At 46.4% G+C, this 60948-nt stretch overlaps 1 protein-coding gene across 1 annotated transcript; it reads right to left on the bottom strand.

Annotated features, from left to right (window-relative positions):
• Positions 1-50215: 50215 nt before the first annotated feature.
• CLK4 (CDC like kinase 4) lies at positions 50216-60743 on the bottom strand. Its single transcript, XM_054389438.1, has 13 exons — positions 60661-60743; positions 58094-58251; positions 56828-57053; positions 55528-55618; positions 55066-55132; positions 53361-53477; positions 53104-53270; positions 52907-53001; positions 52143-52272; positions 51748-51830; positions 51168-51247; positions 50620-50707; positions 50216-50543 (listed from the first exon to the last, which is right to left on the bottom strand). The coding sequence occupies exons 2-13, from the start codon at positions 58243-58245 to the stop codon at positions 50406-50408; spliced, it is 1434 nt and encodes a 477-aa protein (XP_054245413.1). The 5' UTR covers positions 58246-58251; positions 60661-60743; the 3' UTR covers positions 50216-50405.
• Between the last annotated feature and the right edge of the window lie 205 nt (positions 60744-60948).

The following is a 60948-nucleotide window of genomic DNA, read 5'->3' on the forward strand; positions in this document are numbered from 1 at the left end:
ACAATGTAATTTCCTCTCCAAGGTATTCTTTATCACTGGAGATTAAAGGCACATTCTGTGGCTGTTTGATTTGGGCTGTGCTCAGATAAACAAGAAAATGGCAGGAACGCAGCAGTCGACAATCGAGATCAGTTCGGTTGACAGCAACCAGATAAAAAAGCAGCAGGTCAGGGTCTGGTTTACTTCATTTTCTTACACATCCTCTTACCCTGCTACAGACAGGGTTCCATTGCTCACAGACACAAAATTACTTTCTTACTGTAAAGAAAAATATTAATTTTTGGAATAAAAAGAAAAAAAATCACAGGTGAAATCAACATTCAGCAGCACCACCTTTTATAGCTTCACTTTCCCTGGAAATAATGAAAAAGAAGGAAAGGGGCAGAAGGGAAAAGGAAAAGAGAAAGAAGGGAGAAGGGAAGAGAAAGAAGGGAGAAGGGAAGAGAAAGAAGGGAGAAGGGAAGAGAAAGAAGGGAGAAGGGAAGAGAAAGAAGGGAGAAGGGAAGAGAAAGAAGGGAGAAGGGAAGAGAAAGAAGGGAGAAGGGAAGAGAAAAGAAGGGAGAAGGGAAGAGAAAGAAGGGAGAAGGGAAGAGAAAGAAGGGAGAAGGGAAGAGAAAGAAGGGAGAAGGGAAGAGAAAGAAGGGAGAAGGGAAGAGAAAGAAGGGAGAAGGGAAGAGAAAGAAGGGAGAAGGGAAGAGAAAGAAGGGAGAAGGGAAGAGAAAGAAGGGAGAAGGGAAGAGAAAGAAGGGAGAAGGGAAGAGAAAGAAGGGAGAAGGGAAGAGAAAGAAGGGAGAAGGGAAGAGAAAGAAGGGAGAAGGGAAGAGAAAGAAGGGAGAAGGGAAGAGAAAGAAGGGAGAAGGGAAGAGAAAGAAGGGAGAAGGGAAGAGAAAGAAGGGAGAAGGGAAGAGAAAGAAGGGAGAAGGGAAGAGAAAGAAGGGAGAAGGGAAGAGAAAGAAGGGAGAAGGGAAGAGAAAGAAGGGAGAAGGGAAGAGAAAGAAGGGAGAAGGGAAGAGAAAGAAGGGAGAAGGGAAGAGAAAGAAGGGAGAAGGGAAGAGAAAGAAGGGAGAAGGGAAGAGAAAGAAGGGAGAAGGGAAGAGAAAGAAGGGAGAAGGGAAGAGAAAGAAGGGAGAAGGGAAGAGAAAGAAGGGAGAAGGGAAGAGAAAGAAGGGAGAAGGGAAGAGAAAGAAGGGAGAAGGGAAGAGAAAGAAGGGAGAAGGGAAGAGAAAGAAGGGAGAAGGGAAGAGAAAGAAGGGAGAAGGGAAGAGAAAGAAGGGAGAAGGGAAGAGAAAGAAGGGAGAAGGGAAGAGAAAGAAGGGAGAAGGGAAGAGAAAGAAGGGAGAAGGGAAGAGAAAGAAGGGAGAAGGGAAGAGAAAGGCTTTTCCATCAAGCACTTCACATCACAAGTGAGGATTTTTCTACTACCTTCTGCCTTCCTCAGTTGCTCTAAATCACAGAATTGCCTAGACTGAAAAACACCATTAAGATCATTGAGTCCAATTATTAGCCTAACACTGACCAGTCCTAGACTAAACCATATCCCTCAGCAGTGTATTTGCTGTCAGAAGATGCAGCAGAACAGATTTTGGAGAGCCAGTACTGGGAATATCTGATTTCCTATCTTTCTATGGATATACACAGACAAACACATCCATATAAAGCTCCCACTGTAAATATTTTCATGACTTAAATGAAAGCTACTGCTCTTGTATGCAGAAACAAATCTGGAGCAAGCCCCACCATGGTTGACTGGATTCAGCCTTGACTCACCTTACCTGAGCCCTTGCCTCCCCAAAACACACCCGGATCTGTATGAGCTCAGCCTGCACAGTGCAGGGTTTAGGGAAAAAAATAACCAAGCCCACCCACCCCCACCCCCACCACTCCTCCCAGGCACAAGAGCCTGCCCCAGTGTCAGCCATGCCTTGTGCCTCCACCTCTCTATCACACCGTCACCTGGCTTAACCTCCACTATCTACTATGCTATACCAAATCAGACATCTTGACACTCCAGGAGTTAAATTTCACTAAATAGGTGTAAAAAAAGCCCTCACCCAACCAATCCTAAAAGCCAGAGCTGGGACAGCCAAGATCAGAACACTTCTTCTGCATTGGGTAAGTGTGTTGCTCCCTTTTACCCCAAAAAGGGCCAAGGTGACACACAAGTTGTTTAAACCCAGTTATTTACCCAAGCAAAACCAAGCCACTAAAAGCTCAAATCTTTGCAGGATTTTGCAGCTCTGGAGGATTAAACTTCCTGCATCTCCAAAGACAAGCATGGCAGGCTGCCCATTCCTGGGAAGAGTTTGCCAAAAGGTATTTTAGGGCCATTTCCTAAATGAATTAATTCATAGTTTCAATATTTCTTTTGGGTTTGGAGTTCTTGGTCTGGTTGGTTGGGATTTTGTTGTTTTGGTTTGGTTTTCTGGTTGTTTTGTTGTTTTGGTTTTTTTGTTTATCTGTTTGTTGCTTTTTTGTTTTGTTTTGGGGCTTTGGTTCTTGTTGTTTTTAATTAACCACTCAGGAAAAAGAGCTAGCAAACCCCCCTCATTTAGGCTAAGAAAGGTCAGCAGTAAATGAAGCTCCTATGGCAAGAAGTTAAAAAGAGGCATTCATGGCTTTCCTGGTGGTTAAAGATGATGTTCAGCTCAGCTGAGCTGAGGAAACATAACATTGTTCATAAAACAGATTCAAGCTGAGCAGACAAAGCCTACACATTTGCACTTCTGCTCATAAATAGTTTAACTGAAGTAGGAATAAGCCCAGAAAGGGGGAAATTTTAAAAGGATAAGGCACAAGAAAACTTCTTGATTCCTAGAGGATTTATTCTGAGTCTATTGTCTGGGTGGAGCGTATCACAAGGAGAAGATGAGGACTTCAGGGAAAGCAGAAAGAAACTGAGCTTGAAGAATCATAGAATTGTTTCAGTTGGGAAAGACCTTTAAGGCCATGGATTGCAACCAAGAAATAAAGATCTTGGTGTCATTGTGGTATTTGTGTGGAACACTGGGCCAAGGGCAGTGGAAGTATGGAAAGGAGACCTCTTGAGACCAGAAGGAGCTTGTAGTTTTCCCCTGCTGTGCCATGAAACGTTTGTGGAGCACAGAGTTGAGCTCTCAGCTCCTTGCCAATCTTAACACACTCCAAAAGGGAAGTTCTGCAGCAAACGGCCTGCTGGTGCTTTAGAGACCCCATCCCACAGAGCACCTCCTCTGCTCTGCAGGTGTGCTGCTGGTAGAGACACCAAACTAGAACAATTTGGTGTTAAAACACATTCAAGAACAACAAAGTAGCTCCCTCAGTATGACCACAAAAATTAACACGTCTAGGCAATGTATCCTTAGGCTCCCAGACCAAGTCAGTCTCCTAAAATTTCTCCTTTCTCTCCTTCCTTCTCAGCCATGCCGTCTCACGTGCTGGCTGGCACACAAGGGAAGAGGCTGAGCTCTGCACTCTTTGGGGGCCCAGCTGAGAGCCTCATGCCCAAAAAAGCTCTGCTAGATGGCAAAGTGCCCAGCTGCAACCTGTCAACGTGGTTGGGATTAAGAGGACACCTGCAGAGTGCAGCAGCATAGCCAGAGGCACTCAGGGCAGGAAGCAGAGCCCCATGGGGATGTCATGGCCACCAAGACAAAGGTCTGCTTCCCACTGGCTTGATGCAAAGCAAAGGGACAAAGGAAAGCAAATCCCCATAGTCACAGACCTGGGGGCATCTGCCCTCCTGCATTTCACCTTGGAGAGCAAGGGAAAGGTGCATGAGGAGCATGAGCCATGGCAAGTCAGAGCAGAGCCAAAAAGCTTCACAAAAAGCACTGCAATCCATGCAGTTGTTCCCCAGAGGAAGGGGAGCATGGAGGGGCAGGTACAGGCTGAAGGAGAAACTGCTTATGCAGAAGGAATAAAATCAAGCCAGAAAGAATTTAAGGGGGAAGATAATTACAGGAGCATATGGGTGGGTCTTAATCACTCTTTAAAATAGCTTCCATGGATAATATCTGGAGCTCAAGTTGAGGAATGATGAGTCACTGAGTTGTAACACCTCCATGAGCCTGCTCAAATGGAAACCCAGAACTGCACACTATCCAAAGCCTCATCCATGAGTATTTGCTCTCCACTAGATCTGAACATGCATTATTTTGGCCAAAAAGCATAATTCATTTCATAAGCTTAAAACAAACAAACAAACCCCAAAAAATTATTAAAAAAAAAAATCATTTCTTTTGAAGGTAGAACATAATGAAGTGAACAAGAAATACACGAGCAGCATGATGCTCATTTCTTTCTTATATAGCCCAGAAGGAATGCAATTTAAAATGTGCACTTTGGCAATCCATCACACAAGCTTTCAGACTTCAGGATTTTCAAAGCAGAAACTAAAATGAGCAAGATGCTTAACGTCAAGAAATGCCTACCACAGACACCAGAGCCATCAGACATAAGGATAGCTGCACCAAGTTCAGCTCCTCTCTGCTGCAGCCCTCCTGACTTTGAGAGCAGCAAGTCTGGCATGCTGTTCTGAACACATCCCTGCAGCACTGTTTATAGCACCACAGCTGAAAAATCCATCACCATGATACAGAGGAGGTTTTTCTTAATTAAAATATTTATAGACTGCAGGTGACAGCCATTGAAACTCCTTGGGTAGGGCATAGCTATGCAAGACTTGTACAAGAGTTCATGGGAATGCTTGTGTTCCTCACTGCTCCCTTGGACAGCACTGAAGATTGGTGTTAAAGGTCTGATTGCTTGATTTGTTTACACAGGAATCTGATGTACAGAAATTGAGCTTCTCCTATCAGTGTTCTTCAGCTAGGACAATCGTGGTCATGCTGGACAAGGAGGGCATCAGGAGCATCCCAGACCAAAGCTCCTCTGGGCATGAGGAGATGAGACATGACAAACCATTGTCCTCATGGAGAGGGGAATTAGACACTAGGATGGACTGCCCAGGGAGGTGGTGGAGTCACCATCCCTGGAGGTGTTGAAGGAAAGATTGGATGTGGTACTCAGTGACATGGTCTGGTCAATGTTAGGTCATAGGCTGGACTTGGAGAATACTCAGAGGTCTATTCCAGCCTCAATAATTCTGTGACTGCATAAATTCATTTTCACATTGCCTCTGGTGGAGGCAGAGTGTCTTTGCCATAGGATAGGCTGAAGTAACCAGGAAGCCTGTTCACCTCTTGCAGTTAAAATTAATGGGCAGCCTTGCCCTTCCTTATCTAGGAAGCAATTATTTCCTAACACAGGCAGTGAAGTCATGCCAATTTTGCCCTCTGGGCCTCCCAAAACACACAGCCTAATTCACATTATCCAGGAGCAGCCAAGCCAAAAAGTTTTGAGAGGCAGAGATATTCTTATATCTGCTCTCATTAAACAATTTCCTGTGGTATTTACTGAGTGGCTGGAGCCTGCCAGCATGCCCCAGAGCCAGCTCCCTACCACTGCCCACGGTTTTCAAGGTGTCTTTTATGATTATTTCATTGTTAATGTTGGGTTTGTTTAGGGACTAACAGTGATGGCCTAAACAGCTAAATTCTGGCCAAGAAAGCACAACCCAACTCTGTCACCAGACTGATTCCTGCTGCTGGCTCAGCAGGACTCCTATGCCCCAAGCAGGAAAAAAACATCCAGGGTTTAGGGGATTTTTGAATCTGAAAAGTAACCTGCTAGAAAACAGTAAGAATTTGTGTCAGACACAGCAAGCAACCAACCAAACTCTTATTTTGCCAGTGATTTGCCAAGCATCCCAGTCCCAACCAAGCCTTCAGGACTCCTGCAAGTCACCAGCCTCATTTATTTCACACCTTGCCCATGGCTCTGGGGCAGCTCTTTGAATACAGCTATACCCTTGCTAGTTTGCTGGGGTGGATGATTTGGCCTTCTGGGCAGGAGGGGAAAAAAAAAACAACTGACTTGAAAGCTTCATTTCACCAATTTTCTGACAATTTTAGTTCTTGTTTACATTTTAAATCAGCAATTTTCTTTGCTGCTGGGAGCTGTAGATGTGAAGCCCTAGTGAGGACTAAATTTCTCATGCAACTAAACAAACCAGCTGAGAGGGTTAATTGAATGTTACAACACTTGTCAAATTCAAGCATGCTCTGATTTTGTTTTTATTTCACAAGTTGAAAAGAAAAAAAAAAAAAGAAAGATTATAAGGGAGGAAAACCAAATAGAAATCCCAAGATAAGCACGAGTTTGGATTGAATTAAATTGAAGTCAGCCTGGACTCAAGTTGGTGACAACCTCTACAAGGGGACTGAACTCATAAATGCCTCCTGATAATGGGAACATTTGAGCCTAGCTTGCAAGATAGCCTCTGAAAGCTTGCAGAGAGAATGATGATTATTTGTAGTGGTGAAAAGCAGTCCACTGTGGAGCTAAGAACATGACTGAGTGTATGCTGGTGAGCATAGCCTGGTGTGGTGCTATGCTCAACATCATTTTCCTTCCAGAAGTGCTACAGAAGGCACCCTTCAGAGAAGGGCTTCTTTTGATGTCTTAAAAACCAAAAAGCAAAAGCATTTTCTCCACATTCAACCAGCTTCAAGATGGGATTTGAAGCGCTCTGGAAGCATTTATCTAATTGAATTATAATTTGCTTCATTTAGGCTTGTGGTCTCCTGTGCACTGTCCACTGCACAAATCAGGCATTTTGTACAATTCAATTAGAAATATACTCAGGAACCTTTTAATCTCATATTAGGTTTCATAATTGATCCCTGCTGTCAGCATCGAGCCTCTGGCTTTGCTAAGTTCCACTCAGATCATCTGCAAAGCCTAATGGTGACTTATTTCTGATGTTTATAGGTCTCAAACAAACAAAACAAAACAAACAAAAAAAAAAAACCACATACACACAAAAAAGAAGTACAATTAAGTGTAATGTATAGGTGAAGGCAGATTGTAAGGACCAGATCATAATTACAGAAGTGCAGGGTGGGAATATTCAGCAGAGTAGCAGCAATTTGTACTTGGGACTCTTTCCCTGCTACTATGAAGCTTTGGGTTTTCCTTGGAAAAAAGACACACACTGTTGAGCAAAATGTAGAAAACAATCACTTTGCACATGGGGGGGTGGGGAAAAATAGTACCAGAAACCAGGTTATTTGTATTTTTAGAAATGGGGGGGGGGGGGGGAATCACAGTAGTACATCTGTTAAATAAACTTCTTAAAGCTCTTGCCTCCAGTAAGGGAAAATGTCATGCTCTGCTGAGAGACCTGTGTAGGCAACACACTTCTTGACAAACCAAAGCCAGGTGTTACCCCTCTGGATTTTAGCAAGAATAAACCCTGGACACAACAGTTTACAGAATCTGAGTGAATCATAGGAGGGTTGTTTTTTTTTATTTCCCAGAGAAGCACCATTTCTCCTGTCCTGTGGTCTGTCCTGAGAGCTCCCTTCCCACAGAAGGCAGCTCCTGCTCAAAACCATCCAGAGATCAGAGGCTGTGTTAATCAAAATGGAGTTTTGTACCTTTCAAACAGCTTCCACAACCAAAAGTGCTGCCAGCATTTTGTATTACCTACCAGCTCTTCACTGGAATGAATCACAGAATCATAGAATCAACCAGGTTGGAAGAGACCTCCAAGATCATCCAGTCCAACCTATCACCCAGCCCTATCCAATCAACCAGACCATGGCACTAAGTGTCTCATCCAGTCTTTTCTTGAACATCTCCAGGGATGGTGACTCCACCACCTCCCTGGGCAGCACATTCCAATGTCCAATCTCTCTCTCTGTGAAGAGCTTCCTCCTAATCTCCAGCCTAGACCTGCCCTGGCACAACCTGAGATGTGTCCCCTCCGTCTGCTGCTGGTTGCCTGGGAGAAGAGACCAAGCCCCACCTGGCTGCAACCTCCCTTCAGGTAGTTGTAGACAGCAATGAGGTCTCCCCTGAGCCTCCTCTTCTCCAGGCTAAACACCCCCAGCTCCCTCAGCCTCTCCTCACAGGGCTGTGCTCCAGACCCCTCCCCAGCTTCGTTGCCCTTCTCTGGACACCTTCCAGTACCTCAACATCTCTCTTGCATTGAGGAGCCCAGAACTGGACACAGCACTCAAGGTGTGGCCTGACCAGAGCTGAGCACAGGGGAAGAATAACCTCCCTTGTCCTGCTGGCCACACTATTCCTGATCCAGGCCAGGATGCCATTGGCTCTCCTGGCCACCTGGGCACACTGCTGGCTCATGTTCAGCCTACTATCAACCAGCACCCCCAGGTCCCTCTCCAGCCACTCTGTCCCCAGCCTGTAGCACTGCAGGCTACATGAGGGGATGCCTTGGCTTTTGCACAAGTCTTATTTTTTTATAGAAAAATCTGACTTACATTTTTAAGTCCTAAAATATCTTAAGTGCATGCTGAAACATGGAAGTAGCTCAGCAGCAGAAGAGGACTCATCTCCTGCTCTTCAGGCAGGTCTCAGGTTCAGCAGTGCAGATCCAGCTCTGCCAGCAATTATAGCCACACTAACTCAACTTCTTCACAGTGAGGGTGACAGAGCACTGCAGCAGGCTGCCCAGAGAGGTTGTGCAGCCTCCTTCCCTGGAGACATTCAAAACCCACCTGGATGCATTCCTGTGCAGACTACCCTGGGTGAACCTGCTTTGGCAGGGGGGTTGGACTCAATGGTCTCTTGAGGTCCCTTCCAACCTCTAATGTGCTGTGAGTTGTTTTGGATTCACTCTTCCATGGTGTATATTGCATTATACCCACACCACAGTGGCCTCTGATCATAGAATCAGTCAGGGTTGGAAGGGGCCACAAGGCTCATCCAGTTCCAACCCCCCTGCCATGGGCAGGGACACCTCACACTACATCAGGCTGGCCAGAGCCTCATCCAGCCTGGCCTTAACACCTCCAGGAATGGGACCTCAACCACCTCCCTGGGGAACCCATTCCAGGCTCTCACCACTCTCATGGGGAAGAACTTCTTCCTCACATCCAGCCTGAATCTCCCCACTTCCAGCTTCATTCCATTCCCCCCAGTCCTATCACTACCTGATAGCCTAAAAAGTCCCTCCCCAGCTTTCTTGTATCTTGTCCCTTCAGATGCTGGAAGGCCACAAGAAGGTCACCTCAGAGCCTTCTTTTCTCCAGACTGAACAGCCCCAACTCAGTCTGTCCTCATTAGCAGAGCAGCTCCAGCCCTCTGCTCATCCTGGTGGCCCTTCTCTGGACACCTTCCAGTATGTCCATATCCCTCTTGTAATAGAGGCTCCAGAACTGGATGCAGTACTCCAGGTGTGGTCTCAGCAGAGTGGAGCAGAGGGGGAGAATCCCCTCCCTTGCCCTGCTGGCCACACTTCTCTTGATGCAGCCCAGGCTCTGCTTGGCTCTCTGGGCTGCAAGTGCACACTGACAGCTCCTGGTGAGCTTCTCATCCCCCAGCACCCCCAAGTCCCTCTCCTCAGGGCTGCTCTCCAGCCAGTCACTGCCCAGCCTGGATTTGTGCTTGGGATTGCCTCGACCCAGCTGCAGGACCTTGCACGTGGTCTTGTTGAACCTCCCGAGGTTGGCTTGTGCCCAGCTCTGCAGCCTGTCCAGGTCCCTCTGGATGGATCCCTTCCCTCCAGCCTGTCTGCTGCACCACACAGCTTGGTGTCATCAGCAAACCTGCTGAGGGTGCACTCAGTGCCACTGATGTCCTGCCCCATCTCTGTTAACATGCTCCAGCTCATCCACATCAGCTACCACCTTTCCACAAGCTGAATGCCTTGAGACTTGCACCTCTCTCTGATTATTCCCTCATCCCAACTGCTTGCAACAATGCATGCTTTCAGATAACAAATTTCATAATCCATAGAAAATGGTTACCTTTATGGAACCATGGAATGGGTTGGGTTGGGAGGGACCTTAAAGCTCATTTAGTTCTAGCTTCCCTGCAGTGAACTCATTCCACCAGAGCAGGCTGCTAAAGCCCCATCCAACCCAACCCTGAGCACTTCCAGGGAAGGGGGCACCCACAGCTTCTCTGAGCAACCTGCACTGCCCTGCTGAAGTTACACAAGGCACCACCTTCCCTGTGCAAGTGGACCAGCAAACCAAGATGGGTGCTGCAAGGAAAACGGGCAGATACACAGAACATTTGGTCTGACAAAAGCAGACACTTGCACACCACAAGTATCCACTTCAAAGCCCAGGGTTAGTGGGAAGACTGGTGCTCTATTTCCCACTTGTTTTATTTTGATGGTTCAGTGCATCCAGTTTTCCCCTAAAAGCTCTTAAAAACTAAGCCAGTGAGAAGGAAACCACTGAACAGCTCCCTGAAGTGAACCTCTCAAAGCAGGACAAGTGTCAGACTAAGTTTTTCCCTTATATGCTGGGGTAAGACCATAGAAGAAGAAAGTTTCCCACCTTCCCAGCATGTGTTGTGTGTTTAAAACAAAACAAAACAAAAATAGCCTGTTTTCCACACATGATATTCATAATCAGACCACATCAAGCAGTTACAAATGCTCCTTCAGCCTAGACACACTCAAACAAGGCTTTCACAAGAGAGATGAACTTGAATTGTGGCTTATCACAATATAAACCCCAGTAGCACTGCAGGGGGGGGCTACAGAGCTGCAGTTTGAGATATGCAAAAGGAAGGGAGGAGGAGGAAAGCCCCTCCAGCATGGGGAGCTGCCCAGCCAGACATGCAAGCACAAGTGTGAGCCTCAGGGGTGACCTTGTATCCTCCTGCTGGCATCTGAGGATGCCCAAACACAGATGATGGATTTTGCAGCACAGACTGTGAAATGTCACATCCTGGACAGCAAGGCTCAGCCTCCCCAACCAGTACCATGACCCAGGGTGGGGCTGGCTGGAGGACACCCTCTGCACTGTGGGTTTATTGGTTTGCATTACTCAGTAGCACTGCTTGGGCAGCAGCTTGATGGCAGCAGCATCCCCCACTGCCAGGGCTGGCACAGCTGCAGATGGGGGGCTGCACCCAGCTTTGAGCCCCCCAGATCAAGAGGTAACATTGATCAAACCCTTTTGCACAGGGTGCTGGGCAAGAGCCCTCCAGCAGCCCTTTACCAGGGATGCTTCTGTGACTCAAGGTTCTCTTAGGAAGAAACAACAGCAGCTCAAAAAGTTCAGATTGAGATTTCTTTCCTGAGGTAACAAACCATTTTTCAGTCTTTTCTTCAGAGCCTGAATGAAAATGCTTCCAAGGCATTGCCCTTTGGCAAGCCTGCAGCCTGTGCCTTTGCAAAGGGACAGGCCTGCTCACAGACTTGATTGCCAGAAAGCCACTGCTCACTTTGGAAGTGCTTTTGCCATTCTACTACAGCCACAAGAGTTTCAACCAGACCACTAGAAGGGCATTTAACAGAGCTTTGGGGATGCTCAGCCTTCCACCCAAGTGAGGGGCTCAGGCTGCTGCAGCTCTTACTCCAGCACATCAGTTCATACTGGGGTAATCCCACTCAGGATTGGTGCTTGGTGAGGAGAATTTATTCTGTACTTTGACCTCACCAAGCTAGAATAGGATGATTTCTCTGCCTGTATCTCCTGTCACCCAGGCTTTAAGAGTTTCTCTGTTATCCCTCAGCTTTAATAAAGCACATAAAGAGCAGCTACATAAAGTCTTACCCAGGAGTCTTGACTCAGTTTCAGTTACAGAGATCAAGAGGAAAAGAAGTGATCCAACTCCCAGTTCTCCAAGACCACCCCAAGGCCTAGAAGCCAAGCTAGGTCCTTCCCACAAGAAGGAAAAGAAAAATCCAAACAAACCAACAAAAACCCCCAACTTGTTCTTCCTTTGCCAAACTGCCACCACAGCATTAGGAGGAGAAAAACCCTACCAAGAGGATGTGAAGTACACATCTGCTGAAAAGGAAGGTCTTACACTGATGCTGCAGCTTCAACACTGCCCTGACTTGTAACATTTACAAAATGTTTACAGCTTTTAAAACACTTGAAGCCAAAGCTGGGTAGTTTTGTACATTTGGGCTGTAAAACTCAGAAGGGAAACACTATATTTGAAAAAAAATAATTAAAAAGGTACAAAGAAGGCCAAGTAATAGGCAAAATTAGATGCAAGCTTTTATCCTGGCAGCAGCACCTCCCTCCAAGAGGAAGGAGGGAGGAAGGGACTCAACCCTGGAGGCAGCCACCTGTTCCAGTCAGCTTTCTCCCATGCTCCACAAGGACAATGGGTGACAGCATCCTCTTCAGCCAAGGATCCCTGAGTCCCAGACTGAACCACAGGTAAGGATAAAAGAGAAGTCAACACCTTGGAGCTTCATTAAATTGCTCCTATTGTTTATATGTGATTAAACCACAGCTTGTATGTGATTAAGCCTGCAGCACCTTGCTCACTGACTGGCACCAGGAAGTCCACTTGAACAGCAAGGAAACAAAACAGGTTGTCAGATAATCCCAACAGGAATAGGAGCCACATCTGGCAGAGAGCAATCCTCAAGTGATTTCATAGAATCAACCAGGTTGGAAGAGACCTCCAAGCTCATCCAGTCCAACCTATCACCCAGCCCTATGCAATCAACCAGACCATGGCACTAAGTGCCTCATCCAGGCTTCTCTTGAACATCTCCAGGGATGGTGACTCCACCACCTCCCTGGGCAGCACATTCCAATGGGCAATCACCCTCTCTGTGAAGAACTTCCTCCTAATCTCCAGCCTAGACCTCCCCTGGCACAGCTTGAGACTGTGTCCTCTTGTTTTACTGCTGGTTGCCTGGGAGAAGAGACCAACCCCCACCTGGCTGCAACCTCCCTTCAGGTAGTTGTAGACAGCAATGAGGTCACCCCTGAGCCTCCTCTTCTCCAGGCTAAACACCCTCAGCCTCTCCTCATAGGGTTTGTGTTCCAGGACCCTCCCCATCTTCGTTGCCCTTCATCATCTGCCTCCTTCCTGCAAGAGATGAGAGTGCACCAGACAGGCACAAAGGCAATGACAACCTTGGGACATCATCAGTTCAGAAACTGACTGAGGAGATCAGTTTGCCAATGGAGAGAGAGGCACACACAGCCTCTTTCCCCACATCAGATGCCCATTAACAAAGGCTGCAGTTATCATCCACATGAGCCCTGAAGCAAAGGCTCTGTCACACCTTACAGTGGCCACTTCACCTTGGCTCTGCCAAAAGATGCTCAGATCACTCACCCCATCCACTCTCTTAAGATAGGGGTTTTTTTTTAAGAAATCCAAATGACTGGAGAACATCTGTGCTGACTTCAAACTGCATGAAGCAGGTCTGGCATCATGAAGCACAGGTTCCTGATGTCGCTCCAAGGAGATGTGAAAGTCACCTTGCTCCCCTTACTCAAATTCAAGTGTGCTGAGAGCAACACCTTTTCCAAGCTGCACAGAGAATAGAGTATCACCAACAGCATCTAAATCAAGTATTTTTTGCATCTCTCTTGACTGCTAAATCTTGCATCCCTGACAGCACAGCTTCCCCCATGGTTCACAACTTCTCACCACTAGAGCAGAGAGGGAGCAAGACTGAAATCACACCAGAACTCACTGTACCTTAAAAACCTGTTTTCCACGTGGTCCCACTTGTGGTACCATGATTTCTTTCTAGAGAGGAGCTAAAAGTGAGCTTTTCAGACTGGATTTTGGTATTGCAAACTTAATGTGCACAGTGAGGGACAAAGCAAAAGCCAGCTGGGCAGCAGCAGGCGATAGGGAGAGGCAGTCAAGTGCTGCAGCACGCACCTCCCAAATGAGATCCAGATGGATTTCCTCCCTGCACTCTTTGCCCAGATCTGAGAGGATGGGTCAGACTGTCAAACAACAGCTACACTTAAGCACAATGCTCTTAAACAAAACTACACTGTGAACTAAAATGTAGACACTCAGGACAACCAGAAGTGAGGCATCAGGACAGGTTAGAGACTGCCCTGCTGGAAAGCAGCTCCATGGAGAAAGCCCTTAGAGTGCTGGTGGACAGCAAGTTCTGCATGGGACAGCAATGTGCCCTTGTGGCCAAGAGAGCCAATGGGATCCTGGGGTGCAGCAAGAAAAGTGTGGCCAGCAGGGCTAGGGAGGTTCTGCTCCCCCTCTGCTCTGCCCTGCTGAGACCACACCTGGAATGCTGTGTCCAGTTCTGGGCTCCCCAGTTCCAGAGAGATAGAGACCTGCTGGAGAGAGTCCAGCAGAGAGCCACAAGGATGCTTAGGGGACTTGAGCATCTCCCCTATGAAGAGAGACTGAGAGCCCTGGGGCTGTTTAGGCTGGAGAAGAGAAGACTGAGAGGGGATCTGATCAATGTGGGTGGGTGTCAAGTGGAGGGTGCCAAGCTCTTTGCAGTGGTGCACAATAATAAGAGAAGGAACAGCTTGAACAGAGAAGGTTTCACCTCAACATGAAGAGAAACTCCTTTACAGTGAGGGTGACAGAGCCCTGGAGCAGGCTGCCCAGGGGGGTTGTGGAGTCTCCTTCTCTGGAGACTTTCCAAACCCACCTGGATGCATTCCTGTGCAGACTATGCTGCTTTGGCAGGGGGGCTGGACTTGATCTCTGGAGGGCCCTTCCAACTTCTAATGTGCTGTGGTCCTGTGATCCACATGTCTACTGACAGATTTCATCATCCTCTCCTACAGCTTAGGCTGAAAGCAGATTTGTCAAGGGTTTTCTATATTGCTGTACCACAACAATTCACACAGAAAGAAGTCAGAAATTACACTTAATTACTTGCAGGTTTTTCACCTGATTCAGTAACAGCCCCATGAATTACAAAGCCTCAGGTCACTTGGTTTCCAGGGGGTGTTTAACAACAGTCCTTAACTGAGGTTTCTGGGTGCTACATGTCACACTGTATGTGTAAAGCTGGTACAAAAGGAAAGGAACAACAACGAAAAAACACCAGGAGATCCCTTGGCTCTCCCAAAACACCCACCCATGCTCTGCAGACAAATTCCAGAGCCTGCAGATGATTCACCTGAATTACTGATCAGACTGAAGGCTTTAGTAGCAATTTAAATGACTGTTGTCTTCTTCAAGGTTCACAAAGAACCTAGCGGAGCTGTGAGTGTATTTGCCCTTTTACACTCAGACACAGCAGCCCAGTCCACCAAGCTGAGACCAAAAAGCCTGCAGAGAAGTCATCTCAGGGGATTTATTTGGATTTTCCCTTTTCCCCCTTTTCTCCACCCCAGGTGAGGTTTGAGTGCCTCATGTGTGATGCTGGGATATTGCTTGAGCATTTGAACTTCACAGAGATCATGACCAGGTGCTACTGAGCACTCCCATGTTAACTTATCAAACAGCCAAGGAACAATGCATCTGGAAAGCTTCTCTGGATGTGAATCACAGGTGGGCATGGATGCTCTCTGCACATGGAATCCAGTTGGTATCATACTGGAAAGGCATTCAGAGTTCATCATGAAAGTGAGTCATTCCAGAGCAAAATGACCTCTGATTTCATCCATGGTTTAAAGGCAAGCTGGATGTTTCCCTAACAGGGGAAAAAAAAAAAAATTACTGCTCAGGAATCATCTCCCCCTGCTAAAGGTTCTAAATGCTTTTTGTTCCACAACCTGAGAGAGATGGGAGAGAAAGAGTGAAGCTGCAAACAGATGTATCTAAAATCCTTTTATTATTTAAAAGAACACATTAAAAATTACCTGAAACTGCAGGGGGATTTTGCAAGCAAGTCAAAACAAAAAGTCTAGCAAGTAATTCAGAGAAATCCTGGCCAAATTTGAAACATCCATTTCTTCTCTGGTTTGCAAGAGAACTCCACGGGGGAGACAGATAAAAGATGCTGCAGCCTGCCAGCAGCTTGGTTACCTGCTGTTTGAGTGCAGCGTATCCAGAGAGCTCCCTTATGAAGACCTCAGTGTGGTATCTCTTGCTTGCAAGCAAAATGAAGATTCCCAGAGTGCTTTGTCTTACCCCAGTCCCTGAATCAGAAGGTATTCATGGAGCAAGTGGGAGTAGAGAGAGAATGATGAGCTGTCTGCTTGCTGGTTATCCATCTTCAAACATGTTTTTGCAAGGCAGGTTAACCCAACTCAAGCATCACAGTTCTGTGTTTCTGCTGTAGAGGATGATACCAGAATCTAGAGCAGCCAAACTGCATCACTTCCCAGCACCAGGAAAACAAAAAACCTGAAGAAGATCCACAGAAATCAGCCCAATACTTTCTGACAAGGGACAGGATTTTAGGGTTTAGTCTACATAAAGGTCTGATCTCTGCAATCACATGGACATCTGCTAATTGCACTGCCCAAAGCCACCCCACACAACCAAAACCTATAAACCACTTGATGAGCAGACAGCCAACTACATGAAGTAATATATTAGAAATAGTCTTCTCATATTCTGAATCAACAGTTGTAGGACAAGGGGCAAGGGGTGCAAGCTGGAGCAGAGAAGCTTCCATAGAATCAACCAGGTTGGAAGAGACCTCCAAGATCATCCAGTCCAACCTATCACCCAGCCCTATGCAATCAACCAGACCATGGCACTAAGTGCCTCATCCAGGCTCTCTTGAACATCTCCAGGGATGGTGACACCACCACCTCCCTGGGCAGCACATTCCAATGGGCAATCTCTCTCTCTGTGAAGAGCTTCCTCCTAATCTCCAGCCTAGACCTCCCCTGGCACAACCTGAGATGTGTCCCCTCCTTCTGCTGCTGCTTGCCTGGGAGAAGAGACCAACCCCCACCTGGCTGCAACCTCCCTTCAGGTAGTTGTAGACAGCAATGAGGTCTCCCCTGAGCCTCCTCTTCTCCAGGCTAAACACCCCCTTATGTGAACATAAGGAGAAACTTTTTCACTCTGAGGGTGGCAGAGCACTGGAACAGGCTGCCCAGAGAGATTGTGGAGCCTCCTTGTATGGAGACATTCAAAACCTACCTGGATGTGTTCCTGTGTGATCTGCTCTAGGTGATCCTGCTCTGGCAGGGCATTGGGCTGGATGAACTTTTGAGGTCTCTTCCAACCCCTAACATTCTGTGAGTCTGCAATTCCTAAAATCAGTGACAGAGAGAACTTCCAATCAGGTGGGTTTGCCTTTTTTTTCCCCATTCTTGCAGTTGCTCTATGAAAATGAAGTTGATTTTGTATCATGTTAGGTTTTTTTTTTCCCATGTATAATTCAATTAGCCTGAAAACCTGTATGAAAACCACATCCTGATGTTCATTGGCTCCAAGAGTACAAAATCACTCACACAGATCCCAAGCTGCTCCAGCCAGCAGAGCCCTCTGTCATTTGTTTCATAAGTGCATGGCATTCTGGCACACCCCAGGTTAGGATCTTTAAAGACATCTGATTTACCTCAAGGGTACCCTGAAGAGTCAGTCCAGCATGAAAACACACACATTTCACAAAGGTCCTTCAAAAGTAACATCTGCTCTTGATTCAGTCTGAAAGCTCAGAACTAATCACTACAAACTGTTACTTAAACAATCTGCTCTTGACTAAAAATCTACTGGAGCAGAGCAGTTCCCCCGCATGGATAAAGAAACTTTGCTATTCTGTCATCAGAAATGAAATACAGGCAGAAAAAGGACTCTGGGTAGAGAATTGTGCTGGTCCCCTCAATACAGCCACAATAATGTCCCTCAAGTAGAGCCATCACTAAGCATCTGCACACTTCCAGTGCAGGTGGGAAAGTTCCAGGCACCTGACTGCCATGCTCAGCCTTGCCACAGCCCTCCTCTGCAGCTCACTCTTCACAGCACAACCCAACCATCTGTTTTCCTCCCAAATCCTGCAGCCACGTTCACTGAGGTCAGGCACACTCCTCTGCAGGACATTTAGAGAGCCAGCAAAGAGCAGGTTCCTTGCATTCGTTCTCCACAATAACTCATGCCCACACGGGGCCAAGCTGAGGTTTCAGGGACTGAGAGGAGCTGAGGTTTCAGGGACTAAGAGGTCTCAACCCAAAAGCAGCCCCAGCACCTCCTTCCCAAGGGGGCAGGCAGAGCTCAGGGGTCAACAGCAGAAAGCCAGGAGTGTGTCTAAGCTACCCCAGCTGCCCCTGCAGTAGAGAGGGCAGCAGACACTGGTGTCCAGAGGGAGCTCCTGCAGCAGCAGCTGCCTCGAGAAGGAGAGATTCTGTTTAAGGCTAAATAAGTCAAGCAGCCTCACAAACGTGCAACAACTGACCTTTGGGGACAGGAAGGAACCTTTGCCACAAGAAAACTTTCCCAGTCATCAAAGGCACTTGCATGCATCTGAAACAGCTCCACCTGTTTTGCAGCTGAGGGTGTGAAGCTTCCTAAGGGAATTGCAGGAGCAAGGTGTTAACTTCTCAGCAGTAGGTCTGCTGTGTTAAGTCAGCCTTTAATGTGACTCCGCACCCCTCAGCAGCATTGCACATTGCCACTGGTCCCACTAATGTACTGGGACAGACAGATGCAAGTCTGACCTCATGGTGCATTTCTCATGCAGCCTCAACATCATCACCCCCTCCATCCAGAAATTCAGAGCTGTGTCTTGTCCCAGTGGGTAAAGGACCTGCACTGCCACCCATTTCACTTCCCAGCTACCAAACTCCCTCCCTAGTACTGCACTGACTAAGGGGGCTGGGGAAATGAGAGCTGTGTTCATATAAACAGAGATGTTTTCAGGCTGAAAGCATTCAGGCCATTTAAAGTTTTCCCAAACAACCCCAAACCTTTTTCCAAGTGATTTTCCTCATGGTTAAGCAACAGACACACACATTAATTAAAGTATTCATTTAACTCAGGTCAGAATCAGTTGAAGGCCTTTTGGTGCTCAGAGGAAAAAGAAAACTGGAAGCCATTCTCTACAGAGAAAATGATTCACTTGCTGGGTTTCTCACTACCTGTGGCTTCCTGGGGATAACTGCTTATAAAGCATCTTAATTTGAGACTTGCATGTCTCAGTGCATTTCTGCAGCCCTCAGAACAAGCCAGATGACCATTTTGTTCCTCCAGCCTTGCTAGTTCAGGACACTACTCTATGCACTGAGATCTTAACTCAGCAAACTCCTCCTGGTGAGGTCTTGCTGTGCCCTCCCAAAGCCCAGCCTGGGGACAGCAGGCTGATGACTTGATTCTGCAGATATTTAAGAACATTTGATCTTACGCCCCAAAACACAACCACCAATACCCATCACTTCCTAAGACACAGGCCAGTCTCAACTACTCAGGACTGTCTCACAGCAGCACAGAGCAGACCTGGATGCCTGCCCCTCACACTTAGAGGTTATTGCATCTCTGATACTGTGCATGCCTTGAACAAAAAAGAGGGCAGTAAGAAGCAAGACCTTCTTGCTGAGTGTTCAATGCATCGCAATACCATTTTCTGCACCTAGCCAGCAGCCAATCCTCTCCTATTATTGAGAGCAGCCTGCCTCAAGCATCACCCTCTCCAGAGGGAAAAGCCTTTGTTCTTTACTGTGCCCATATATTATGCACACATCCCCCACTCAAAAACAATCCTATGTGAGGGGTTGTCAGAAGAAGTCATTGCATTTTAAAGGCACTGAAACCAGTCCAGGATACAGAGTGCCCTAACAGAGCAGCAGAAATGCTTACGGGGTCTATAAGCATCAGTGTGAAAACTCAAGTCAGGCACGACCCTTTATGGTTAAGTGCACAATAAACAATTGGGGTTTAAAATGTTAGGTATGTGAAAACACATCAATATGTCTGCCTGAAGGCTTCCAGGGACAGCCATAAACATTGTGGAACCATGATAAACTCAATTAGTTCAGTAAACAAACAAGGCAGTGATATATCCTCTTGGGAAAGGCTGAGCAGCACACTACCAGGGCCTGGAGTCACACATCCTGCAGACATTGCTGCACATCAGGAGTCATACTCTCCCCTTTACACCCATGGCTACCTGGAATTCCTCTGCAGCAAATTCCTCTGGGGACAACTACTTAATTATGTCTATGGAGCAGAGACAGCCCAAAGCCCCTTCTGCCCACCAGTGAGCTGAACTTCACAGGAACATTTGCTCCAATCGTTATTTCCAGCCCCTGCTCCCAGTGGGGCTCTTGCCTTTGAGCTTTCCACAGTGTCACCTACCCCTCAGGCTGTGGGTAATCAGCTGCTGCTACTGGGCACACAGCTCTGTGTTAGCCAGAACATTATTAAACCCCAAACTTGCTGCACTGAGAAACCATAATACCACAGAAGGGGAGGGGTTGGAAGGGACCTCTGGAGATCACCTCCTCCAGGTTCACCTAGATCAGCTTGCACAGCAACACACCCAGCTGGGTTTTAAAAGTCTCCAGAGGAGGAGACTCCACAGCCTCCCCAGGCAGCCTGTTCCAGTGCTCCATCACCCTCCCAGTCAAATAAGTTTCTCCTTCAGTGTAAATGTAACCTCCTGTGTCTATTTTGCACCCATTGTCCCTTGTCCTGGCACTGGCCACCACTGAAAAGAGCCCAGCCCCATCCTGGTGACCTGGACCCTTTAGGTGTTTATATGCATTGATAAGAGCCTCTCTCAGTCTCCTCTTTTCCAGGCTGAAGATCCCTAAAGGCTAAAGAGAGGGAAAAGCTCCCATCATGGGCAGCTGAACTATCTTGTCTGACTTTTTCCAAGAGACACATCCTGGCCACTACTACCAATCACAATCCCTGTGGCTTCTTTCAATAGCCACGATACAAACTTCACCAGCACAGAGCTTTGACACATACATCCCCCACCTAATTCTGCCAAGTTTTCATTCATCTCTGTGATTTTTTTGTTATTTTTTTGTGAAAATAACATTTCTGATGCATTTTACAGCAGAGTATCTTCTCTTGAGGCCACAGCAGGAGCTCCCTGAGAGGTTTCTGATGCTGGTGGTATAGGAGGTTGGGCATTCCTGCTCCAGTGAAACAAAATCTGCATGCCCAAAGCCAAAGTCCACATTCTCTCCAAGCCACAAGTCAGTGCCAATATAAAAACCTCTCTTTTTTTTTTTTCCTGCAAACCCCAGAACATAACTTTATTAGGTCTAAACTACCTGTGTGAAATCCAGCCACCATCTCACCAGGAAGCAGAATTTAATCCTCTCTTCCCAGCAAGTGGAAGAGTTGCTGTTTTCCTTGGCAGTAATGTCTGTTTCAGAAACACACATTAGGAAAGCCACAGCTGGAGAGAGGTGAAAAGGTGCATTTTCTGAGGAGAGCCTATCTGGGATGTGTAACAAGGACAAAGTTCATCAACACAGCAAACCCAGGCACTCTGCCAGCTTTGAGGAAAGGAAAGGCTTGATATAACAAGTTTAGATGTAGTCACCCAGGAAATAGCATGTTGATGCTCAAGTGGCCTTGGAAATTCAGGCAGATGTTCTCCTGCCCCTGAAATGTGTCCCCCCATACAGTCACCACCACACACTGCTGGCCCATGCATCCTAGGTGCTGCCATCCTTACGTAGCAGAGGATGAGGAGCCAAGCTCAGTTATTCTAATCACATTTCTGCACAGGGCAGGGGGAAATGTGCTTCCTTTCAGATGAAGCCTACATCAGGTTCACAGAATCACAGAAGGTTAGGGGTTGGGAGAGACCTCAGAAGCTCCTCCAGTCCAACCCCCCTGCCTGGGGATGATCACCCAGGGCAGGTCACACAGGAATGCATCCAGGCAGGTTTTGAATGGCTCAAGAGAAGGAAACTCCACAACCTCTCTGGGCAGCCTGCTCCAGGGCTTTGTCACCTTCACAGTGAAAAAGTTTTTTTCTTATGTTCACACGGAACCTCCTGTGCCCCAGCTTGCACCATTGCTCCTTGTCCTATCACTGGACATCCCTGAGCAGAGCCTTCCTGACACTGCCTGCACATCTTTATCAACATGAAGGAGGTCACCTCTCAGGCTCCTCTGCTCCAAGCTCAAGAGCCCCAGCTCCCTCAGCCTGTCCTCAGCAGGGAGCTGTTCCTCTGCCTTCAGCATCTTTGTGGCTCTGAGCTGGACTCTTTCAAGCAGTTTCCTGAGGTCCTTCTTGAACTGAGGGGTCCAGAACTGGACACAATATTCAAGATGTGGCCACACCAGGGCAGAGCAGGGGGCGAGGAGAACCTCTCTCAACCTACTAACCACATCCCTCCTAATAGATGCCAGGATACCATTGGCCTTCTTGGCCACAAGAGCACACTGCTGGCTCATGGGCATCCTTCTGTCCACCAGGACCCCCAGGTCCCTCACCACTGCACTCCCAGAGGTCAGTCCCAACCTATCCTGGTCCATGGAGTTGTTCTTTCCCAGTTCATGCTATTTCCAGTGCCTTGCCCCACTCCAGGTGTTGCTCCCTGAGGATGGTTGCATCCCTTCATGCAGCCACACACTTAGCCCAGGGTAAAGGACAGGGTATAAACTTGTGCCTGCTGGGCAAAGAGCTCACTCCTTCCATGAAAAATTAGCCCCACACAATCCCAGGCAGGCAGACATTAAGCTGTGCATGTTTCACAGCAAGAGAGAAAGGGGTTTGTGTATGCACAGCCAGAGCTCAGTGCTGCCCAGGACGGTTTGAGCCTTCTTATTCCTGTCCTTGCTCAAAGCATACACTAAAATATAATAACAATTAAAAAGAAAGAGGAAAAAAAGAAAGCAAGCAGAAAGATTCCTACTCCTGGGTTAGACACTGGCTGCTAAAATGCATGTTTGCCTCAGTTGAGGGCATGGAAAGTTTCTGATTTTAAAAGGAATTAATCTGTTTACCACAGACTGCATTAATTAGGGTTTGCTGCAGGACTGTATTCTGTGCTAGAAAAACACCACCACATATTTATCAAATTTTAACCATGGTTATTGTGTCTTATTGTTTCATAAACTTTGAAAATGTCATGTCATGATCTATTTCATCTCAGACTTTCCTTTCCCCTCTAGAAACCATTACATATGCTCCGAGGGGAAGCCAAGCCAGCTGCGCATGCATGTGCTGCAGGATTCTGTGTGCAAGGAGAACGAGACCAATCTTCACAGGCATTCTGTGAAGCCAGAGTTAAATAACAAACAAGGTTTGTGGAAAAAACATACATTTTCCTGCAGGGAAAAAAAAAAAAAGAAAAAAGAAAGAAAAAAGAAGAAAAAAGAAAAAAATAAAAAAATAAAAAAGGAAAAAAAAGAAAAAAAGAAAAAAGAAAAAAGAAAAGAAAAAAGGAAAAAATAAAAAAAGGAAAAAATAGAAAAGAAAAAAGAAAAAAGAAAAAAAAAGAAAAAAAAAAAAAGAAAACAGAAAAAAAAAAAAAGAAGAAAAAAAACCCCCACACAACAACCTGTTTTGGTAAAGAGCAGAGAGAAACAAACCAAATAGTGTTGCTAGAGCTTCTGTCCCCCTGAACTGTGATTGCTGGTCAAAGGGCCCTCACTGTGTGCGTGTCAGAATGCCAGTGGAGAAGCAGCAGGAGCAGGCCAGTCATGCCTGCAGACTCAGCTTGATCCCTGTTGTCTCCTCCCTGCTGCAGCCCCACTAAACTCCCACTGATGTTCCTTTGCTTCAGTACTTGAGCCCTCATCAGCTCCAGATCCTCTCACCTGCAGCAGTGGCTGTGGCCATGCCATTCACCAATCCTCCCTCCCAATTTATTCCAGTATTCATATTCCCAAAGTGGGAATTTTGTTTGCAGCTCCTCTATGGTCTCTCTGCTGTGGATTTGATTCATTTATCAGCTCAAGCTCTGTGTGCTAGGGGTGGGCTTTGAATCCCATTTGCATTGTCTGACTTCACCAGCCCCAGTGCATGGACTCCCTGCTCTCCATCTTTCCTTTCTGGTTTTCCAGCCACTGCTGAGACAGGGGAAGATACTTGGACCACAGTGGTTGAGCATCTGTGATTGCCTCCAATTCCCCCAAGACCCACTGAACCTTTTTGACACCACACTGCAGACAATCTAGCAGAATGCAAGAGTCTTGCCCTGCTTAGCCCACTAGAAACTTCCCACCAACAGATGGGGAAGACCATCACCACACTCCTTTAATCATAACTGAGTTGATGGTAATGGGCACTTTGGGCACTGAGGTGGGCTCTGAAGGAGATGTTTCCCACCCCACCACCCAGGCACTCAGCCTAGCTACAAGACACAGTGGTTGTGCCTGACCCTGCTGGCTATGGCCACTGGCCAGCCAAAGCTGCCTCCCACCAGTCCCACAGCCCTCACCTGCTCTGCACACTGAGTTACTGACCTCAAAGCTCTTACAAATAAGCCAAATTCAGCTGCCAAGCACAATGTGAACAGAGAGCTCCTGCTCTGCCCCTCTGTCCCACTAAGGTCAGTAGCCACTGTCCTATAAAATCTTCAATGACAGAGCATCCAGCACAGAAGCTGCTAAAACCAATCCAGGAATTGCATTAAAACTCTGTTTCCATCTCCCAAAGCAGAGGCCTCTACCAAGGGAGAGCTCCACTGTGCACACACAGAGCCAAGATGCTGCTTTTGGGGAAGAAACAGCCACACAACCTCCCTCCACTGCCTCAAACACACTCCAGACACAGGGAGAATATCTCCAGGGCTGGGCTGGCTCCTCTCAAGGAGCTTGTCCATTACAGCAGACTGACTCCAAAGAATCCCCAACCCCTACATAACTGATTTCATGCATATTCTGTAGATTTTATGCATATTTCCTATCTTTCCTGGCAGCAGAGTGGATACAAAAGAAATCCAGACCAGTATTACTTGGTAAACAGATGGGAAAAGTCTCTGGCCCCTGCAGGGAAGCACCACTGAATAAAATTCACAGAATCAACAAGGTTGGAAAAGACCTCAAGGATCATCAAAGCCCAACCTGTCACCCAAGACCTCATGACCACTAAACCATGTCACCCAGTGCCACGTCCAGTCCCCTCTTGAACACCTGCAGGGATGGTGACTCCCCCACCTCCCTGGGCAGCACATTCAAAGCAGCCATGCTACAACTGGAACATCCAGGCCAGTTTTGAGCACCAGTGCCTGGATCTCTGCTGCTCTCTGACCTTGCAAAAACCAACACAAATGTCAAAAGCTTCCTATTCCTCCAGCACCAGAGACACCACGCTGAAGAAAAATGCCTCCATCACATCTCCTCCACACTATCACTTGCAACACTTTTATCCTGCCTTTTATAAAGCCTGGAGAGCAGAGTATTACCTGATAAATTCTGAAACAATAGGGTTTACAAGTGCAAGAAACACTTCCCCTCCCTTTTTTTTTTTTTTTTAACTTCTTTGAAACAGTTTGCTGGGATTTCTGCCAGGATCTGGTGGAAAGTTTTCACATCTGGGCTGTACAATTAAAATGTCAAAGCCAGAGATTATTTAGTGTATTAAGAGGAAATCTAAAGAAAAGCCACACATCTGAAAGAGTCATATTCTTCACTGAGTTATGCCAAGACTATCTCCTCATTCAGTGGGAGCCAATATTTCATATCCTCACTGTTACAAGGACCCAGCCAGCTTTTAAAATTTTTTGCCACTTTAGAATCATTAAGGCTGGAAAAGACCTCAAAGATCATCAAGTCCAGCTGTCAGCCCAACCCCACCATGCCCACTAAACTATGTCCTCCAGTGCCATGTCCACACAGCTTTTGAACACCTGCAGGGATGGTGACTCCACTGAGTCCTGAGCAACCTGTTCCGATCCCTGACACCTCTTTCAGTAAAGAGTTTTTCTAATAGCCAATGCAAACCTCCCCTGATGCAACTTGAGGACTTTTCCTCTTGTCCTATTGCTAATTATTTGGGAGAAGAGACCCACACCCACCTCACTACAACCTCCTTTCAGGTAGTTGTAGAGAGCAGCCGGGTCTCCCCCAAGCCTCCTCTTCTCCAGACTAAATCCCAGTTCCCTCAGCTGCTCCTCACAAGATTTGTGCTCTAGACCCTTCACCAGCTTTGTTGCCCTTCTCTGGACACACTCCAGCAACTCAATGTCTCTCCTTCACTTTGCCCCCTTCCCCCTGCAGATTTCTTCCTCCTGCACCACCAGCAGCAATGCCTTGAGCACCACTCAGCACAACCTGCACCAGCAGCAACCCTGCTGCAGGCAAGGACCATTTGCTCTGCTGGGTTGATGATCAGGGTTCAATAGACCTGCAAAAGGCCAGGGATGTGAGAGTCTAACACTAGGTGCCAAAATGCACTCTTCAATCAATAAGACTCTTTCTTGAACCCTCTGTAACAATTTCAGATCCAAGCTGTTGTCATGCAAAAGAAACCAGTCAAAGCTGTGGAGGCCAGCAGGTTCCCACTCACCTTCTGCAGGTTTGCACTGGAGGTGGCAGATGTGAGGCAGGATGCTTACAGCAGACCAACAGCATAGGGGTGATGCACTCAAAGCCAAAGAAACTACATACACAAAACTGGAGAGGGGGGTTGGGGAGTTTGTCCTTTGGGGTCTGTTTGCTTGGTGAGGTTGGGGTTTTTTTGGTTGGTTGGTTTTGTGTTTGTTTGGGGGGTTTTATATATAAATCAATCAATCAATCAATGACAGGGACACCTTTTCCACTAACTCTTCCATGCTGGCATGAACCACAGAGGCAGTGTAGTGCTTGGATGTGAGGAGCAGCCCTGCTCCTGCTTCTCCAATGTGCCTCAGTGACCTGCAAGTGCAGAATCACCAAGAAAGCAAGACCAAGTCAGGTTCCTACAGGACCACTTGTTCATTTGGTTTTGTCTGGTTTTTATACAGCAGGGGTAGAGGATAGATGAATTCAAGCTTAATAAAGCTTTCTTAATGCCAGTGCATTTTCAAACAGATTTTTTTAATGCAGTAATTCAGTGGGAAAAAAAGGTAAATACAAGTTCCAAAATGACCCCTCCCCCCCCAGTGTCTACCAAACTGCAATCAATTTGTTTCCTCCTGAAGGTCCTTTCTGCAAAACAAGAGGTGTCATAGGCCAGTGCCATCCACACAGCTGTCCAGAGATGCAGCAGATCTTTAAAGGAGACCTCCAGCCCCACTGCTTTTTCCTAAAGGATTCGCAGCCTGCCTTACCCTTGCCATGTCCCAGCACATGTTGGCATGATCCAAATAGGATCATAGAATCAGTCAGGCTTGGAGGGGACCTCAAGGATCATCTACTTCCAACCCCCCTGCCATGGGCAGGGACACCTCACACTGCATCAGGCTGGCCAGAGCCTCATCCAGCCTGGCCTTAAACACCTGCAGGGATGGGATCTCAACCACCTCCCTGCACAACCCATTCCAGGCTCTCACCACTCTCATGGGGAAGAACTTCTTCCTCACATCCAGTCTGAATCTCCCCACTTCCAGCTTTATTCCATTCCATACTGGAAGGCCACAAGAAGGTCACATTGGAGTCTTCTTTTCTCCAGACTGAACAGCCCCAACTCTCTCAGTCTGTCCTCATTAGCAGAGCAGCTCCAGCCCTCTGCTCATCCTGGTGGCCCTTCTCTGGACACCTTCCAGCATGTCTTGTAATAGAGGCTCCAGAATTGGACACAGTACTCCAGGTGGGGTCTCACCAGAGCTGAGCAGAGGGGGAGAATCACCTCCCTTGCCCTGCTGGCCACACTTCTCTTGATGCAGCCCAGGCTCTGCTTGGCTCTCTGGGCTGCAAGTGCACACTGACAGCTCCTGGTGAGCTTCTCATCCCCCAGCACCCCCAAGTCCCTCTCCTCAGGGCTGCTTTCCAGCCAGTCCCTGCCTAGCCTGGATTTGTGCTTGGGATTGCATATAAATAAATATAAATAAAACCAGAATAATAAAAAAGGTACTCATTTCTCATTGATGGGACCCTTCAATCCTGTGTCTCATTTTCCTTGGTACTTTGCCTCAGGCTGTGCAAACAATCAGGGGTTTGCAGAAGCCAGAGTGAAGCCAGCTTTGGAGAGCAGCACCCTTTCTGAGAACTGGAACCAAGGGCCTGGAGATCTGATCATGGCAACCAGAGCAAGGAGGAAATCAGTTTGGCAGAAGGGAGCAGAACTGGAGCCAAAAGGTCAATCTGTTCAAGGGAGTGGTACCACCAGCTTCCAGAACATGCAGCTGAACTGCCTGCAGGAAATGTGATCCTCTTCTGGGTGATCTGCTGAGCAAGAGACACCCCAACAACTGGAGAAATCAATGCAGCCACAGGCCTAATAAAAACCTCTGCATCCTCATAAAAAAACTTTTCAATCCCAATAAAGAAGAAATAAATCTGTTAACTATAACCAGAATCAATACTGCCCAGCAAAAGCTAGAACCAGGACTGAGGGCAACCCAGGGATTTAAAGTCAAATTCCCATTAGGAGCTACCTGAAGATTACACCTGCAGAGAGACCTGGGATTGACTCAACAGGGTAAGGCAAGACAAGGGCTCAGTGAGTGTGGGCTGTCCTGAGGGCTGTTGGAGGAGGATGTGCTTGCTGACTAAATCCATGTCCTTATGCACCTTGCTGCAAAAGTACAAATTCCTGTCTAGTTTAATCACTCTGGTTCCCTCCTGCTCCTTTCAGTGGCAATTCTAGAACAGGCAAGGAGGTCCAGCAGAGCTTTTAGGCAGAGATGAGGAGGAGGGAAATGCAAGAGCTGTAGAGCAGGTTCCCTGTCATGCTCAGGAAGTTTGTCAGGCTACAACAGCCATCTCTCCCCCCAAAATGTGTCTCACCCAATGTGAAAGCCATTTATGATGAAGACATGTCCCTTTCTGGTTTTAATTATCCATATGCAAATCCATCTGGGGAGAGTGGGAAGATCATGAAGGAAATGACATGTCAAGACACATAAACTGGTAAGGAAGACAAGTGGACCAAAGAGGGCTCCTCCAACCAAAAATACCTGCAAACAACCAACTTCAGTTTGCTCCTCACAGTTAAGGAAGGAGTATTTATAGGCAAGAGCTGAGGAGTTGCATGAGACTAGAAATCAGAGACTTAAATGATAACACATTAGCCATGTTCATACATCCAGGCTGGTCCCTATAAAAAGATATAGGCAGTGGGACATGTTCAGCACTGGGGTATTTTTACCTAGATGAGCTCCAGGAAGCAGATTTTGGCTGCAGCTCTGCAGCTGATCAGAGCTGTGTGTGATCAGAGCTTGGCACTGGAGAAGCTCAGCCCCGTTCTGTACCACCTATGGCTCTGAGCAGCAAAGCAGTTTGTGCTGCTGAAAAAAAAAAGGGGGGGTGGGAAAAAAGGCTTTTTAAGGGGGTGAGGAGAAGAAGTGGGGGGAAAAAAAGAAGAAAAGAACATCCAGCATCATTTACTTCTTCCTACCAGGAGGAACCTTGTCCCTGCAACAGTCCCGCAGAGGTGTTCCAAACACAGACCTCCCATTTGCCTCCCTGGAAATGAGAGCCCTGCTCAGGACTTGGCTGCACAAACTCAATGAAGCAAAACAAAAACATTTCACAGCCCACAGCATTCCTGGCTCCCCATCAAAATGCTGGCAGCTGGGAGAGGGAAACCAAACCCTCTGGTCCTGGGCTGAGTCTGTGTCCCTTCATCATCCTCCTCCTTCCAGATTTTGCACTTCAAGCTCCCAGATAAGTACAAATTGCTTTTAACAGGCATCATCATTCACTCTCCCAGGTGCTAAGGCTTGCATCATGCACAGACCCTGTCAGTGTGTCCTAATTTGAGTGGAAACAGCTTCAGTAAGTGGCCTTGATCAGAGGTCCCCATCAGTCTCCCAGCTGAGAGGCGTATTTCAGCTAGCCCCCCCTCATTAGGCTCTTCCTTGCTCCTTGGCAAGGGTACAGCCCCAAGCAGAAGAGATTAATGGCTTAAACCCAGAGCCCCATGTTACATTAAGCCAGGCCATTGTTAACTTCCACCAAGAGCTGAGGTTTAAGAGCAGAGAGTTTGGCATCGACAGTGCAAAAGCTGGCACTCATCAGCAGTGACCTCTGTGCCCAGCAGCTCCACCAAAAGCCACCACTCACACTTCATCAGCACAGACAAGCAGCAGACTGGCAATTAGCAGTCACTGCCCATCACAGGGCAAGATGCCTTCCCAGACTGGGTCTTGGTTTGGGTTTTTTTGGGAGGGTTTCCTCTCTCCCACCTTTGCATTCTGCACCACTGACCCCAGGCAATGTTTCCTTCATCCATAAAGATTTGACCAACTCTGCCCTGCCTCAATATAGGCATCCCACAGGAAAAAAAAAAAAAAAAAAAAAAAGGAAAACACTCCCAAAGGCAATAGTGCAGTCACACAGCTGAGCTGGAAAGGCTGCCACAGGCAGAACCCAGTCAGTGGGATTGCTAGCTTTCCCTCCACTTTCTGGAGAACTTCTTCATCTCTAGGAATCACCTTTTGGAGATTACAATCTGTCCTTGGGCTGCCATCCTTACACAAACCTCACTCTGCTGCTACACCAGCAACATCCGGGCTCAGCCCTGCTCCCCACCAAGCCCTGAACAAAGTGGGGACCTGGGATGGAGGACTGAGGGAGCAGTCACCTCAGAAATGCTTCTTAGCTACTTAGATACCTCTTCCTCTACAGACAAAGCAGCAGCTGGGTTATGGGTGGCAGCTCACAGGGGTGTTCAGTGAAGCTGCTTGCTCAGGAGGCTCTGCAGCTGTTCCAGGGTAAGAGCAATACTTCACACAGCCAGGAAAGTGAAGATCCCTCAGAAGCATCCTGTTGGTTTTACATCTTAAAGTTGGGCCACTTTGCTCTTCCACCAAGCATTTCTCCTTCAGGAGCACATTTGTTTGACATTTCTCACATTCACCAGTTACAGCCTGGTCTGCAACAAGCTGACATCCAGCTCCAGAGGGGATGAGTTAAAACAGACCTCAAAATAACACACTGGTGCCACAAGTCAGACCAAAATTCCCTCTGGGGCATTGTACCACCTCCTGCAACGAAGAGGCCAGGGAGAGCCTTGCCCCAGCATCATGCCTCCAGCATCAAAAATGGAAAGGACTTCTCAAGACAGCACTAGGCTGCTTCCACAGCTACCCACGGACCAGACTTGCCATGAGCTCCTCCACACAGATACATATACACACAAACATACAACCCCCTCTGCTTTCCTGCCTGCTTGCAATGAGTTTCACTCCAGCACAGCTCAATCTCCTCTCTGTTTTTAAAGGCAGGAGGATTCAGATACTTTCATGACACAGGCAGACAACTCTCATTCCCAGGCTGAAGGGCAATGCCAGCTAACAGCAGCACAAGTGCACACCTGCACATTGTGCCCCGTGCTGCACCTTCTCTAAACCTGAGAAACAGCAAATACCCTTTTCTGCTGGGCAAAACCCCTCGTCTTATAATGACTATTATGGGGCTGAAGAGGAGGGGGATTGTTCCCAGGGAGAGAGAGGGTCAGAAATGACCACTGACCTGATGGAGTGCAAGGGATGGAGAAGGGGTGTTTCCAACTTCAGACCCCTTCATTAACTCAAAAAAAGTGAGGTTTGGGCTTTTTTTCTTGTAAACCCTAAGTCCTTACTTTAACAAAGCACAGCCTCCCCTTCTCTCCTTTGTGTAAAAGCTGAGGAGCTTTTATCAAAGGCCTGAATGTGTCTTTGTGTCACTATAGCCCAGGAGAACCAAACCAGGGTGGTGACTGTGCCCTGCTCCTCCACATACTCCAGACCTCACGTGTCTGATCGTCTCCAGCTCGGCTGCCTGCCCCCAGCACCAGGGCACGACCGAATGCCTGGGGATGCTGTGAGGCACTGATGCACTCTGACCTTCCAGCTGTGTGAAGAAATAGTTTAAAGACTGTGAGTCTTTTCACTCTGAAAATGAAACAGAGTTCCTTAAAGCCTGGCTCAATTCATATTAAAGCAACCCTCAAGGACCTAAAACACAGAGCTTTTATCCTTGGAAGTCAAAGCGGTCTGCATAAAGTCCCAAGTCAGAGTTGAACATCACTTCTTGGGGATTATCTTTGGAATTGAAGTAAGACTTTCATACACTCCTGATCTACAGGATGGATAGCTTAGGGGAAAAAAAAGAAAGAAAGAAAAAAGGAAAGAAAAGATAATGCAGCAGCAAAGCAATGTACGTGCAGCCTCTGGCCGGGGTCAGGGCATCTCTGCCTTCACACTGTGCTCCAGCATGGGATCAATGTGTGCCCAGGATGAGGGCAGGGGCAGACCTGCAGGCAGCACTCACCCCAATAATGAGGATGACCCCACCCTGATTCAAGCTCTCTAGAACTGAGTTGGAAAAGCTCTGGCTTAGGATGCAAAGTTCAGGAGAAACATTTGAGGCAGCAGATGAACAGAGGCAGTCCCTGCATCCCCAGCACGGGCAGGCAGCGTCACCTGCACCACCAGCACATTCCCCATCTAATCCCCCTCCAATTGATAACTAGTTGTTTTCAGACAGCTGCCAGCATCCCAGGAGTCAGGCTTTCTCTTCAGAAATGGGAGATAGGTTCCTTACAGCTGCCTGTCAGGACCCATTTTGTGAGCAGCAGTGCCCTCAAGTCCCCTGGAAGGGTGCCTTAGTCTCCTGACAAGGTCGCTGCACAGCACGGTAGAACATATTTAAATGTTTGCACAATAAAGACCCAGCAGCATCATTATTTGGTAGTAGTTACAGCCAAAGTTTCCCAAAATATGAAGCAGATCATATCAATACCAACTGTTCTCATTTTCCAGACAGATCTGCTGGGGAAAAAAAGAAAAGAAAAAAAAAAAAAAAGAAAGAAAAAGAACAATCTGTTCAACATCTCATCCAAGCTCTTCAATCTCTCTTAGCTGTGAGGCAGCACAAGCCTGCTCCATCCTCCTGCACCAAGTGCACTGCACACTGGAGTAGCACGAACAAGGACTGCTCAGAGACAGCACTAAGTGGGGAGAAAACCCAGACAAAGTCAAGCCAGCAAGAAACATTTCCAGATGTACTGCACTGATAGACCTCATCTCTACTAGTCTGGGTTTTTTAGAAGTCTGACCACAAGCACACAGATGGTTGGGAGCTCTATCAAACCTACTTCATTTTGCTTTGTAAATACTTCCCTCTGCATGTCATACTTGCTGGAAAGCCACCCAAGAGCCTGGGGCACGAGGGGTAATTTTTTTTTTTTTTATGTGGTGCACAGAACTTGAGTTCAAGAGGTCCACTCAGGGGACAGTGGCCTCCAAGGGCTGCTTGTACAGCCAATGGCCATGGTCATGCTATGGAGAGCTGGAAGCAAAGGGAGAAATGTGAGATTTCTTGAAGGTGTGTAGGAAGCATCACACTCCGGATGGAGCCAAGTCCACCATTAGAGTTATCTTGCCATAAATGGTCCCAGTGAACTTGCACCAAGAGGACCTCCTGATCAATGAAGCCCTGTGCTGTCAGGGGTCAGTGGCTCTTGCCATGGAGTTACTTGGGAGGGGTTAAAAAGCAGTTGGAGGTACACAGCCATCCCCAGGTGAAGACTGGCTTGTCTTGGCCCCCAAGCCTCGTCATGATTGCAATCCCTTTGGAAAAATAAACCACGAAGGGCAGCCAGTGCTCAGCAGAAGCCAAGTTCTCTCTATGTCTTCAATAAATACTTACACAAATAGACTGGGTTGAAACATGTGCCAGAAACATGATCAACAGCTTCAGATTGCAACTAACCCAGCTCCAAACCCATGGCCTAAAAGATGTCTGTGGGATGTTTCACAAATACCCCTCCCACCTCCACTTTGTGCAAAAAGGAGGTCTTCTTGCACCATATTTGCATTTAACCCAGGGAGAGACTCTCCGGACCCCTTCTGTGAGCCCCCTGGCTGCACTCAGTTCATTCTGCACATGCAGTTCATTCTCCCTCTTGCCCCACTAGGTGACATTAAAAAAAAGGCAAGTGAGCACATGCTGGGTGGGCAGGGGACATTCAGGACCTGCCACCCCCTGCGTCTCCAGCAGCTGGTACAAAAGGCCACGAGCTCAACCCATCTGCTGCAGGGCTGAAACCCAAGAAGCACATTGTATCTGCACAGGCTGCCAGACCCAAGTGTCCAGGGGTATCTTGGCACCAGCCTATCTTCTGCCACATGACAACACAAAGGCTGGTGGTGACAAACGAAGAGCAGGTGAAGGTTTAATGAGGTCACTAAACCTGCCAGGCTGCATTAGCAAACGCTGACACCCACCAGAATGGTGCGCAGGGTGGGAAGCTACAGCCCACAGAGCTGATCACCTCCCCCCAGGGCTGGAGGCTGGGATTACCACAGGGTCATAGCTGGGAATTGTTGTCTCTTGGGTCCAATTTAGAAAAGCAGAAAGAAATTCAGCCTTTCCCTGTCTGGTTGATCATGGCAGGACAGGTGGAAGTAAAAAAAGATCAGCCACTGAATCTGTCTCCTCACGCTCCAGTGTGTCACCAAGAGACTTGTGCTTACCCCTGGTGAGGTCAGTCCAATGGTCAGTTCCTGCACAACCAGCACCAAGCCTACCTAGAAAGAGCCCAAGCACCTCTGCCACCCCACCCAGCACCCCAGGGACACCACTGCAGCAATGATATCTCCAGGTTCCTCACAACCACAGATGGAAAAGCCTGCTGCCAAATCCACTACCATGGCTGCTTTGACAATAGCTTCTCAGTGATTCCCTACAGCTAGACTGGCCTCATGGGAAATGAAGCTGCAGGACTTCTTGGTCACATGGCTGCAGAACTGCCACCCACTTACAGAAACACTGAATCATAGACCAGTTTGGGTTGGAAAAGCCCTCTGAGATCATCCAGTCCCACCACTGACCTAACACCACCATGGCCACTAAACTACATCCCGAAGAGCCATGTCTATAGGCTTCTTGGACACCTCCACAGATGGTAACTCCACCACCTCCCTGGGCAGCCTGTTCCAATGCCTGACCATTCTTTCAACAAAAAAATATAAACACATCTGGGGACAAACCTACTGGTGTCACATCACCTTCTCATGGAGCAAGGTACTCTACATATCAGTTATGGTAAATTAAATAATTTCTCTGCTGATCTAGATACTTGCTGCAAGAAAGGTAAATCCTGGTCCATGCTCAGGATTAAGACTTGGATGCACCAGGCTCTGCATCTACTAAAGACTCTGACAGAAGCAGGGTTTTCTGCTGGATTCCCACTCAGGTTATAGCAGCCTCACCATAACACCTTTCAGCAAAAGAAAATCCTTCCTCCTCCCTGCACACTGCTGACTTAACTGAACAACTCACTCTAACCAACTGCCCAAGAAGTTCTCTGCTCTGCTTGGATTTTGATTTCTGTTACCCACACCCTCTCAGCCATGTGCAAAGGTGATTGTGCTTACTACACAGCATGTGTCTGTGCCATGCCAGTCATGAATCATCAGCCTGGAGCTTCTTGGTGGCAGAGAAATAAGGCAGCTCTTGCTTCAGGAATACCTCAATGGTAGCTGACAGCCCAAAAATAATTTCTGTGCTGAAACTTGCTTCTATCAACACTGCATGAACGATAAGATCAACAGAAAGGCTGCTGGGTTTGAAACACATTCCCACCCTGTTACACCCAGGATGGACAGGAGATGACAGCACTACTGGCTCAACAAGATGGCATGGAGATACTGTAAGCACCATGCCAATAAAAGAGTCAATTTTCAATAACCAGGTCTGCAAAGCCAAGCCACTGCTCACAGGGGTGACGTTAATCCCTCAATTAAATAAGAAAGAAGACCAACTGGAAGGTGATGGAATACTCCAGGTGAGTCCATGAGCATTGAACCAACCTGCTCTGGAAAGGCAGCACTGAAGAGGCTGGCAGCAAAACTCTGTGCCTAGATAAATGACTTCATGTGTCGAGGCAAAGATAAAGTTACCCAGAGCCTCTCGCAGAGGATATGGTCATCAGGTTTATTTTTGTAGTTTTCATTACACTCAAAATAACTTTGGCAGACTTAGGAAAAATAAATTTTCAAAGCCTTCTCCCACTGATGTCACCAGTTTTAATTAATTTTTTGCTGAAGCAGTCTAAAGATGAATGCTGCTGGGACAGGGCTGGTTCCTGGTGTACTGCTCAGAGCCTCTGTTGTCAAAGGCCAGAGCTGTACCAAATGGCACCAGGATGAACACTGCTGCAGTCTCACTGGGAGATGGCTCCAGACCATTTTCCTGCACCACTGGTTTTGACCAGACTGCCTTTTAGCTCAGGTCTCTGACTGCATGTCAGAGGCACTGCCAGCTCTGGGAGTAACAGTGGTACCATGCGTGCTATTTCCCACCTCAGAACAGTGTGGCTACACCTAGCATTTAATATCACCTTGGTAGGACATTAAATGGCACTGTTGGCTGGCACAGCAGCTAATCTGGGAGAGTGTTTCCTGGATGGATGTTGAGCACAGGACATGCCTTCCCTTGGGCTGCACATCATGGGGAGCATTGTTTGAAAGTAGTCCCAAAATTCCCAGATTCCAGCCTCCCTTTGCTGCACACCTGGCTGCTGCCTGCCACTCCCTCCACCACCACGAGCTCCTCAATAGCAGTGCAGAGCCACTCCAAAAAGTGCCTCTGTGATAGAGAAAAGCAAGCCAGCGTGAGCAGAAGTCCCCCTGACACTGCCACGACAGATCTGGCTGCTGCCACAGTGCCAGAAGCCCTCTCCAGACACACAGCAACCCACAGGGCCACAAGAAAAAAAATCATTCCTCTGCTTCCAAGAGGGACTTTGGGCTCCTTCCCCCTTGCCAGCTGGCACCTTGCAGCACACAGCACATACATGAGTCGTACAGCTGGGAGGAAATACCAAACCAAGACTCCCTCTCCTCTATTTATTTCCACCTATTGCAACTATTCAAGCAAACAACCTCCTGACCCATCTGGGGTCAGCCATATGGGCTGACCCATAGATTCCCATCAAGAGAGAGAGTCCTGAAGGCTCAAAACCAACTCCCTAAGAAGAGCTTCAGGGTTGCCAAAGATGAGACAGGCACTCACCACTCTGTGGCAGCTGCTTTGCAGGACCTTCTGTAAGAAGGCAGAGGATCTCTGTGCCCATCCCAGGTAGCTGCTGGGAGAAGGCAGCTGGCGGCTGCCGCACATGTGGCGTGCAGACACGGCTCCAGATGGCCTTGGGGCCTTCCACAGCAATCCAAAAGGGACCAGGGAATGGTCTCCAGGAAGGAGCTGATGGAAGGTAGCCAGCAGTAATTCCTATGCTCAAAGAGCAGTTTTCCAAAAGCTGCTAAGGTCTGTGACCAGAGCCCAGTTTCGAAGGGGTACGACTTGCAAACACATTGAACAGTGACTAAGTGCCAGCATCCAAACACCACCATTGGTCACAAGCCCTTCCCACCCACTTGCTCTCTGTTATTTAGATGCTTCTGGCTCATTTCTTTCCATGCAGGAGAGAATTCTGACTGTGTTTAAGTTCAGGGCAAAGCCAACAAACAAACAAATCCTGCTTATACTAATACTGTAATTGTAACGTCCCAGCCTCCTGTGGGCAAAGTTAGCCCGAGCAAGTAAATCCTGCTGAAGCAAAGTGACTGTCAGGGTGTGGAAACCAAGGCAAGGAGGATTTAGGAAGCATTTTAAAACTTGAAGATGTTGTAAAGCTCTTTGTCTCATTCTAAATCACAGAAATTACAGTACAATATTGAGTTTTAATGCTTTCTGTAGGTGGAGAAGCATCTCTTGAAATGACAGTAAGCGATACTTTTGACATTTCAGAGAATTACAGAATGGTCTGGGTTGGAAGGGACCTCCAAAGGTCATCTAGTCCAACCCCCTCTGCAGACAGCAGGGGCATGCTCAACGAGATCAGTAAACGCAAAGCAGCTCAGAAAAGCAGAGACCACTACCTTAAAAAATAAATACTTGCTTCCACTGGATTTTTTTCCCCATATCTGCTTCACTATCCTGAAGGACTCATGACTCAGAAATGTAGCACTACAGACCCAGATACCAGAGATGTCAAAAGGAGAGCAAAAATAGTGAGCTGCTATCACGCCAGGGTGCAAAACAAAGAGGCAGCCTCAGCAGAGCCCAGCGCATCCCGTTTGGCCTGCTGGAAAACATCTGCCGCTTGTCAGGACTACAAAGCAGGCAGAGCCCTCTCCAACTCCTCCTGATCTCCAGCAATTAGGGAAATTCTGTTGTGCTAATTACCTGGGGAGACAAGGCAGGGAGAAGGCAGATAGCGAGTGACACTTAAAGACAACAGCAGTAAAAACCAGGCAGATGCTTCAAACTGCTGGGGAGCCACAAAAAGCACCGTGCCAGACTTCCCCAGCAAGCCGGGAAAAGTTTATCCTCCCGGACAAAGTTGGAGTGAAACAACAACAGAAAAAGATTAAAATAATACCAATAACAACGATAAAAATGCATATAAATAATAATGAGCACAGCAAGACCTTGTGGAGTTGCTGAGTCTGCAGAGGTAGTGAGGATTTGCAAGGAGCAGCTTCCCCAAGTACACATGGTTTGAATTGCAGAGAAGCGAAGCAATTCCCCCCGCCCCCAGCTCCCACCGCCCCCAGTCCTGCAGCACCGCTCAGCTCCTCCCGCTGCCAAGCCATTATTGGGAAATATTTGTCACATATTAACTGGAACATCAGATTACTACACTCGACATTTAACACTCTTTTGTAATGCACACATACGTTGGGAAGCATATGACACCGGCTGAGTGTGAGCTCAAGATGAAGATAGGGATATGCATCATCCCGCAGCCAGGAAATTTGGAGTTAAGGCTCTGGAGGGCAAAGCCTGCAGGGGGACTGGTTAAGTTAAGAGGCACATGGAAACACAATGCCTGCGTGGGCATCCCAAAGAGCTGGAGCTTTTCACACCCCCCAATCTGCGATGCAGCAAGGACCAGACCCAGGGCAGGGCATTTACTCCTTGTTTTAAGCATCTTTTAAAGTGGATTTATGAGGAAACGTTTGCTGTTGGGCTTTAGCATGGCACATCCAGCACCTTGAGCTTGTGAGGGACCTTCTCACCGACCCTGAAGAGTTTTGGCATTTCCAAAATTAAAAATCCATATTTAACATAGAGCCTTTTGCACCTCAAGTTTAAGCACAGTCTTTTGAAAAATATGAGGAAAAGTAAAAAAGACTGTTAGAACAAACAAACAAAAATCAAAGGTAGCCAGATGCCACACAACTGAAAATCAAAGTGTTTGCAAGGATGGAATTTTAGTCTTGCTTTCAGCCTGCTTTCAAGTGCTCATCAGCTGAAGGCTGTCCTAGATGCCATATAAACAAGTGTCCCTGCACCTGCTGGGTTTTATCTTGCAGCAAAGGCTGCATGAGGGTCCCACCAGAGAAAAGAGGCTAAACACCAGGGGACAAGGGGCCGCTCTGTAAAATAGCACAGGCCTGGCTCAGGGAATGACAATAATCAAAATATTGAGCTGCTGTTTCACAGTGAGCCAACACGTGGGGACAGCCTGTGCTGGACCTGCCTGACGCCAGCAGCACGCAACCTCCGCGGGCCTGTCCCAAAGAGCTGGAGGGGCTGAAAGGCCAACGCTCCTCACCCGTGTGAGGGCACCAATGCACCCATAGTATGGCAGTTTGGAGCCTGACCTGCATGTGACCCAGCTGCCCCAAACCCCCAAGGATGCTTTCCTCTCCCTCAGCCACAGAAATGCCCCAAAGCACGAAGGAGCCAAAATAAGACTAAGCTGCTGTCATCATCCCCTTGTCGCTTTGGGTGGATAAGTAAAGCAAAACAATTCAGCTGAGAGCAGCATTCAGATGCTGGAATCAGCTAGGGAGACACCTTTACACAGCATCTCCAGCATCAGAGCCAGACTAGTAGGTTTTGTTTAAAAAAAAAAAAAAAACAGGAGTATTTTTGGTGATGATTGTGATGCTTCTGTGGCCCTGGTGAAATGGCCGGGCCCCCTCTGCTGGCCACCAGCCTCTGCTGGCCACCAGCCCTAGCCCCACTGCCCCTGTGCCAGATCCCTGCTGCACTTCCTGCCCCTTAAAGCCCAGAAGGTCCTATTTTAGAAGCCAAGCTGCTTTACAACAACCCAGTTGAGCCCTATTGCAAAAGAGGTGATTTAACTGCAGAGCACAAAGCACAAAATGAGGCAGTTTGGCAGGCTTTTTTGGGGGAGTGATAAGGCTTTTTTAGGGCAAGGTGTTATTTGTTGTGTGTTTTACAAGCACTGATTTAGAGCTTTGCTGTACTCAGAATATCCTGAGCCTCATTATACTCTTAAGTGGATCATAGACATCTTGTCCCAAACTGCTTTTATGTGTAATAAGTCCATTTCACCAATGCAATCCCCCAAAACCTACCCCCATCCCCTCAAATCCCAAGCAAACCCCAAACTGACTCCCTTCAAGGAAAAACAGCTCTTTTAAAGCAAGCCTGACTCACAGGGCAAGCTCTGAGCACACACTTTGCTCCTGCTACTGCCCACATGTCTGCAAAGCAGCCAGGGCCTCCTCTTCCCAAAAAGGAACTAAGGGAGAGACCACACCAGTATGATGATGGAGACAGCACCACCAGCATCACCACCAGCTCTTTGGTGGGCTTGCTTTAAATCCAGTGATAAGAAGGAAATCTTAATCTTAGTTTCTGGAAAAGGAAAGCTCCCCAGTCCAGGCACTTAAGATACCCACCAGGAGCAGGGCTGGGACTGGGCTGCTGACACTGGCCATGCTCCCTGCCTCCATCTGTACCTGGGCAGAGTTGGCAGGACCTCCCCATCTCCCCATCCCCTCCACAGAGGGGATTTTCTTTGTCCCTGGAGCTGCTTTTTTGGTGCATGGAGGTGAAGTGAAGCTTAGTTGTTAGTTTTCAGCCTAGCATAGCTCTGCAGCAAATGCCAGTGACAGATGCAAGCTCTCAGGATGTTTCCAGACCAAGGTCTTCAACTATGAATCAGAAGGCAATTCAGCCTTCCCCCCACCCCGCCCCAGGAGAAAGAGAAGGTACAAAACAAAAAAAGGAAAAAAAAAAAAAAGGTACATTCCTTTGATTTGCTCAAAAATAGGTGAAAAGCTTCATGCCAACTCAGCAGCACATCCTCACCTCAGCACAACACTCAGTTCTCCAACAGCAGTAGCCAGGAGCAGCCATTGATGCCACAGCACTTCCTACCCACCAGGAAATCACTTCACCTTCCTTTGGCTCACAAATTACTTTGACATTTGTTACTAATGACTGTAATGAGCATTTCAGCAGCACGTGGGAAAACCTTCCCCCTCCTCTCTTTCCCCATCTCTCAAACACGGTAACTGGCAAAGTCAGTGACCCAGAACCAAATTGGGACTTTCCTGGCCACAAAGGAGACTCTTCAATCCCAATTGCTTTCTGCAGAGCCAAGGAAAAGCCTCTTGACCACTTAAGCACACCAGCAGTGTCCTGTCTGCACAGATCAGAGCAAGATGCAGCCTGCAGAGCCCCATGAAGCTGACAGACATGGAAAGGAGAAATTAAGCTGAGCACCAGTGTCTGAAAAGCTGCAAATAAGCCTGGTTTGTGTCTCAGCTGAGTGGGTCCTAAGGGCAGGGAGGCACACAGGGAGAACCCACAGGAGCCTAACAACCAGCAACTGCACAGCAGCACGTTTAAGAGCATCATTAGTGAGATGTTTCTGAGGTCATTACACACAATCTTATGGAGAACAAGTCCGACTTCTTTGGCCTGTGAGTATGGACTAATGCTGCATGTTCTGGCACGATTCATACCAGGATGGCAGGAAAATCTGAGGCTGCCCATCTGCCTATTAGGCACCCACACGTAGCATTTAAGTTTTGCTTTTGCGTTAAAACCAGAAGTGAACTATCTGCTGCTTGCAAGGCCTTGTAGCAGCCTGTGAGCTCTGCCCCCATCAAAGCACCGCACATCTTTCACCCATCTTTCCCTACTTCTGTGAAAAGAGAAAAAGAAAAGAGAAGGTTTGAAGTGCCTCAGCCCAAAGCCATTCCTGCCGTCAGGTACCACAGCAGAGCACTTAAGGGAGCATTTCTACAATGGAGATGCCTTTACAAACTCATCTAAGCTGTTTATTGTTTCCGAGGAGCATGCACTTCCACAGCAGAACAGGAAGTTTTGACAGTTTAAGAAGTTTGTTAAACTCTGGGAGGAAATTTAAACAATCAGCAGCAGCTTTCCTACAGCAAGGCAGCAGAAGTCGCTACCCTCCGAACAGGCAGAGAGGCTGCAGCTTTTAATTATCACACTTGCATTAAACCCCAGTGATTCTGTTACTACTTCTAAATTGTTTTGGCCTAACACCCCGGGCTCACAACCGAGTCCAGCTATTTGCTCTTTTATTCTTATAGCCAAATGTTGTTTTTGTCCAAACCTCAAACTCCTTTATCTGTAAAGAGGCCAAAGCCAGGCAATGGAAGAAGTCAACAGTCTCAAGCACCAACAGAGCGCTTCAGCTTGGGAAGAAAACACTACTTAATGCACTTCCCTTGATACTGAGGAACATATGAATTAGGAGAGGAGGAGCTCAGCAGTGTTGGTCCAGTGAATAGGCAGCTCCTGGGTGGTCTGGCGTTGGCACCTACCTGGGGGGCACATGCAGTCTGCTGGAGCCTCTCTCGCTGTCCGCAGCTTTGCTAGTCCTTCACCCAGTTTCTGTTTGGAGGAGAAATAAAAAGAGTCATTTGACGACTGCATTAGAGACTCATGGAATTGTTTCAGCTGGAAAAGACCCCTAAGATCATCAAGTCCAACCATCAACCCAACACCACCATGCCCACGTGCCATGTCTACACATTTTCTTAACACCTCCAGGGACAGTGACTCTACCACCCCCCTGGGCAGCCTGTTCCAATGCATGACCATTCTTTTAGTGAAGAAATTTTTCATAATGGCCAATCCAAACCTCCCCTAGCACAACTTCAGCCCATTTTCTCTCATTCTATCATTTCATACTAGGGAGAAGAGACCAATTCCCACCTCACCACAACCTCCTTTTAGGTAGTTACAGAGAACAGTGAGGTCTAACTGCAGACTGTGTGTGCATGCTGATGGCCAAACCACCCAGCACACGTCCTTCCACAGAGGGGTAACAGCTTCATCCTGTTACATTCAGCCTTTTTGGATAATACCCCATGCTACAGTAACACAAAACACATGAAGGGTTTCTTAGCAAGTTTACAACCCTTGTACAGGGCAGGCAGAGACTCCTACACATCCCCAAAGTCCCTTGAGCCAAGCACCATGGGCTGGATTCACCCTGAGCAGCTCTCACAAGTCCTCTGCTCAGATGTCAGCCTCTTCTTTGGTGCCAGGGGACAGAGAACAGTGCTGGGGACAGAGAGTCCCTCTGCTCTGCCATGGCCCTGACACCCCACTGGGAAAGCCCCACTGCAACTGCCAGCAAAGCTGCTGAATGTTCCACAGCAGGGTGATATTTGCACAACAGATGTGACCAGATTTGGCTGATTTTGTACTTAAAATTGATGCTGTGTGGAGTATTTCAGGTTTCTTTAGAGAGGGATGAGGAGGTGAAGCAGAGAGGTGTCAGCACTGCCAGTGAGACTTGAGTGCTCACCTGCTCCCAGATCCACCCAAAGCCCACTGTTGCCATCTCAAAGGTGAAAAACTCATCAGTGGGACAACTAAAATACATCAAAATTCGCAAAACTAAAGCAATGTCTACGTGGCATATTGCAGACAGATGTGAGCACACTCTGCCTGCTCTCTAAGCCAACCAAAATGTTCATGCCCAAGCCCAAGTTAATAAGCTCTGATGACAGGTAAGTTTTATTAGTTCAGGCAGAGCACTTTGTGGCTAGGGCAGCCCAAAAGACAACATCTCATCTTCACCTGCAATCATTGCTCTCAGTCCTCCAGGAAATGCCCTGTCTCACCTAAGTGTTTACCAAGAGAGAAACCAATGATCTGATAACTGAAGTCCCCACATTTCAAAGAGAGAAAAATTCAAGGTGCTTCTTGAATTCAAGGTGTTCAGACTTGAATTTTGTGCATCTGATGGTCTGGTCTGTGTTCAAATATTTGAACACTGTGGACTATTCAGGAATTAGGCTACCTGTGAATGAGGTTCTTTCCCTTTTATTCTGAGGATTAAGTAGTTTTATCTGTCGTTGAAATCCTATGCATTCCTCTCTGGCTGCTCAGATCTTAGTTGTGATGCTAAGAGGTCCTAAAAATATCAACATGATTTCACAGCACCTGACAGAGAAGTTTTGCTAAGGGAAATACAAATACTACAATGATCCAACTGCCTTCTGCAAAACATATCCTTTCCTGGAGAAAAAGTGGAAAGAAAATATCTGAAGAGACTTTTCTTACAGCCACTTGCAGCCTAAATGTCACAGAGTCACTCAATCTTTATCTGTTTACTTTTGAAGTAATTTAGTTGATGAAGATGCTCGAGGAAATGAAAAGAAGCTCTTCCCTTCTTTTAGTTCAGCAGGCATCACTGGGGACAGCAGAGATCTGAAATCTGGAGCAAGTCCTCTGTTCTCCCACTGAATTGTTCTAGTCATGAAACTGATTAATCTGGACACTGTCTGCCTACTGTGGACAATAAATCCTTTGTGAACAGAACGGTTCAGCTTTGTTTACAACAACTGGATGCCTCTCTAACCCTCCCGTTCACATCTTCCCTCCAGCACAAAAACTACATGCTTCCAGCCAGGGCTTTTGATGCAGAGCAAGTGGAGATGCCACCACATTTGGATCACACCAATGGGAATGCTTTGGAGGGCATCAAAGTAGGACCAGCCAAGAGAAGGGTATGGTCCTGCCATATAAAATCAACAGTTTCTCCAGAGTTAGACAGATGCCTGTCAGAGGGCCAGAAACTAAACACTTACTGTCCAAATTGGCTTTCAGTGCCTTAACTACGCACTCACCCTTCCTTGATTGTTTCCTACCCTCTTTGACTTGCCAAACATTCAAGTAACACTAACAGGAACAGAGCCAGCCTGTTGGTGTTGCATTTGCAGCTCTGCCATAAATTACAGCAGCAAACCCCTAGACTGGTGTATGGGGTAAGGCTTTTTGGGCAGTGACAGAGAACAAAGTGAGCCGGGTCATGCACAGAGAGCATATGGAGCTTTGGTTTCACTTCTGAAATACTGTGGTAAACTTCAAACGAGGACCCACACAGAATGTAACAACAAGAAAAAAAAAGCTGACCCCAGGCATCACTTGATGTTCATGGTGATGGAAATATTCTCTCACTCTCCAGAAAGTCTCAAGCACAGCAAGAACAGAAGTTGCCCGGCAAGCAGGCAATCTTTTGTAATGGGAGGGAGTCTGGTCAAGCAGCAGACACTTTCTGAGACTGGAACATAAATTAGTAGGCTCATTTAAACTGGCTGTTAATAGACAGCACAATCATTACCATGCATTTCTTGAGTCTGTTACTCCTATCAAAATTTGCTTTCAGTATTGACAAAAGTTTGGTCCCACTGAACGTTTCAACAAGCTCACTCTTGCATTAGAAGCCCAATTATGTGGGTTTGCTTTATTTTCCCCTGTACAAACTCCATCTGAGCGCTCCCAGTACAAAACAAGCTTTCCACACTTAACTAAATCTCAGCAAGAGGTTGCACATGATCTTAGGCAGTGCCACAGAAACCATTCCCATTGCTAAGCACATTTATTGGAGTAATTGGAACAGAACCACTACCACGACTGGCAGGCAAATTCCTGTCTAGTTAACTAGATGTTGTGACTGCCCCTCGCAGGCACCCTCCTGGTCTGGTGTTCAGCGTTTTCACAAAAATGCTTTTTAACATTTCCCTTTTATCAAAGCTCATCTATGCCACCCCATTTGCAGGAGGAGGGACATGCCCTGGCGGTGCCAGCAATGCCCTCACCGTAACTCCGACAGCAACACGCAACATGAGGAATTGTCTCCCCATCCCTGCAGTGCTGTCTCCATCCCCCCGCCGCATCCCCAGCGCTGCTCGCAGCTGGAGGCTCTGCACACAAATACATTTTTGCACGGCTGAGGTTTCATGGCTGTAATGTTTTTAATGCAGCCCCGTGTTCTGCACCCCAGTCAGGCCATTAATAAAATCCCAGTGTAAAACCTTCCCCAGATGTCAGAATCGATCACTCGGGAGAGTCCTGCGGCAGCCCAGTAAGCCCTGTGGAATCTTGCTGCACTTTATGAACTACTGTTTACACAAATCCAGCAAACCAACGGCAGGACCTTCAAGTGTTTCCTATGAGCGATGGGAGCCCTTCCCGTCCCCTCTTGTCTGTAAAAAGCCCAAAAGCAGAGACCAGAGTCTCAAAAATACAACCCTGGGATCGAGCATAACTTCTGCCAGAGATTTGGTTAGGCAACAGAGAAGGATTTGCGTTAGTGGTGGAGAAGGGTCTGGTTTTAAGTGATGGAGAAAAGCATCGGTGTGGGTAATTGTTCTTGAAGTAGGAGAAAACGTTCAGCACAGAAATCTTTATTGAATAATTTCAGAAAACCCTGGGATTGGAAGTAACTAGTCGCTAGTCTCTCCATTACCCACCATAAATCAGTTCAGCACTGCGGGACCACATGATATGCCGTGATAGACAGCCCAGATAACAGGGATCATGTTCATAAATTTCTAACAAGGAAATTATAGTTCATTACATCCACAGATAAACAGTATTTAAGTGCTCGGGTTACCTTTAGCAGTGAATAGAGCGAGGGGGAAAGCCCTGTGTTCAGTGCTCTCAGTCATTAACTGGTTCCCCTTTCCACCTGGGGCATTTTCTCTTCTAAATCAGGCGGGCTTTGCCACGCCTCGTCCCACGCTCCGCGTATTGCAAACGGCAACTAAAAGGGGGAAAGTTTGGTAAGTTTTCCCGAAAGAAAAGCCGCTGACACACGGAGGGAGCCCCGGGATCCCCGCGCTGGAGCGGGGCAGAAGTAACCTCCCCAAGTTTCCCGCCCCAGTTCGGCTGGTCCTGCGCGCCCGCGGGTGCTGCCTGGGAGACAGCTGCCGCTGACCCGTAGGTGCTGCCCGGCTGATGGGCGCTGCTGACTCTTAGGCACTGCTGACCCATGTGTGATGCCCGCCCGTGGGTACTGCGTGTCCACGCCGCCACTCACCTCCCGGAAAAGCTGCTCCACGCGGGGCTGCAGCGCGTCCAGCAGCGGCCCGTGTCCGGCGGCACCCCGCTCTTCCAGCGCGGCCAGCCGGCCCTGCAGCTCCGCCGTCTTGGCGCCCAGCAGCAGGCAGACGGCCACGGCGGTGAGGGAGAGGAGCAGGCAGAGGGCGGAGGTGGCGGTACCCGCCGCGGCGGCGGCGCCGCTGCCCGCGCTCATCGCGCCGCTGCGCGGGATTCCGCTGGGCTGCCGCCTGCCTGCCGGCGCATCCAGCGCCCGCCCCGTGCGCTGCGCTGCGCGCCCCGCTGCGGAAGTGGAACCGGCAGCTGCGGAGCAACCGCTCTCCCTCCGTTCGCCCCGCCAGCCCGGGTCTTAAACGGAGGAAGCGGGGGGTGGCGGCTCCCCCGCCGCCTCCCCCGCGCTGGGGAAGGGGGGATGCTCCGAACGCGGCTCGCCGCCCCCGGTGGGGGATTACGATGAGCAGATCCCACCCCCGCTGCCCGGCCCCCCGCGGGGAACGTTCCCTCTCCGCCCACTCGAGAGCGAGAGCCCGTTCAGGGCGCGGGGTGCTTCGCAGAGGTCGGGGGGGGGGGGGGGGGGGGTTGTCCCCGTTTGGGCCGCTGGGGAGGGCAGCGGCCAGGCAGGGCACCCCGCAGCGGGGGCAGCCGCGGAGCGGGCGCCCTCCAGCGGGGCCGTGGCGGCCGAAGCGGTTCCTCCGCGCCGGGACAGCGGGCACCGGGCTGCGGTATGCTCCTGCGGGGCCGAAGAGCTGGGGAATGGCTCATCCCCTCCGGAGGAGAGGGACTGCAAGAGGTGTCAGCCCCGCGGGATTTGGTTCTTTCTGCGCTGCAGCTCCCGTTGGGGCTGTGATCTGTTCTGGGACCTCATGTGTGGTCTCCCACCACGCATTGGCACTTAGTGATTTTGCGGTGGTGAAGTGCCCCCCCTGCTTTAGTGAACCTTTGAATGAGAATGAAACTGTGCTAACAAAGAAACACAGAGCACCGCTGGACTTCGCTAAACATCCTTGCCTCTTCCTCACTGTTAGGGATTGAATCATGTCAAGTCCTCACTCGCCTGTGAAACATCCTTGGATAGCCTGCCTACACTCTAAGCACATGGTGCACAAACCCAGACGTGCTCTGTGCCTCCCTGGCCACAGACTCTGCCCTGATGAGCAGAAGTCAGAAAATGCTACTACACATGGTGTCAGTGTGTTAGTAAGAGAGCTGGATTGCCAGGTAGGATATTGATACTGGGGTTTTTTTTGCTGCAGCTATAGCCAAACCAGTTAGGCAGGCAAACCTGTATCATTTGCTGAGAATTTCCTGCCCTCTTTCACATGCCTGAAGGTATAATTAGGACAACTGCAGAGTTTTGTGAGCAACTTCCTCACCTTCTCTTCCCCTTCTCCTTCCTCTGAGGCTGCTAAGACTTTGCTAACAAGCTCCATGAGATTGATTATGTGATCACAGTATCATCACTTTGAGGGGAGCTTCTAGAGTGCAAAGCATCTTGTCCTAGACCTGTCTCCACACAACCTGAGCCCTCCTTGCAACCGAGATACTGTAACACAAGGAAGGACTGATCACTACTGCAGCAGCTAAGCCCTGTACCTTAGACTCTTGAACCCTTCCCATGGTCTAACTCTGAGCCCAACTCTTCCCCCCTGCCCTCCTCAGCTGCTGAAGTTTTGGATCTCTCACACATTGTCTGCACTTCAGAGACCAGGCCTTCTCTGCTCACTTAAAACCAGCTTTATTTGTCCTATCAGCCATGTTCAGTAAAATGTTTAACTGACCCACCGTGGACATGCCTGCTGTTCATGTCAGCTGTTGCCCAACTGAACTCTTTGTACACACGGTGTTCTTAAGGTACAACAATAAAACCCTGAAGTGCAGGAAAATATGTGAATGGATCTTACAGTTATTTACCACCAGCTACAGGCAGTTACTGTCAGCTTGAAGCACACATGACAAACTACACCATCATACTTATGTTCTAACAAGAGAACAGAAGGGGGTGTATATAAAACTCTCATCCCCGCTAAAGGCCTGAGCATTGAGGGCAGCCCAGAGCAGAATCCAGCCCCATTACAGATCCCTGGCTAGATGCTGCTTTGCTGGGGAGCCCATGGCCCTCAAATGCCTGCTCCTTCCATCTCAAACTTCTTCTGTAGATGCCGCAAGCCCTGCAAAACTACTTGGCAGCTCCATGCAGATGTCTGATCAATCCTGACAGTGCATTTTCCCAAGTTTACTGAGAGAAGGAAGCAAGTTTTTCAAGTTTTTTTTTTTTTCTTCCAGCATGTATCTCTTTCAGTTTCTTTTGGTAACTGCATTAAGGAAGGCTTAAAGTACTCCTTAAGCAAAAGGACAATCTTTCCCCTTCTCAACAGAGCTGTTTTATAGTTACAGTTTTATAGTTATAGCAGCACATAAACTTTGTTTCCCACCCATCTGCCTTTGATTTGCATTGCTTAGCTGATACTCAGCCAAGCCCTTGCTTCACTTCTGAAGGTGAGGAAAGAGGTGAGCAAGGGAATTCACTCCTGTCCTCCTAAGCCCTACCAAGCTGACTTGGATGGTGTCGATTGTTAACGTTTTCGTCATGCAGAGAAGAAACAATGTGAACACCAACATCCTAGGATGGGAGCTGCCTATAATGAGACATAATCAAGCCCAGGAGGTGGCACTGGTTACAGAAGATAAGCTTTCAAAGCCTGTCCCAGCTCTATTCTCCCCCCCAAGTCAGAGATATGCATGTCTGGAGCCTCTTGCAAATTAAGCCTCTTCCACATCAGTGGAACAAGGACATCAGCTTAAAATCTTGCTGTGCACTAGGGCTTAGCAAGCACAAAATCTGAAGCTTCAGGGGGTGCCGGATGGCTGAACATAAACCAAGAGCATCCTGGCCTGTTTCAGTGTGTCCAGCAGGAGTAGGGAAGTAATCGTGCCTCTGTACTCAGCCCTGACGAGGGCCCAGAGGGAGTAGTGTTCAATTCTGGGTGCCACAGTATAGGAAAGACATTAAATGATGATTTTCAATTAATTAAAATAACACTGAAAATATAGAATGGCACTTACAGGACCTTAACAAAAAATTAGCTGTAACTACTTAACATTGAAACCATGAGGCAGGTTTCCAGAGACTGATCAGGCAGACTGTGTTACATGCTGTTTAGCAGAACACCTGGGGAAAAGTGACCTGCCAAAGACAGCCACTTACAACATAGAATTTGCAGCTATGGGTCAGACTACCACAAATTTTACCCAGCATGATTATGTAGCCTTAGCCCCCCAGTCTTTTCATTATGGCTAATAAAAAAAGCTAGTTAAAAACATTCCACGTTCTCAAAACTCTTCCAAGTCAGCCCACAGACTCCTCCCCTTCAGGTCAGATGCTTAACCAGCCTCACCTGCAGAAGAAGGGCACAATTACAAAAAGAAAATGATTCTCAAAAATGAAAATTGCTTTTATTTTCACTTTGATACTCATAAGACTACAACTATTCAACAAGGTAAACGTAACAGTTATACAAAACATATGTAAATATTTACAGACTTAACTGTACAAAATAATTTAGAATTTACAAAAACCTCATGCAACCTCTGTTGACTGACACAGTCTAGGAAATCTCCATGAAGAAGTACATAGATGATCTTGGAATTTATTTATTTAATGGTTCAAAAAAAGGATGCTGCAAGGCTTCATCAAGAGTGATTCTTTTGGCTGGGTCATATTCCAGCATCTTGCGGACCAGGTCGAACAGACGCTGATGATCTGTGTCTTGGCAATGCATGAATTCCTGGAAGAAGAGGAATGTTTAGAGAGACCTTTCACAACTGCAACCCTAACAGAATAACCAAAATGTGGTCTCCTACCTTTAGGGGCTTACAGCGTCTCCTAACATAGCGCCCTGCAGAACTGTGTTCATCCCAGTCCAACTGGTCGTGGTGGAAATAATGCTTTCTGCAGCAGGACAAGGAAAGTAACAGTTAAAATAGTGCCAATGCATCATGTGGGCAGACACCTTTTAAAGAAGCTCCGAAAATGCACAAAAGAGCTCTGGCATCTCCTCTGCATTTGGGAGCTAACCGCTCTTTCACCCAACATTCAAAGAGACCTGTGGTGGTGTCCAACGCTGTCTGGTGACTGTATCAAACAGCTTTAAAGACTTAAGAACATTCATACTCTGTTCAAAAGGTTGGCATTTTGGTTGCTGGCAACTCAGACTAACACCAGAAATAAGGACTACTGTCCTTGCTATTAAATTAACCTAAATCTGACAATTTCTTCCAAGAGACTAGAAGGTAACAAGAAGCCTGGAAGTCTGTTACCTTCAGAAGCTCACAGCTAACAATGGGAGCTTCGGGATTTCTCTAGTAATCAGAAGAAATTAGGCAACTTACTACTTCTATAATGAACTTACCTGGATTTCTTGATCATGTGAGTCGGCAGAGGCCCTAGTATTCTTTCCATCATTGCTAAGTGTTCTTTACTATCATGTGTCTGGAAAAAGCAATGAATGCACTCATCAGATTTTTCTGCTCTCGACCATTTGGTCCTAACACTCATCTCTAGCAAATGTCTTCTTTGTAGTAGTAACAGTATCTTTATACATTAGCACCTTTTTTTATTTTTATTATTGAAGACTCATTATACAGTGCAGCTTGTTCTGTAACACATTCCACTGTTAAAAGGGCCCCTGAACAGCAGGGTTTCATAAGCCAAGTTTTGCATTTTCTTCATTCTTCATTCTAGCAGTAACTTCAGACTCTGGAAAGGCTTCACCATCCAAAAGCCAGAAGAGATTATCTTAAAACAGTCTGAAAGGTCTAGCCAAGAGATCTCATTTCCATGTACATACGCTCTCTTCACAATCTCATCTATATAACGCTTGAAAAGCCTGTAGGATAGTGCTTTTTACAGTATCAGGTAAGTATGTGTGATTCAACAATCCACAGCTATAGTCTGTTACCATAACATTCCATTTAACCATGCACACGTACCTGGAACACCGTAAATCCAAGATAATACTCAATTAGAATACAACCAATACTCCAAACATCACAAGGCTGCGACCAACCCAGTGCTGCAAAAAAGACAAAGTTTGTATTTTACTTTTGAATATGTTCTCAAAATTTGGAACCCACAAAGCAAGTGCCCAGGTTCCATGCATTACTGAGGCCCCCATTTCCCCTTCACACCTCTCCCCAAGCCTCGGTGGGAGAAAGTGGGAAAGAAACATGTTTGGACTTCAATTCACTCTTAGGAAATCTTAACACCACCATCATCATGTGTGAGAAACGACTGAATTACTACAACCATGAGCAAATATCTTTACTTCATAAACTGGAATATCTGAAAGAACTGTAATTAACTACGTGGAAAAGGCTTCACTGACCTAAAATAACCTCAGGAGCTCTGTAATGTCTGGTAGACACTAATGTGCTGTGATGTTCATCATCAAAAGTTGCACTTCCAAAATCAACTACTTTGATGTCTGTGTTTTTTAAAGTGCGCTCATCTCGCTTCTGCAAGAAAATCAAAGTGCTCTTTGTTAGTGTTGTTTAAAAGCATGCTTTGACAAAGGTGTTAATCAATTTTCTTTATTTTCAAAATACCAGCTTCCTGTAAAACAGTAAAAATTAGATCTATTTAACAAAACATACCTTCCAAATACTTCAACTGCTATTCAGCTCAAGCTCCAGGGAAGAGGAGCTGGTAGGAAAGTGATTTAACCTGAACACTCAAAACCAACTAAGTCAAGACTGATAAACAGAAAATTCATAACTGACAGGCACTTCAGGCTCCAGGGTAATCAAAGAATGCAAGACCTAATATTCCTCTCCAAATACAAGGATGCTTTGAAGGAAAGCAACCAAATGGCCTAAAAAATACGTAAGAAAAAACATGGCTGAATTCAAAGCCATTAACACAATGTTCCCTGTGAACAGCACAACCTCAATAACTTAACTAGTGATCAGATGAAACAGATCAGCTTGATTCAGAGTGAAGCTACTCAGTAGATTAAGTTAGCATAGCTCAAAGAGCACAAGAAAGCCTTAAGAAACATAAGTCTATCACTTGATCTTTTTACAGAAAAAACTTCTGCTGCAGAGACAAGTAGCCCAATTCAAGTTGGGAGAAACAGAAGTCCAAACTTACCATTTTGGCATTGTACTTCACTATGTAATCAGACTCCACAAACAAGATATTTTCAGGCTTCAAATCTGTATGAGTGAGTTTATTATGATGTAAAACTACAAGGAAAAAAAACACCACAGTATTCCAACATTAATACATTTCTTTCTTTCATAAGGAAATTAAAGAGTGTGTTTGATGAAGTACTGAGATTTACTTACAGTTTATAGACTGGCAAATTTGGTAAGCCATATTTCTAATGTCATTAATATGAAATGGCAGAAAGCTGTTTTCTTTAATGAAGTCATAAGTACTAAGTCCCAGTAGCTCAAAAACAATGCAAACATGGCCATGATGATCAAACCATTCCAGCATCTGGACACAGCGGCTTTAAAAAGAAAACAAACCAACCCTCAATTTATTAAATAATTATCTCCTGCAAATCCTTAGTATGGTAACTATTTGATACTATACTTACAAAGTGCTGCTTGGGTCCATATTGTTTAAGTGTTCCAACACCTGTATTTCTGACCGGGCTGCTTCTCGGTATCTACCAACATTTTTCACAATTTTAACTGCTACGTGCACTCCTCTCCTTTAAAGAAGAGCAAAGCATCACAAATTGAATTAATGACTGCTAAATACCTACAACCCCAAAGCTGCTTGATTTCATTAAAAAAACACAGGAAGATTCAAGGTCATAGAGAATTATGAATTGGATTAGGGGAATCTGACTAAGCACGCTGAACTTAACCAGAAGTGTTTTTATAAAGAAATGTAATACCCATCTTTCCTTTGTCAAATACTCGTTGGAGTACATGCTACATTATCTCTTTCTCAGTCTTATCTATGGTAGAATAAACATCAGGAACCCATCTGTAACATTATTAATAAAAAAAAAAAACAAAGCAAAGTTGTCATTTGAAGAAAGTCCTACAGCTTGCACAACTTGTTCAGGCTCTTTTCCAGCACTCCGATGGAATTAGGGGAACTGAACAGCTTCCAAAGTTTAGATTCCTTGTATGAGTGAACACTCAGCTGCACTCAGTACAACATTCACACTGTAAGGCTGTTACTTAAATGGGATGCTGACACACAAAGTTCATTTCATCCCATTCACTCTTAATAGTCTCTGTAGAGCTATTTGAATTCTAATGACTTAAGAAAAGTGCTCTCAGCACACAATCTCAACAGACCCCTCCTGAACAGGCGTAACTTGTGCAATGACAGAACAAAGGCAGAGCAAAAACTACTAGACCCAAGTCACAAAATTGCAGAAATAATTAAAATTTTGTTCAAATAATCTAAGTTTTACTAACAGCTTAAAACTCCTGGCACACAGATTTTCTTCACCACCACCAAAAACGCCATCACATGACAGTGACCATACCATCAAAAAAAGGATTGAATACCAAGCATTTAGGGTAACTTCAAAGGATAATTCTGGTTATGGATACTGAGGAAAGAAATTTGCAGCTTGACCAATTCCAGGCAACTGTTTTCAATAAGAACCAAACCCACTTTCTAAGCATGCCTCCACATCATCTTCTAAAAGTCAGTCTCCTAAATAAATTCTGTACTGTTTACATCCCATCACATTCTCTGCTTAGGGCAACTGCACTTGTAGAACCGGAAAACAATGAAGCAGAACATGGTTCTCACTCTTTAAAAATGGCAGGTGACATCTACTTAGTACTTTGCACCATGTGATTATACAGCTTGTCTAAGAGAAAAATAACTATAGTTTAAAAAAAAAAAATCATTGTTGAAAGAAGCCCTCTCTGGTCAGATGTTTCCCAAGACAAATGCGGTTAAGGAAGTTTGTTGTTAAGAGACAGATCCTCAAAACCAACGTTATTTCTCTGTACATCATCTTGTATCAAATCAATGCTATCCAAATGCCTTTCACAGAAGAAACAAAACAAACGTGTAGTACAGCAAGAGATGACTGAAGAACCTTAAAACCAATCAGGAACAGATACAGTATCACCTCAAAACTCCTTACAAGCAAACAATCTTATGAGGTAGCTCTCAAAACAAGTACAATTCCTTCCTTAAATACACTGCACCACTTCATCTGAACTGTGATTTTCTTTTAAAGAAAACGCCCCTGAGCTTGAATTTCTGAGTTAAACAACATCTTCAGTCAGGAGATCCACTTACAAAAAACAATCAACACTTACATATCATGATCTATGCACTCCACGACTTTTCCAAAAGCTCCTTCTCCTAAAGTTGCGACAATTTCATCTAGAAAGAACGAACACAAGTTAGAATTATAAAACTACTTAAACAAGAATGAACACTAACGTAGATTTAAAAACGTGTCATTACAAAAGCATAGTTACTTTAAATATCAGCATCTGAATGCATTATTTTATTGGACAGGTATCATGAAAACAGTTAGCCAAAAAACTATCTCTTGTTCTAATCTCCAGATTCAAGTTCATTAACTAATTGGAACTTTTTGAACACAGTATTTAAACTCTACAGAAAAGAAGATATGCAAAAAAACAAAAAAAGCACAAAAAAAAACAGAACAAAAAGAGCAATGAAGATTTCTTTAGCCCCCCTCCTCTGACATACTATTCTAAACAGATTTTTTGCTGAAAAGTTTTTAAAAAGTGTTGAAAAATGTTCTATACATCTTGCTCTTAGAACGTCTCCACTTTCACAGATCAGGTGACCCTCCTCATCATCCTCTACACTCCTGGATCTTTTCCTTCGGTGACTCTTCTGGAAACGGCACCAAGATCGTCCAGCCAATCAATATATCAGAGTGAATTCAGGGCAGAATACGCAATTCATTCAGCGGGGAGATATTCAGGCATTCAGTTACACACCAGGCCACGACAGTTGGCAGGAGCAATTTCAAATTCAGTCCCCAGAAATTCACAGGGCACAGTTTATGTTACAGAAGAAAAACATGGCAAGGAACAGATTTTCAGATAAATACTTAAAGTGACAAAGCAACAGAAAAAACAACACAATTTTGTCTCTCAAACAGTGGTTTAACTGAAGACAGATTAAGAATGCAACATTGCTATTTCTAATACTTTGCTAGCAAATAGAAACAAACAATATTTATTTACATACCTAAGCTTACAGTCAGGGGAAATGTTTCTACTGTTAAAACATGTACTTTATATTATCTAAACATAAAAAAGTATCAAGTAATTTTACTCCCCTCATGTTTAGAGAGAAGAAAAATTATCCTGAAGTCCTTCATTCACATTATATAATCTAACACACGCCTGCTGTTTTCTATTGCACAAATGTGACGTAAACCACCTGGAGCTGAAGATGTCAGTGGGCATCATGCCAATACTGAGAATTTCAGAGCATGCCTTCAAAGAAGACAAGCAGCAAACTTAATCCATCTTCAGTAAGACATTAGCTGCCATTAGCCAGACACGTGGATCAAAGTTGTCTGGAATCAGGTGTAGAACTGCAGAGCTTGCTCTTACCAATTTATCAGACATGCATGTGTCATAGTTCCAATTAAACTTACATTAAAAAGGCATGCCACTTCAACTTTTAGTAACAGGATGTATGGCAAAACAATCTACCTGAAAGCACACGCTTCTCTATGCTATAAAACTAGAAAGTGAGTATTGTACTTCAAAATATCATATTTGCATGTTTTCAATTCTGAGACACCATTTTTCAGATTAACACCAGTGATCTTAACTACCAGCAACCTACATCCTCACTGTATAACTAGTACTGGTGACAGTCCCACCCCCCACCCAACACTGATCCAAAAGCATCAAGTAAGAACACATTCATATGCTCACAAATGGACTCAACTACCAATCCTTTTTTAATAATATGGGTTTTTTTTCTTTTTTTTAAGTACTGTGACCAGGAATTGAAGTTCTAGCACTCACTTAAGAAGTCTATTACCACTAATTCATTAATAATAAAGTTAAAAATTACTCATACCGAATGCGATTGGTGACTGGAGCAATGATGCCTCTTATGCTTCCTTTTATGACTACTTTTCCTGCTCCGACCAGAGGATTTGCTATAGTGATGATGGTGACTCTTTTCATAGTCTCTGTGATAATGCCTGGGGTCATACACTTCACAGAAGTCATTTCTGTATTCCTCAACATATCTCCGGTCATGATGGTCTCTTTCATTTATGGTTCTATCGTCCAAATAATGACTGAAAATATATTTTAAGTGAATGTTCTCCACTTCAAATACTTGAGGTTCCAACAAGATAAGTGACTCGAGTTGAGTTACAGAGTTACATAGTATCTGTTTTTACACCAAGAATGTTTTCTATTGACTCCCTCCCCAAAACCAGTGGAGCTTTTGATGTTACTTTATTAGACAGCTAAACAACATAGTCAGTCTCGAATACACATCAGCCATCCACATGAACAATATCAATCCATGGTTTGCACAATAAATAAGTTCAGACTCAAAAAAGGAGAAACGCTTCCTAAAATAGACTGAGCAGCTCGATTACAATCTCCAAAGTCACAGGATAAAACACTTTCAGTACAGCAGTAATCCCCTTTTCTACGCTTTCAAAGTGTTAAAAAAACAAAACCTGGAGACTGAGAGAAGCAGCATTGTTCTTAGCACTCTGCATTAAACACTGAAACCCTCATGAGTATCTGGATCGAGGAGCTTCTGCACAGAAGATACTTTTAAGAAAGCTGCTGAGGTAAGGAGCCCTCCTATTTCTGTCCACCTACCCCTACCAGCATTTTGTAAGCATTAGTATGAGCTCTCAAGAATTCCATGGGATCTTCTTCTCAAGGAAAAAGCAGAAAGATGTATCTTTCCAGTGAAAGCAGTGTGAGAGAAAATGCAAGCCACCTCCAAAGCCATATGAGAAACTCAAACTTACCGTTGGATTAAATGATTAAACCAACCTTCTCTTCCTTTTCCTCATAAGAATTAAATGAAAAGGCATACCTTACTTGGAATTTGATACTGAATATATTCAATACCAACTCTTAGATGAGAACAATGAAACAAACTAGTAACATTTACTTGTTTTTATTAAAGAATTTCTATTTAATGGTTCAGGTGCTGCGTTGTAACAAAACCAACTACCTTTTAAACTGGTTTTAAGTGAGTCAAAGCTTCAGGAACTGACAACTTTGGACACTCAAAACCTCTTATCCTGAAAAAGTATTTACTTTACCTATGATAAGAAACATTAACACTACTCAATTCAGAGTCTTATACCTTTCTGAAATGTGATTTGGTTTATAGTGCTTGCTTTCTGGTCCACTGCTGTGGGACCTCTTCCTGCGTTTCCGGCTGGTGCTGTGCTTTCTTTGATCCCAGCTCTTTCTGTCGTCCCATTCAGGGCAATGGGATTGTTTTGAATGTCGCATCTTCCACTGCAAAAAAAACAAACAAACGAAACAAACACATGAAAGCAAAAGCATTACACCGGTATTTGTAGAATCAAGTCAGCTACTGTAGTCTGATCAAACATGACAGAGCTAGAAAGAACCATTTCCTCGGCTTCCCCCACATATTTCTCTGGTTTGGCGAGCAGACAGCTTTCTCATCCTAACACAGTAACACTGTTATGAAACACAACTCATAATTAAATAGGCCAACTCATCTCCACTTAATAGCTTCACACATCTCATTAAAGTTTGTTTTAAATAAACTCTCAAGTGACTAAACAGAACTATTTCCTGAATCTTCTGCTGGAGAAAGACCCTAATCTTCAAACACCTGACAAAACCTGGATTTAGTTCTTCACACTATTATTGGACATACATTACTATAGGAAGTAATGGTATTAACACACAATTCTGTATTATTATGAGCTAAACCACAGAGTTTTGAGCCTTATTAGCACGAGTATGCAGAGGTTTTACAACTCAGCTGATGGCCACAGACAAAACCACCAGCCTCTGCTACTGCATGTTAAATGCAGGAATCTTGTGTTCAGTACAGGCACAACTGAAAAAGAAGCCAAGTAGAGCACAACTGTAGAATCAAGTGTAGCAAAGCCAACCATTGTTTGTTTACCTTCCTTTCACACGAGTTTTTGAAAACGAGAACAAGTAAGCTTAGGTATCTATTTCAGTATGTTCTGATGAATTAACCAAACAAGTAAAAAAAAGAAAAAAATCTCTGAGGTAAGCCATTACAGAAAAAAAGAAGTCACAATTGTGTAAATTTAAACAGTATCACTGTCTGTCTGTCAAATGGAGACATTACGAAGGAAAATTTTAGATACTTTCCTATTTGTGGCAGGCTGGTAGTTAAAAAACCTCACTCCACACTAGATACCTGCACCAGTATTTTTTATAGAAATGTGGTTTTAAAACACAAATGTAATGCAGTGTGATAAACTGTGAAAAATAAATGACTGGTTACAACCTTTGAATCAGTCATGGCTTAGGTCTCACAAAAAAATCCTATTCACATTAATGAGAAATAAAATTGCTAATGTATTGACAAACAACAAGGCCTGAAGGATCAAGACAAAATTAAAACCAATTAGTGTTTCATTTATATGCTTGGATTTCTCACTATGCTCCAAAGCCGTTTTCCTCCATTTTCAACCTACGTAACTCAAATTACAAAAAATATTCACAGTTCAGCCTTTCTGCTTTAAGGTGAAGAGTTCCCCCACACACTCAGTTATAGGTGACCGTTAAGATTTTACTTATGGCAAGATTTTACTTGTTATTGCCTTGTTTTGGTTTTGTGCCTCATGGGAAAGAAATTACACTCACAAACGCACACAGAACTACAGGAATTAAGGCGGGAGCTACAAATTTTGTCCCCAAAGCAACGAAATCAAGGCAAACGTGCAGGAAAGTGCTAGAATAGGTCTGTGCAAGTCCCCCTGTGACCGCAATCCGTACTATGGGAGCCACTTTAAGATTTTCGATTGTTAGGCCCTCCCTCTAAATTTGTGCATTGAAACACTTATGTAATACCGACAGCTGACGTGAACATATGCATTCCTATAGTACTTCGTCCTAATCCGTATCACAGGCTGTTTTCACTCCCACATTCTGCCATAAGGTTTCTCGAATTGGGAATTATGGGTTTTCTATAAAATATCCAAATGTAAAGCACCTCAGGAAGGCCACAAGAGTTCCGCCATAAAATGCCTACACAGCGTTTTCTAAATGCCTTCCCTCAAAATCTGGCAGGCTTTACGGATCGGAGGAGATCAAAGGCACATTGCTTCGAGACAATCAAAGTCCGCCGAGCCAAGCCCATCCGAGTACCTTGGGTACAGTCTCACAGAACCAAGTCCTACAGCAAACGCTCACTACCCCGACCCAAAAACACGGATTCCACTTCCACGCGGCCTTCCCTCGGGAGGCCTCTGGAGCCGGGGAGGGTTGGATGGACAGACTCGTCTCCGCTGCCATTTAGGCAGGCGCCAAACACCTCCGTTCAGGCCGGGCTGAACAGCGAGCTGCGCGGCCCCCACGCCTAAAAATACCCCCCACCCATGAGGCCCCAGCTCCACCATCCCCCCATCCGCCCCCTGCAGAGACCCTCTCCGCGGCACGAAGCTCTGACCGTGGAGCTCCTGTACTAAGGACCATTCCTCCCTCAGTAATACCTCCTCAACCAAGCCCTCACGCAGGTCTCTATGCTCATCCCCCTTTCCAGGTCGCGGAGACAACGCGAGCAGCCCTCCCCTCACCAACCCTCTGCGCCCCCTCCGTTCCCCCGCTGCTTCAGCCCCCTGGGAAGCTAAAGAAAAGAGGATAAAGGGAAGATTTTAAAAAGTCCAAGAAAGAAGGCCCCTCTCCACCACTTACAGCTGCAAAAAAAGGCGAGCGAGGCCCGTGCCCGTCCTGCGCACACAAACAAAATGGCGGCCGCGGCCGAACCCTCAGACACCGCTTCCTCCCTCTCTCCCTCTCGCGGCTACTTGTGCGCCGTGATGTCAGATGCGCAACGTAAAGGGCGGGCACAGGCCAAAAGCTGCCCCCTAGTGGAAGAAGGAAGAGGGAGAAGGGAGGAAGGAGGGAAGAAGGAGGAGGAGGGGAAGAAGGAGGAGGAGGGGAAGAGCGGAGCACTGAAGGGCGTCGAGGACCTCACCCCTG

This window comes from Indicator indicator, chromosome 18 (assembly GCF_027791375.1).
Source record: "Indicator indicator isolate 239-I01 chromosome 18, UM_Iind_1.1, whole genome shotgun sequence".
NCBI lineage: Eukaryota > Metazoa > Chordata > Aves > Piciformes > Indicatoridae > Indicator > Indicator indicator.

What these genes read in the sequence shown, in the direction of transcription:
- CLK4 (XM_054389438.1), bottom strand. Translation starts at nt 58,245, where the DNA reads ATGCGACATTCAAAACAATCCCATTGCCCTGAATGGGACGACAGAAAG. An exon ending in CCAGTCACCAATCGCATTCG is followed by an intron (nt 55,619 to 56,827) that starts GTATGAGTAATT and finishes TGCCGTTTCCAG; the next exon opens with AAGAGTCACCGAAGGAAAAG. An exon ending in TTGGATTTACGGTGTTCCAG is followed by an intron (nt 51,248 to 51,747) that starts GTACGTGTGCAT and finishes TGCTTTTTCCAG; the next exon opens with ACACATGATAGTAAAGAACA.